This window comes from Nycticebus coucang, chromosome 3 (assembly GCF_027406575.1).
Source record: "Nycticebus coucang isolate mNycCou1 chromosome 3, mNycCou1.pri, whole genome shotgun sequence".
Classification (NCBI taxonomy): Eukaryota; Metazoa; Chordata; class Mammalia; order Primates; family Lorisidae; genus Nycticebus; species Nycticebus coucang.
In genome coordinates this window covers 111098633-111170721 of record NC_069782.1, presented here as the reverse complement: position 1 = coordinate 111170721, position 72089 = coordinate 111098633, and positions in this window count along the sequence as shown.

The following is a 72089-nucleotide window of genomic DNA, read 5'->3' as shown; positions in this document are numbered from 1 at the left end:
TGCCATGTTCGCCTCTGGACTATGCAAGTAATTGGCAACTAAATGTAGGCCACTTATCTCAGAAAAATAACAAATAAATGTTTATGCTAAAAACATGTAACTAGCAGCAAACTATTGTGTTCTTTAACCTCCCAATCTTAGGATGATGGAGGAAATAATCTAATTGAGATAGGATAAGAGAACTGAATAACAATTATACCTGAATAAATATTGAAGTATAAAAGAAAATCTATGTTTTAGGGTTTTAATCAAAATTATTTCATTAATTCTAACATTATGCAAGACTTAATATTATTTATTTTTGAGTTGCATGCTTATTTTGCCACATTTACATGTCTGAGACTGGGGTACTATAGGTTTCTATTCCAGAAACCTAAGAATAGGACTGAAAGAGGAAATGTCTAACTGGAAATTTTCAAAGTATCATCATATAAACAGTAATTTTGTATTTTTATTAAATTATAAAGGTATCATGTATACTAGCAAATAAGAGGATGAAGAATACTAATGGAGAAGTTATATAAAAATGTACAAAAATTAATAAAAGTTTATTTATTAATTTATCCTCAAATATCAGTTGAATACTTAATATATTGTATTTACAATGCCCTACACAGATTAACCATGCTAAGCAAAATAGAGAAAAACCTATGCTTATGAGAATTATAGTCTAAGAAGACTAAGAAAAGAAATCTCACAAATAAATAATGATAAAAATTAATAAGTACAAGGAAAAAAAAGCACAGTTTTTACAAGAAATTTTAAGAGGGAGACCAAATTTAGATTGGCAATAGAAGACATTTCCTGAATAATTAGTAGAAATTACTTTTAAAAAATCTCATGTGTGTTTGTGTGTGTGTGTGTTTCAGGGGACCATTATCACCAAAGAGTATTATGTTGCCAAATAATCATGAATTAAGAATTGGAGCATATAGAATAACTAAAATAATAAATATACAAATGAAACAAAACAAAATAGTGAAGCTGTAACACAGTCAGCAAGGGATAAGGGGCAAAAACAATACAAAAACAAAACAAAAGCCATATGATAGAAAATCTCATGGATTTTTAAATATGTTATCTTTGATGTGATAAGAAGCTATTGGAAGTTCTTACATAGGATGATTTAACTTATAATTTATCTTATACTAGCACATAGAATTCACTAAAAATTTGTTTGATGACTCAAACTAACTATTAACAATCTAATAAACAGTACTACTATCTTATAAACATTACTCTCTATGGTGAGGGCCACTGAGCTTAACCCAGAGTACAAGGTTTCAGGAATAGCCACAGTAAAGGCTGAATACCAAGGTGAATACCAAGCAGAATACCATGCTTTCTGGCTTTGATGTACCAATCGCACCTGTATACTACACTGCTGTTACCCATCACTACTAATCTCTTGTCCTGAAGATATTTCTGCAGAAAAAAAACAGTTAGTAAGCTTTTATAAAAATGGCCCTTTTATAACAACAACAAAAAAAAACACAAAAATTTATAATAACTCTCAGTCACAAAAGTTTTGCTTGGTTGTCATTTATTTCCCTTCCTATATCCTCTTCTGTACCTTAGGAAACTGTGAAACTATATCTTTCAGAAAATACTGGGGAAGCTCTTAATCATATCAGAAAGATTTTGAGATCTTTACAAACAATATAGTAAATGACAATTCTCTGCAATGAGTTCTTCCAGTGAATTTGTTATATTTGGCAGAGGGAAAACAGATAGCAAGGAAGTGGCTAAGGACAGACAGTGGTAATAGAAATTGTTCCTAGGAGCCAAATTGCAGCTAGGAATTGTTCCTGGTGGAGACATACAAGGTAAAGAGCTGCTAGAGACTTTTAACTAACCTGGAACTCAATTACCCTCTAATTAGAATAGCATGGATAGAGTTGTCTTGAAGGATTCTAGGAGGATTCCTGTGTAGCAAAAAAGTGTTGTATCATCTCACCTGTTATGGAACTTGTATAACCTGTTATATAATGCCAACTGTTAATCACCCCAAAAGCAAGGAATAGCGACCAATCATGCCAGGAGGAGGCAGGACAAACTTGTGAGCATACAAAAGAAAGTGTGTGCTCAGACTTGAGTTCCTTCTCCGTTAACAGAGAAAGACCCTCTCTCACTCTGAGACATACTTTTTCTTTGCAATAAATGTTGTGTGTGAGATTGCTCTGTCTGTGATCATTTTATCATTAGCTGGATGTAGTACCATTCCCATGTTCCCATTCTTGATGCTGGGAACTGGGGAACCAGGGAATCAGGAAACATCCAAATAGATGTAACATTTTCAGTGGAAAAATAAAATTCATTATTTAACCTTTGCAAAATAAATGCTCTAAAGAGATACTCCCATCTCACTCTAAGTCCACAATAAACAATTGTAAAACACATTTGCATGTGTTTTCACTGAGTAGTTTGGTTAGCATGCTTTGGCAATGGTAGCAGTTGGGAGGATACAACACACTTCTATTATTGTGTACTATCTGTCATTTTTAGTCTCATCTGGAAGTGTTTTTGCTGGGTCTGATTATTTGCATAGAGTGCAGTAAGAATAATTATTAGCCATTTAGGCTCTGTTTTAAAGTTGGCTTTGTTGGAATCTTTTATAAGGAATCTCAGTTGGACTTAAAGCCTTTCATGAGCCCAGGTTTCGTCTGTGCCATTAGATACCTGTATGCATTGGATAAATTCTTTTTCTCTTGAGGTCCCCAGGCATATTTCGATTCACCAGACCCACCAGCAAGTGACCTTTGTTACTTACCACAGATCAGGAAATGTTACGGGTATCTGGCCAGTTTTCCAAAGGGCCTTTTTGGCTTAATAAGTCAACCTTAATTCCTTAGTACAGTCTGGACACCTCTGGAAATGCTATTCCAGACAAAGCCTTGGTAAATTAACTCGTGTTTTCATTATTCTATAGAACAAAACAGATTCTTACTGAACTTATGCAAATAACTGTATTGTCAGGAATTTAAAATACTTACAAATGGCTTTCAAATTTTAGAGAAATTAAGGAGAGAGAAAAATACATGTTTCAAATTCTGTTCATAAGTTCATAAGCTCAAAAGACAGAAAATAGTTTTCTGGACTTTTGGAAAACAGAACACAGAAAGAATCAACAATATTTTAAACAAAAAGCCATTACAAACTAGCCCATTTCCACGTAACTGATTTCTGTTCTGTGTGGAGTTAGGTTAGCAATACTCATAGACATGTTATCTTTCCAATGAAAGTTAAAGGAAATTCATAGGTAACTGGATTACATGTAAACTTTAACCTGCGCAGACATTTTACAGATATTTTAGACCTTTTTTTAACCTTTGTCTCTTACTTTCTATACAACTATTTTGTTTCAGGACAAATTTATGACATAAGGTTTTATTCCACAAAATTACAAAGTCTGTGATATTAAAGGAGTTAGGTGTTTAACTTAACCTTAAGATTCCATACGAACAGTGGAGGAGGGTAGTTAAACTTTTATTTTCTAGAGGTGAGGAAGTTGTGGAATACACAGAGGGTTGTATTTTACCTTTTACTTCAGAGATAGAGTTAACAAAAGTAGAAGCTGCTCTTCCCCTGCATGTTCATTCCTCTATTGGTGGGCTGTTGTTACAGAGGACCACCATGGGACCTTTCTGTCACCCTGCTGGGCCCTCCTCTCCGTGTAATTAGTACCGGAGGGCTCTTAGGGAATGGCATTAGTCAGGGTGCTGGGAAGGGAACCAGAATGTTGCAGGAAAACATTGAATTAAAACAGACAAACATTATACTAACAATATAGAGGAATAAACCTCTACTTGCTGGCAAGAACTAGAACTCAGGTGTCTCAAGACATAGAATGCTGAGTTCTAGGAAATTCTTTCTTTTAAACTCTTTTATACTTGTTTTCTTTTTCTCTTCAGTTCACATTTAATCTCACACTCTCATATTCTCAAAACTGAACTAGGACACTTTCTCATGTAGTTTTTAACAGGCCTGTGGGTGATCTAACACCCTGGGGGCTGATTGGAAGCCCGCTTTCATTTCTAGTGATGGTGCAAACACACATTTCTTGGAGCCCCTGACTGACCAGTAGGGCTGAGGATTCTCATGCCTCCAAAAGCTTCTGACAGGCCAATAGCCCGCAACCTGAGGTCCCCGTCTCTTTGGCTTTTCCTCAGAGGCTCTATACAAATTACAACAATTGAATTCAACAAGTAGTTACATATTTTTCTAGCAATTTACAACAAATAAGCACAACACAAATATCATGAATAATTATATTAATGTCTACAGACACTAGTTAAAATTAGATGTTAAAGTGGATTCCCTCCAGAGGTGGACTCACAGGTGAACTTAGGAGACTCACGGTCTCCTGAGGGCTCCAGGTTCTCTGAGGACCCTGGGATGTTTTTCAGGGGGCGTCCCCCCTCAGAGGGACTACAGCCTGTCCCCCTCCTGGAGGCCGCATGATGATCAGCAGAATAATAGCCAAACAGAGTAATGCCAAGTGGCTGCAGTTTTAAAAGGTAAAGAGGATTGTTTGTTTGTTTGTTTTCTTTAGTTCCAAAGGAGTAATTAATCTTGGGTCTTTTGCTGAATGCCAACACCTTATCTCAAGACTATTTGTAACATAGCAACCACAGATTTTTTTTTTTTGGTAGCCAAATAACAAACTTTGTAGTAACTCTTTAATTGCTGGAAAGAGAGGGTTTCAACCGCAAATGGGTTATTTACACTATAGTGTCAACTAACTCCCACCCGGAAAGAGATGTTAAGGGCAGTGGGAGACATAGGGGATATAAGAGAGAGAGAAGGTAAACAGGCTTTTTGGCAGAGTGAGACAGAGGGACAGAGTTGGTTTTTCACCAGGGGCTGAGAAATTCTCAGCAGCCGCCCCCTGGGTGCAAATTGGATCTTGTGCCCCAGCCACAACCAGTGACCGTAGCCTGGGTTAAAACAAATTGTACATTGACACATTGACAGATAACAAGAAAACAGAGATGTTGACATTCAAACTTGAAATTGACCAATCTTTGAAAGGAATTCTGACAAACCATTGGAAACAGCAAACACAAATTTGACAAACAACTCACACACACTAGCCAAACAAATCAAAGTACCCCCCTCTGTAAGTCCTAAGAGGACCTGACAGGCTAGGGACTCACTCTCTGTGAGCCTAAAGAAGAGAAAAACTAGACAATACAAACACCCACCTTCTGTGAGTCCTAAAAGGCTGACAGACTAACAGATCCACACTCTGTGAGTCCAAAGAAGAGAAACTAACAGACTGGGCACAAAAAAGACTGACAAGTTTCACACAATCTTACTGACATGGAAGAGGGCGTTTACCAAGAGACAGAAAGACAAAAACAAAGACACAGTGAGGACTCACCTCTGTGAGTACCCCACGAGACCCAGGACTCACTTCTGTGAGCCAGACACAAGACCTAGGACTCACTTACTTGAGCCAGACACAAGACCCAGGACTCACTTACGTGAGCCAGACACAAGACCCAGGTTGGGGAGAGAGGTCTCCCCACCCCATCTGGAAACAGACAGTATAGTTGCATCCAACTGGTCTGGTTTCCCCTCCAAAACCTCTAGAGATCCAAAAAAACTTATAAAACTCATCTGGGTATTACTGATTAATCACCAATTCAAAAGTTTTGGAAACCTATTCCCTGGCTTCACATGTCTGAGGACTCCAGGGGTGGCAGAATGTCTCTCCGAGGCCTTCCCCTGGAGCCATCAGGTGGTGGCAGGCCTAGGTGAGGGTCGGGGGTGAAAATCTTGCTGGGGCCTCCAGAAATGTTATACTCATGCCACCTGAAAGAAAGACTTGGACCCCACTTCAGGTATAAATCAGATGGTAATTTATTACACCTGTGCAGGGGATCACAGTGATTTATTACACCTGCACAGGCAGGTTGCCACCCCAAAGGGAAAAACAGCTGTGAAGAGAAAAGCAGGCTGCCTTTTACACCTTTTTTTGTGCTGTGTTGGCAGGCAAGCTGGAGAACCCAGAAGCAGAACGTGGCTGGTTGGCCCAGGGGCGGGGTTACAGAGTTGGCTTGGGGGGCTGCAGTGTGGCAGTTGGCACGAGGGTGGGGTTATAGCAAGTCAGGGGGTTTGGCACTGGTTATAGCGAGTCAGGGGATTATATCACGGCAGCTGGCATGGGGACAAACTTGGCTTGAGAAATTTTGCTTGAGTAAGCTTTCCACCATTGTTTAGCCATTGCTAGGGGGTTGGGGTAAGTTCTACCATTGTTTTACCTGTGGCTAGGAATCTTTGGGAACTCAGGGAACTTCCTGTTCTATTCTGAAACCTGTTTGAGGAATTAACCCAAGGGGAGGAGGTTGAGATGTACAGGGACTCAGGCTGAGACAGTTTGGGGCCTTTAGGGGTCTTTCTGCTGGGTACTACAGGGGTACATTCATATTTGTCCCCATGATAATCCCTTCTCTATCTTTGTGTCTCTTTGAGATGGCTGAGGGCTAATGCCTTCAAGATTCCTAGAGGCCTTATGGTTTGATTGAGAGGATTCAGAAGCTTACATTTACTCTCTTGAAAGGTATCTCTTGACTGAATACTGTGACCTTTCAAACTTTATGAGGTTTTAGCAAAAGATATATAGTTACACCCTTTTTCTATATTCCTCATTTGTGGAAGAAAATTTCTTTCTTTCTTTCTTTTTTTTTTTTTTTTGCAGTTTTTGGCCAGGGCAGGGCTTGAACCCTCCACCCCTGGTATATGGGGCCCCTGACCTACTCCTTGAGCCACAGGCACTGCCCTGGAAGGCAATTTCTTAATTTTAACAGATTTTGCCATATGGAAAGACTGAAAAATTTTCAAAGCCATTAAGTCCTGGTTCCTTTTGATTTAATTGTTCTTCTCTCAATCAAACAGCAAGGAGCAATCAAAGTGGCACTTGCAGCACTTTGCATAGAAATCTCTAGCTATATAACATGTTCAGCGCTTAGAAGTCCATGTAACATTGGGAAACACATTTTCTAAGCTTTTTGACACTACCTAACATAGACCTCTCTTTCTCTAGTTTCAAAATATGCCCCTGCCTTTCTTCTGAGCCTTTACTGGTAGTATTCTTCAAATCCAAATTTCTACCAGCAGTCTGTTCAAGGCAGTTTTGGCTTTCTCTGTCATGGATCTTAAAATTATTTCAGCTTTTAGGCTACTCTCACATTTCTAAGCATTCATTACAAAAGTACCCACTCTCAGGCATCACAATATGTATTAGCTTTATCTTATTATTGTATAATAATTATCACAAATTAAAAGCTTAAAACAAAGCACATTTATTATCTCACAGTTTCTATGGGATTAGATTCAGAGTACAACTTAACCGAATTTTCTGCTTCAGGATCTCACAAATCAGCAATCAAAGAGTCAGTAGGGACTACAGTTTCATGTGAGACTATAAATTTTCTGCCAAGCTCACATGGTTGTTTATTGATGTGTCGTCTTTGCAGTTCCAGACTGAGGTCCTCATCTTCCAAAGTCAATCCATAGTTGTTTGTTGTGGTTTTCATACAAGAGCTTTCTTCAATAAGCTAATAATGAAAGAAGACACCAAAGCTAGTCTGCCAGAGGATGGAGACTTAGAATATCACGTAGTCATGAAGGTGATATTTCATCAAATTTTCATATTCTTTTGGTAGAAACAAGTTACGGGTCTCACCCATACTATCAATGAAAGGATTATACAAGGGTAGAAAAATAAGGCAGTAGACATTGCAAGAGACAACTTATATTCTATCACACAGTTACAAGAGAGATTAAGTATTCTGTCCTCCAAAGCACATTTCAGTTTCTAATGGAGTCTGAAAAAGAGTAGTCATAAGGCTCTCAGTTGGGAGCTGTTATATAAGTTGGAAAATAATGTTTTCTTAAATTCAAATTCCTTAAGGCTCAATATCTATCAGAAGCCATTTTGTAATGATTTAGTCAAATGTTCAAATTAGTCAAACTTGGTTAATTTTATTTTAAACATTCATTTAACAATATTCAATATCTACTATATGAAAAATACTGTGCTAAAGCTAAGAGGTTAAAAAGTCCTACATCACAGGTTATAATTTCAAGAAGTTGAGATCCAAATAGTAAAAAATTTAAATGCATGTAAATAACTCTAATATTAAGGTAAAACAGATGAGATCGATGCCATAAAAATACTACCATTAAAATGCTTATGGGGTTCAGAAAGAGAAGTGAGGTTATTTCATTAAAAAGATGGCATTTAAACTGTACAATAAAGAAGGAGTAAATTATAGCATGTGACGGCAAAGAAGGGAAAGGCAAGTAGAAGGGACAAATAAGCCAATTCTCAGATTTGGGGATCGGCAGGTTGAGAAGACCAGCAAGTAGTTCAGTTTAACTAGAATTACACTGTTAGATTAAGAATTGGAATATATAAGAAGGGTGAGGATATATTTCAAAAGGCATTAATTTTCAGATGACATTGCTCAGAATGTACCTATAGGAGGGAGGAATTCATCTAAGCTTGTGTCGTTTGTTTGTTTTTAGCATGTCTGATGAATTAAACACTTGCATTAAGGGTCCTAAATCTGATAATGAGGGGGAATGGATTGGAGGTTATGACTGGCAACAAAAAAACGTTTTGACAAAAAACAAAAGAACTTTCAGTAGTTTAAATGAGAGTTGGATTACCTGAAATAAGACAATAACAGCGGGAATCACAGGATGGGAAGTATTTTAAAATAGCAAAGAGGCCAGAATAAAGAGGGCAGAGAAAGAGAAGGAAATTCAAGAATTCCACCTTTTATAAAATTAATAAAGATCCACAACATGGGAACTGTGGTAGGGGATGAAGTCTTCAATGGTATGGGCATAGTTGACATATATAAGCAGGCATTATCCCCTAGCTTGCCGTATGGTCATAAGATTCATAGCTTTCTTGATTGTTCCCATAGATAACATCACAATTGTTATATCTAAGATGGTCTTTAAAATATTTTCCAGAGTCTGCATTCCAGTAGGCTGGCTGATGCCAACCACACCAATGGCCATGCTGAGGAACCAACTTAATAGTTCCTGTAACACTCTACCTGGGAACTTAACTCTGCACAAAAAGGCAATTTCTGCTTCCCAATCCTATGAGTTCATCCCCAGACAATCAGCAGACGTAATTCTTTAGCCTTTTGCCGACCAAACTATCTTTAAAACCCCTGGATCCAAATTCTCAGACAGATGGATTTAAGAAATTTCTCCTGTCTTCTTGCTCAGTTCTCTATAATATCAAACTCCTTCTCTACTGCAATCCCTGCTATCTCAGTGTATAACGTTTCTCTCAAGCGATTGGAAATAAACCTGGTTGGGTGACAATAATCTTATCTGGGAAGTTCTATTTTGAATTATTTCAGACAGATACGGGTATGTGTTCCATACTGCACAATGTAAGTTTGAGTTGCATAACACAGAGAACAGTAAGGACATGCCCGAGATAATAGCATTTGATGAAGCTGGAATTCTCAGGAGAGTTTTGTTGTGGATTGTAGTCCCAATCACAGGAAAGAAGCTCTGATGTCAGGAGTGTATGAGACTGAACGAGATTGAAAGTGATCACCCTGATAGCAGTGGTGAACAGAAAGGGAAAAAAGGCAAGGAAAAACATGGGCAACTCTCATTTTTAAGAAGTAGAATATTTCAGAAAATAATAAGAAAAGATATAAGAAAAGAAAATAATAAGAAAAGAAATCTGAGAAATATGAAACAGGAAAATAACATCAGAAGTACCCAGGAAACAGTAATTCAACAACCATCTGCACAGAGGTATTTGCATATAAAAGACAAAGAAGTTGTGGTTTTATTTTGTTCGTCTCTATTCTATTTTATAATGAATTCCATTGATGCACTGAAAGATTTCACAATATAATGAGCCATGAGTATACATACACATATGCAAATATACTCTTCTCTGCTTGTGAGTAGCTCTAGAGGTGTATGATTTTCTTAAATCGTGTGTATATATATATATATATATATATATATGGCAATGGTCCTTAAGTATATATAAAAATGTTTATATTATTTACAAATTTTTGTATATCTGATAGTCTCTTCACTTTTCTAAATACATAGTCATATCATCTACAAATAAAGATACATCTAATAATTCCTCTGACCATGTTATTTATATTTTATTGCCATTGCATTAGCTGGAACCTTCTAAGCAATTTTGGATGGCATTGAGTTTAGTGACAAACCAAGCCTTCTACTTTGAAGTAGCAAAATGGTCTAGCAAGTGATCATTAATTACGAAGTTTGTGAAGAATTTTCTCTGTGAAAATCTTTGCCATATTTATTCAGTTTTCTCTAGATTTATTCATTGAAATACATTATTTAGATTCTCTAAATACTACCTTTTATTGCATCTCTAAGTATTATTTTATAGAATAATATGGTGGATGAAAATCTGATGCATTTCAGTGTGGTTATTTTTCCCCACACTCTTGACATTCTTCATGAAATTTCCTCTACTTAAGCAGAGCTAGGTAATTCTCTGCTTACAGCTTCAAAGGGCAGAGGAGACAGCAAAATGTGGAAATCAATACAGCCAATGCCATGCTCAAGGGTTTTAAAAGTTCAAGTCTTGAAGGACCCGGGGCATAAACAATAGATTTTCAGAAATAGATGAAGAGGCAAGCTACCACATTCTATGTTAAATAAAAACACCCAGGAATAAAGGAAATCATAAACTTGGGAGGAAGTACAGAATTGTGTTTTTCCTTCACTCTGACTTATCCCTATATGTGGCCAAATTTGTATTAAGTGTGAAGAGGGAGAGAGAGAAGGCTGAAGGGCAACAGGACACTGGCCAGGAATCACCATTCGGTCAGGAAGCTAGGCTATACTGTAAAATTTTATACATATATATATATATGCCATTTTACTTTTTTTTTTTTTTTTGAGACAGTCTCACTCTGTTGCACAGGCTAGAGTACCATGGTGTCAGCCTAGCTCACAGCAACCCAAAACTCTTGGGCTCAAGCAATTGTCTTGCCTCAGCTTCTCAGTAACTGGGACTCCAGGCGCCTGCCATTACACCTGGCTGATTTTTCTATTTTTAGTAGAGACAGGACCTCACTCTTATTTAGGATGGTCTCAAACTCCTGAGCTCAAGAGATCCTCCCCCCTCAACCTCACAGACAGATAAGATTACAGGTGCAAGTTACCGCACCAGGCCTACATGCCATTTTAACCCACTAAAGTTTGTGGAGATATTTTTCTTTTTACAAAAAAATACAAAACTTAGAAATACAGATAGCATTACGTGGGGTGTTTTGCACATAGATAAGAGATTGACTCTCAGCCTAATGCTGAGATAGTAGAATGCTTTACCTATGAGTAGCCCTGAGGAAGTACAAGTTCTCAAAAAAGCTACATGAATTTCATTTAGACTCAGAGTGGTATGAGAGCAATGAAATCAACCAAATATTTTCTGGACTCTTGAGAGGAAAGTGACATTTACTGAGAGGAAGCTGAACCTTCAGAGGCTGTGCATTAGGTGAAAAAGGATAACTTAGCAGTATGTCATTTTTATTAAAAAAACAAAACAACTCCGTCTCCCCCCAAAAAAAAACGAAAAAAAAAAAAAACCCTGAGTATAAACTGGCAAAATGAGCATCTCAAAGGATTCAGGGTATTACAATAACAAAAAGAAGATGGTATCCTTTCTTCACAAACACTATGGAACACAGAATACGCAAACACTCCACTTTCCACCTCCACAAACTTAGTAAGAATTGAAGTGACTCAGACTTCTACTAGCAAGGGGAATGTAAATCTTAAAACATAATTCAAGGAGATTTCAAACAATAATGCATAAGTAAACATAAATAAGTTATGTTTCACGCATACCAGCGTTTTTTGACTGAGATTTGAACAATAGTAAAATAATTTCTCTCATAATTTGTAAACATAATATTGAGTAGCCCTGAGGCTACTATATTGATAGTTAAATGATGTTGAACTATCTTTACTTTCCTCAAATAAAGCTTATTTTGTCTTTGTCTACCTTTGAATCCCAATAACAGTATAAACACGAATAATAAAATAAGTATTCTTTTAATCAGGAAAGTATAGGACCTATGTCTCAGCCTGTTTTTTTTTTTTTTTTTTTTTTTTTTGCTTATAATAGAACACTAGAACCTGGGTAATTTATACAAAAAAGGAATTGATTTCTTTCAGTTATGAAGGCTGAGAAGTCCAAGGCTAAGAGGCCATATCTGCTGAGAACCCTTGTCCTGATGCAGTCTGCAGAGTTCCAAGGTGACACAAGGCATCACACAAGGTAAGAAAAATAAGCATCCTAGCTCAGGTCTCCCTTTATCTTCTTCTTAAGCCAGTAATGCCACTCTTGTAATAACCATTAATTTATTAACCCAATCATCCACAAATACATGAATGGATTAATCTGTTTATGACAAAAGAATGCTCATGATCCAATTGATGACCCAATCATCTCAAAGGCCCTGCTTCTCAATACTACCACATTAAGGACTGCATTTCAGCATGACTTTTGGAGGGTACTAATATTCGATCCATAGGTCTTTTACACCTGGAGAAAAATTCTTAATGAAGAAAATAATACAATAAAAATATTAGAATAAATTTTTTGGAAAAACAATTCTAAAAATCAAAGAAGAAAAAAAGATCTCTTTGATTATTTAATTACATATTTCAAAGGACTCTTAAACAAAGTAAACAGATAATGATGGGATGGAAAAATTTTTTGCATATGAGAGATAAAATAGTCACATAACTTTTCTTCAAAAAGCCTTTAGAAAAAAATTAGGAAAAAATGAACAATTTTAAATGACCAAAGAAAGTTCAATGTAAGGTGAAACACAAATAGCCAAAAATAGAAACAATTTTTTACTTTACTAGTAAATACAAGATTGACATTAAAACAAAACAACAACAACAACATAAGTAGCAATAACAACAATAATAAATTTCTATGCCTAGAAATATTGGGAACTAGAACCTCATATAGGACCTTTCCATGAAATTGCAAACATACTGCTGAAAGTTCTAAAAAATAAACAGCTTATAAGAACATGAAAGTGTGGCAGAAAAATATGTGACATTTTATTGAAAGAAAAAACAAATCAGTAGGAATAGAACTGGGAACATTTTGGAGAACTTATTTTTAAGAAAGCTTCTTTTTCAAATCAGTATTTTTCTGCTTCATTGTTAAACTCCCTTTCTGAGGCAGGGAGAACATCACACGGAAATTGTCTCCAAAGATTTAGCAACCAAATAGGACCCACTTCCTTTGCTCTTAATATCAGTTATACAAGACTCTGGGTTTTAGCAGAACTTTTCCTGCAATCACAAAATTATGGAAAATCTTCTGTTTTTTTTAGCTGCCGAATTAGATACATGTTAGACAATGATGTGTGCTATTTTCATATTCAAGGAAAATAATCCTAATTGATAGTCTCTTTCTCTTGTATGTAATGTATAGGAATATTTACAGTACAGGAGTATTTACAGTATTGCTAATATTTATAGTGAGTATTTATAGAATAATTAATAATATTTATAGAAAAATTCAGAAGTTCTAAGAGCTATTGGAAACATAAATTTGCATGTACTTATTCATTTACTTCTCAGGTATATGAAGTTGCTATTTATTATTCTGTCCATTTTACGGATTTTGAAAATGAGGACAAGAACAAATAATTACTGGCTTCAGAACATAAAGGGATTTAGGAGAACTAAGAAACTATCCTGGTATTATTTTTCTGCTATTTGGCTTGAAATTCACTTTGTACTTACCTGGTGAAAATTTAAAAGTTAACGAGATATTCAGTAGATGGTAGATATCATGTGCATGTATAAACTGTTTTGTTGGTTTTGGTACTTCAACTTACATACACTTTCAGATTGTATTTCCCAATGTTCATTCTTTTTCTATATTAATGGCTACAGAACTACTCATACCAAAGTGGTTTCTAAACATTCCTCGGGAATGAATCCCTTTAAAAAATTCATGAAATTATGGATCACCTCAGTTGTACCTCATATGCAAATAAACTAAAGTCTTAAGCATGTTGTTATAATTTCAGATTGTATGCTAGCCCCTAATTCTGTCTTCAAGTTAAAGAAATCACCACTTTTTTTTTTTCTATTTTCTAAATTGTATCAGTCAAGTATTACTAGCTCAAACCACTGAATTTGTACATTTCCACAAAACATCTGCTTGATATTTAATGGCCAATCTGTCATTGTCCTGGTGCGGATGAAGGTATCAAACTCTACATTCCTTACTAGGTTTTCTTAACCGATGTTCCTTACTGACTTGGACCATAACTGTTTCATTAAATGATAGGATTATCCCTTTTATTTCATAGGCTTTAAAATTTGTATCTTATGGCATATTGACATGAATAAGTGATGAAAATTGTAAGCCGAATAAATGTTAATATTATTACTTAAAAAGTCTCAAAAAAAACCCCGAAACTTTTAGTGCTGTCTTCAGGAAAAAAGTGAATTCTCCCATCAGAAAGGTTGATGGAAGGATTGTCATGCCCCCTGAGTGAGGAGGATACTAGTCAGGGTAAAGAAAATCCAGATGCTAGTAAAATGGAGATGGAGCAGGGACAAAGAGCTGATGCTTCACACAGATGTTCTTAAGATCAGCAGGGAGGTAATCTGCCAGTATTTTGAATAATCCACTGAAAGGAAAGAAATTATTCCTTAGAAATAAACTTTAAAAGATACTGCACAAAAACCCTTATTTTTGTGTTCTGAGGTATGACAAATTATCAAGATCTGCAAAAACCCAGCCAAATTCTGCAATGCAACAGTTACATTCTGCCTCTAATAAAAACCTAGAGAAAAGAAGCAGATGTCTAAAATGGAGATGAACATAAGAATGCACGGTGCACACTGCAAAGATGTTTAATTCGGTTCAGATCACAACTGTTTCTTTGGTCATACAGGTTAAGAGTTATCATAAACCCTTGGTAAGGAGGAACTGGATGGATACCAATACTCACTACATATTTTTGATGGGTAAGTCTCACAAAAAAATAGATCACGACTTTAATCAATAACCATGCTTTCCATAAATCATTTTTACATATTTTCAAAATTCGAAGTTAAAGATTCATTCAAATACTGTCATGGCTAGAAGACTTCATCATATACAGATAATGGGTCTAAGAACAAATGTGGCAACATTAGATAAACATCCCTCCTTGTGGAATTGTCTTTCACCAATGATTTGTTCTATTTTAAAGTCTCTCAGGGCTGTTTGTTAAATTTCTGGTAGATATTTCCCATTTTTTATACTAAATTTATGCCATACAAAATTGCTCTGTTTTAAGACACAAAAAATTGTCACTTTTTCTGAATATATGTTTGTGCAAAGACACACATGAGCATGCATGTGTAATATTAAATAATAAAGTGTCCTTGATATGGAAAATTGTGCACTAATTTCTATTACCAATTAAAAGTATATTATCGTTTGCAATGATTAAGACAAACAGTACTAAAACCTATATCACCAAACAATTTTTTTTTGGAATTAAAATCCTACATTGAATAAAGCAGAAAACAATAAAAAAAAATAACAAAAACAACTGGGGAAAACTATCCCATATGATACACGGACGTCTCTAAAGGATTTAGACATAACTTTTTACTTACATAGAGAAAGGGTCTTATATAAAGCCAAAGTGATTTTAATGGTCTCATATTTGTAATAATTTTCCTCAGCATTTATTTCTATCTTCTAAAAAATTACTCTTGTCTTGATCTCTCTCAAAAAAAGAAATCTTCCTGGTATCTAATATTTGCATGATGGCATATTATGGCTTCTTTTAATGTGTTTAATAGCTGCATGATTTCAAATCTTTGTATCACGTAGGTCCTCACAGTTGAAAAATGAGTCAAGTTTCAGTGAAGTAATCAAGTTCTATTGCTGCTGTGTTTCAACACATTCCCAGGTACACAATTATTCCACTGACTCTAATATGAAGGAATAAAACACATCCCATTTTGTACCAGTGTATCAGTGGTTAATCAAAGGCAAAGATATCATTTGGTAGATCTTTTAAAAATTCAATGCATAGTTATCTTTTGGTTAAGCTTTTTATTAATGCAAATAGCACAATATCTTCAGTTAGTTAATGTTACTTTTCTTAATATTGGACTTTTATTTCCTTTGGATTTTGTTTTTTTTTTAAGTAAAACATTAAAATGTGTCTGTCCTTTTGTATAATGCATGATCAGTCTACTCTGAATTTCATATTTAAGAACGGGAGAGTTAAATAGTCCAACTGTCACCGTTATGAGATTGTAAACTTGTTGCTTTGTAAATATGTTCATTGCAGATTGACAGTATTGTGAAAAAGAACTTAAACAGGCTAATAATAATAATAGTAATAATTATGGTAAGGATTACACATATAATACTTAATATGCATGTAATATTTATTATATACCAGGCACTATTATATACACTTCGCTAATTTAATTCATTACCAATTTAATTCTCACAATTCTATAACATATATAATTATGTTATCACTATTTCATGAGGTGAGATCCCCTTATACACATTGCAAAGGTGTATAATATGACCCCTGGGTGAGGGGCTCTTTTACAATTGGAGCTTTACCCTGGAAGTGAGAAAAATGTAATCTAAAAATTTATATCTTCATGTTAATTTGAAATAGAAAAAATGAACCAGAGTCAGGAATTAAATGTAGGCAATCTAATCCTTCTGTAACACAGGTATTTGTTCAGCTTCTTCCTTCTAGTGAAAGCTAATTCCATATTACTCTAATAGAATGTTGATGATACTTTGAACATTACATTTCTAAGAACTTTTAACAACAACAACAAAAAAGAAATAGGCTAGAAAATGTCCTTTGATATCAAGTGTAACTTGCATCTTGATTTAAGAGATATTTAAATACTGTTAAAAACTAAGAAAATATAAAAGATGCATCATATTTATGTATCATGTTCTTTAGTGGGAAAACATGAAGGAAACTGTGTTCTATTTGCTATTTCAGAAAGATTAAGTTATTCTGTATACATTGAAGGCTGCAAATTTTAAAGATGGAAGAGGAAGAGAATGAAGCGAAGTTAAGAGAAAGCTTCCCATGATCAGGGCTTTCCACTCTTGTATTGGACAACTGTGATAGACCAAAGCAGCGTGAAAATGGCATTACATTTCTTGTAGCTCTCAGATCAAAAGAAGCAATGATGATAGTAACATCACTAGGAACATGCTAGGGACAAATGGAAACTGTAATAAAAAAGAAAACCTTGGATATACCTTTATCGTGACTAAATGAAATATTAGCTTTCAATATGCTATTTTTGTTTCTTTTTAGCCATGAGATCTTTTAGGGTTTTTTGTTAAATAAAATTAAACCAATATTTTCCTGTGAATTCTTTAGGCTTTCTAAAATACCACCCAGGGAACAAAGGTTTTTGCTGAAGAATCTTAACGTCTGGTTCTAAGCTTTCTGTGAAGTCACATTCTATGTTTGGAAAATGAGTTCCTAGGGTATAGTCAGTGACCGTCTGTCGATTTATTCTACTTCACATCTATTTTTCTCCTTCTTCTACTGAGGGAAGGAGATATCATATCATCTCTTTCTCCAGCATACAGGTACGTACACACACATACACACACACACTCACATTTCTTTAGGGAAACTACTTCCTCTTATTACATTCCATATCATTTAGTAGAACTTCTATTCACAGCATCATACTCACAGGCCATACTGAATTGTCCAAGCATTGAGTTTATGACATAAGCCAGAATATCCTTTCTCAGGTTGACATATACTGAATTGGAAAAGAAAAGTTTCTTCTCTCTTTTTTCTTTATCCTATCATTCTTTTTTTTATTAGATCATAACTGTGTACATTACTGCATTTATGGGGTACAATGTGCTAATTTTATATACAATTTGGAATGTTTACATCAAACCGGTTAATATAGCCTTCACCTTACTTACTTAATTGTTGTGTTTAGACAGTTATACTCTACTTTTTTTTTGTATTAAATTATAGCTATGTACATTAATGCAAAATCATGGGGTACAATGTGCTGGTGTTATATACCATTTGAAATATTTTCATCAAACTGGTTAACATAGCCTTCACCACATTTTCTTAGTTATTGTGTTAAGACATTTATCCTCTACACTTAGTAAATTTAGATGTGTTCCCACCAATTACACTCCCTCCACCCATCCTCTCCCCTCCCCTAGGAATGCAAAAGTGGAGGTGACCATATCCATTTTCTTCCCTTCTACCACTTTATGTAGAATTAATGAGCCTACATAGAGAGTTATGGAGACAGAAAGAACACATAAATTCCCTTAATCCTGGCTGTTCTCAGTTACATGAATTAATAAACGTCTTTTTGTCTCATTTGGGTTCCTGCCATTCTGAAGTTAAAAAAAAAAAAAGAAATAGAAAGGACAAAAGAAGGATGCAGATATTTGAATTCCAATGACAAGTTTTGTAACTTTCTGAGACAACAGTGGTATTTTACTGCCTTGTCACAATATTTTCCTGACTAACATACATTGACAATAGTAATAAATTTAAGGAAATTTATGAGATACAAATTTAAAACTGTAACAAAATTAAACCCATGAATTAACTCTGAACATGATGCAATAGAAGAGTTAACCACCATTCTTCTTTATCTGCAGTTTCATGTATTTCATCTCTACAAAGCCAAAGCTCTGTGAATCCTAGGAAATAGCAGATAGTTTCTGTCACTCTGAAAACATTGAAATAAAATTGCAGAAAGTTTTTACAATAGATCCTAATCTCTGTTTGCATCATTGCTCAAGAAGTATACATTTGAGTGGAACATCTTAATATATACTCAAAGATGTGGAGTTTAAAGGACTCAAAGATGTGGAGTTTAAAGGGATCAAAGGATCTTAAAGCCACCTAGTTGGACAACCTTTGATTAAGACGTCTGCATTGAATTAGGCATGCCTGTCAAAACTCACCTGGAAGAATCTTAGAAATATCCCTGAATTGGGTCTCACTGTAAACTTTACCAGTTTTTAGGGATTGCACCTAGCAATGTGTATTTGATATACTCCTGCTGTAATTCTGATCTTCACTCATGATTAAGGACATCTTCCAAATGTAAATTGATTTTCTTTGTCCACGTTCCTCATTACATTTATGCTCTGGGACTAGGGATCTTTTGCAATCAACAATAGGTAAAATGGGTCTGGCACAAGGCAGCACTCAATGAATTTTCATGTCATAAATAAGTCAAGATTATTTATTTATTAATTTTTCCAGCAGAAAACATTTAAATTCTTAGTGTCATGACTTTTTTCTCTATATAAAAAAAAAAAAAACCTGTCCCTATGATACTATGTCTTTTATTTTCAACCACTTGTTATTTTAACAAAACATGCTACAATTGTAGTGTATACCATTCAACACACTAGTGCTATTTGCATACTATAGAGGACGCCAAGAGCCAGATGACCTCTGAGCAAGATGATTTGCAGCTGGGGGGTGGACCCACGGGCAATTCTTCCACAGGCATTCCTTGAGGAGAAAGAGCCCCAGCCCATGGCGATCCTTAGGCATGCTACTCCCTCACCTGTCATGTACCCTCTCAGTAAAAGGCTACTGCAGATGTTGCTTGGGGCTACCCTGCAATCAAGGTTAGCCCGCCTCCTGCCATTTTGTACTTCTAATACTAGTCATGCCTGGTTCTTTTCTGCAGGATGGAGACCAGGGCTTTAGGGATTGCAACCTACCATGGGTGATACACTATGTAAGACACTGGTAGATCGGGGTACAGGGTGAGACAAGGATGAGGAGAAAGCTCCACCTTTGGAAACCAGGCAGTCTTGAATTTGCTTCACTTGCTGGTGTCTTACATAAACACATCTGGCCTGTCTAGAAAAGGAGTTATTTCTTAGCCATAGCCATAGTCTTTAGAAGGCAGAGAGTGATAATGAAATCATGGAAAAAAATAAAAATTTTAGGTATAGTTTACCTAAAATTAGAGAAGCATAGTCTTAGATTAAGTGGAACCAGATGGTTATATCTAAGAATTTTTTTCTAAAATATAACTATGTTAGAAGTTAACTTGTTTCAGTGTGGAAAAAATAAAACTCTTAAATTATGCAAACTACACAAGTTCATTTTTCTTTTTTTTTTTTAATTTACTATATTAACCGATGGTCCTTTTTTTTCAACATTGTATATGTTATGTTTGAAACTTAAAGTATTCTTCATACTTGTTAAAATCTATAGTGTTTCTCACAAAGCATTTTTTTTTATTGTTGGGGATTCACTGAGGGTACAAGAAACCAGGTTACATTGATTGTATTTGTTAGGTAAAGTCCCTCTTAAAATTGTGTCTTGCCCCCAAAAGGTGTGGCACACACCAAGGTCCTACCCCCCTCCATCCTTCCCTCTCTCTGCTCTTCCTTTCCCCACCCCTCCCTCCTTCTTTCTCTCTCTGCTCTCCCCTTCCCCCACCCCCACCATGTCATTAATTGTCCTCATATCAAAATTGAGTACATAAGATTCATGCTTTTCCATTCTTACACAAGTTCATTTTTCAATTTGAGCCAAGAAGCAGAATAGTGCATAGCTGGGAGTTTGGTCCCCAGCATCCACTTCCTCTTCACCGGTCTTACGTTCCTGTAGAGAGGCCATTCCCTTGCTGTCTACCTATGTCTCTGTGTTAGAGACAATATCACTGTACGATTACAAAGATGAACACACTATGTGAAGCCTGGAAAATTGGAATGATCTCTACTCTTGAATACAAGGACTGGTTTCCAAATGAGCACGTGGCCCAAATCATTTCAGTAAGAATCAGCCTCATCTTTTGGTGGTACTATAGGTGAAGAAACATTACATTATTCATTGGTATAACATAAGTCTAGAGCTGCTTGTAACCTGTTTGTCACCGCAATGAAGATTGCTTAGAAAGGATGAAGACCAGAGAGAGAAGTGTAAGCAAAGAATAAAGAGGAGAGAGGAGAAATTGAGAGAAAGGCAGACAGAAAGAGAAACAGAGAGACAGAGAGACGGGGCTAAGGGTGACCATGTGCTCATGACCACTGTTTGAGGCTCTGTTCCAAAGTTGCCTCACAAGATTTCATTCTTTGATTTTCTCTGTGACATAATAAATTCTTTCTTTGGCTTAAGTGAAGTTACGCCAAGATTTTGTGATTTGCAATGCTAAAAATCCCACCTAAAACACATGGGCCAGGACCTTTAAGATTAAGAACAAGACAAGCATGGAGTGGGCTTGGGGGGCAGGCTAGTTGTAAAAGGGCTTAGGATATTTCAGTCTCTACTTCCTTGGGTTGGGAGATCATGGAAATAGTCACAAATTCTTAAAGAAGAAAAAGATGAGTATGTGTGCGCACATACACACCGTGATGCTTAAATAATCATTACAGAAAGACAAGAATTTCACCTAATCAGAAATTAATAAAAAAACAAATCAAACAAATGTCTTGTGAGGAATGGGGTGTGGGGACTTTGGGGCTTAAACTTGGTTTACAGAGATTCCAAGGAAGGATGACTTTATCATTCAAATTGAGACAACTTGAGAGCCAAACAGAACACGAGTGATAATGACATAAGGGCAACAGGCATAAATCAGAACGACCCCAAAGAAATCAAGATGTATTTATTATACATAAAAGGAGTGAAATTTGAGAGTAGGGGGAGAAAATGTTTTATAGGCTAAAAGTCACAAATTAAAATATTTTTCTGTCTTTGATGATATCTGAATTACCATTTAGCACTAAGAAATTGTTTTATTCATTTTAAAAAAGGGATTAAATCTTTTATCTCAATGCATTATTTGGATACATATTATAATGGACATATATATATTTGGTTACAAATTGTGAAACTTTCTTTTTGTTTTATTGAAATTTAATTTTCACAAAAGAAGGACCAGAAAGAGCTTATAGTGCTGAGGTGAGACAGAAAAGACTGTCAATACGATGAAAAGTGACCGAGCAAATCTGTGTACACCCAGCATTTAGTTATTTCTTAGCTGGGGGTAGGGGCGTCTGTGGACTTTGTTGAAGACTGAGGGCACCACCTGGAGGTAACATGAGTACATTAGCAAGTGCTGGTACAGCTGCTAAGTCTGTAGTAAGAATAATTTTGTAAGCATTCTCATAAAGTGAATTGATCATTGGGGATCTGGCAACCAGCCCAGCTTATTATCCAGAGTAAACTCTGGCCCTGCTCTGATCTATTTAAATATTATGTCACATTCTAAAAAATTTTTGCAAGTAAATCTTCAAGGATTTTTAGTTCTACTTAACTCATTAAAAACAGCCTGGTGTAGGCAAGGATTCAGAAATCTTAAACATTAGTCCCAGGTCAATGACTGCAAAGCTGTGTGATCTTGAGTAAATCCCCTTATTTCTGAAATGTTTTTCCCTAAATTGAGGGACCAGTATGTTGTGGTAAAGCTGTGAAAAGCAATTACTTAGTGGTCAAATATGAATTCAAATGTGCATCTACCATAAACCTGTGGAAAATTACTGACCCTACTGAATCTTTGTTTTCTATTCTGCAGGATGAGAACATCGGTAACTATATTATAAACTTATTGTGAGGGTTATATCAGATTCTGCATTTAATACACTTTCTATAGGGCCAGGTGTATGCTAAGACCTTTTTTATTTTTTCCTTAATTCCCACGACACCTCCAAGAGACAATATTGTAATGTTAAATCTAGTTGTAAAAATAAGTAAATTTAAAGCTACAGAAAGTGGCATTTATTACTTATAGAAAAATTGCATTTTCCACAAGAGAGATTATATTTTCAAAAGATTGCTATGTGAAAATATGTCCTATCCTAAATGTTCACAAAATACAACACTAACATGCCTCAATGGATAGCTAACGGTCTAAGTTTTCCCTGGTTTGTAACTTCATAGACAAATACAGTGTGGAAGAACTACATGACTTCCTGGGCTAGGTCTGAAAAGGCAATATACCTTCCATGTGGCTCTCTCAAAACAAGCTCTGTGGGAGCCCTCAGCCAACCTGTAAAAAGTCTGGCTCCCTGAATCTTTTGTGCTGGGAGAAACCACATAAAGAAAGAGCTGTCCAAGGAGCCCCACTTGTTTCAGTCCCATTTGCACTCAGTGAAACAGAGACAAGCTGTACTTGTCAAGTACTTCCCAAATTGCAGATTCATAACTAAATTATTGTTTAGTTAACTAATGTTTAAAGTTGTTTATTATGAAGCCATAGTAACTGGAATATCTAATGTTTCAAATACATTGTTTATAGGGTCTTTGATCTAACAGGGAAAAAGTTCAGCCTTTTAAATTTAGAATTTTAAACCATTTTTCTTCACTTGTTATAAATGTGTAGACTCTATGCCTCTCCACCCCTCCAGACAAACATCTTGTTTTAGAGTAATTCCAATCAAGCTCATGAACTCAACAAAAAATCCAAAGAATGGTGTCTTCTTCTAAATCTTCTCTGTGTCTCTATTCACTGTAGATTAGGTTCACCAATAAAAATGAATTTAGCACCATGTTAATTTTAAATTCAAAATATCCAAATGGGCATATGCCTTTAGCTCGATCTCACTAGCTGTTTCGTAACATTTTCAACAGGAGATTTGTATATATAAAAGTGTTTAGCTACATCTGTGCTCACCAAAAGTGAGCAAGGAGTTATGTGTAAACATCCTCATTCATAAACATTGATTCTCATGTAACTATTAAGATAAACATTGTCTTGGAGAGTTTTTTGACTCTTTGGATGAGGCTTTAATTTCAGTGATGTCTCCAAACTGCTACCTAGTGACTCATTCTGAAGGTAGGAAATACTGCAAGAATATTGCTAAGGCATCGAGTGATATAAAACACAAATTTGCTACTTTTTGAATTTATAAAATAATTGATACTGTGGTATTTAGATGTATTTTTCAGGTACCGCCTGATGCTTATTTTCAAAGCATAAAGTGTACCAGACAAATTTAAATTGGGGAGATGATTGTTTTCAAGGCTATTATTCTAAAATAGGAGATATAGACAAGAATTCAGTTTGAGTTCAACTTTACCGAAACAAAGTTTGGGAGAATCTTTAAAAGTTGGTGTGGGGGGATCGTAGACCATTGGTGTTTTCTAATTGGCCGTATGCAAAGGAAAAGTAAATTATCTCCTAAATTAATGACAGTGCATAGTTTTATAACTTGTACCATCGAAGTTATGTTCCTACACTCTCACAGAAACTGGGAGATAGGTGTACTATCTTCCCAGATGATTACATTTCAATGAGCTGGCTCCCAGATTCTTGAGAAAGACATTTCTGTGTTGTAAAATTAGCAAGAGGCTTTTAAGAGTATTTTCACCTTAAAGAGAAAGAAAAATAATTTACCATAAAAATTTTAAAGTAAATGCTCTAAGAAAAGTAAGGTCAAGCTGAGGGAAACATTAAAGTCACTATCAAACTTCCCAAATGCACTTTACTTTTTTCACAGGTCACAGAGTACCTGCCAATTGCAGAATCAACGTCTGCACTAAAATGGCAACAAGACGTTATGATTTTAGCTAAGTCATTCAGAAAATGAGGACCACCTAGAGCACTATTTTTTAACAGAATGTAATATGAAATTCATATTCTGCCATTTGGAATGGATTTCCTGCTTGCCCAGGAGTTTATGCTAGAATTTTCTTCAGACATTTCTGTGAAATTTTAGTTGTTATTCATTTCCTATTATTTTTCAAGTATATTTGAAATAAGTACATTAAGTAGCTTGTCATTGTAGTGTGTCTTATTTTATTACAAAAAGGGGAGGCAGTTTTTTTGAGATTTCATACAGAGCACTTATATGCTTTTATATATTTTGCCTTGATCATAATGTGTGATCTACTCACTCGTCAAAATTCTTAGAATTGTCCATTGCACACTTAGGAGACCATCATCCCCTTCAGTGCACTGTTTCTGGGGCTTCCTTATGCGGTGGAAATACAAGGTTTTGGTCTAGGTCCAGTTACTTGCCTCACAAAGATCCAATTACTGAGACAATGAGGATGCCAAGGAAGAAAGGAAATGCAACAGACTTCTTGCTGGCAGAATGGGAAAACTTGCCTCAAATCCCTCTCTGTGACTAAAGGCTATCATGGGATTTTTAAAGGAGGAGCCTTGAGTCAGGTCAGTGCTGTATCTCCTAAGGGGCTATGTACATTAAATCTGCTCAGGGGTGTTCAGAATCTCAGAAGTTTTGTCTTGCAGGAAGTCCACCATTCTGGGAACCAGTTCAAAAGCTCAAGTAACTAGTTAAGGGAGAGAATTATACAGGGGCCATTGAAATTTGTTCAGTTGGGGGGCCCTAATTATGCTTATATCTTAGTTATCTACATTGCTCCCATTGTGGCAAGAGTAATTATCAAACATGTTCTCTAGCCAATGACCTTGGTCCAGAAATAACCTCCTGGGAATGACTCTACATAAGGCAGCAGGTGGTGACTTATTCTATTTTAACAACGAAAGAGACTTTATAACAGGACACATTTTCTCCCAAATGAACAGAATAACGATACTGAAAGAGAACGGAAAGAGCAAATAAAGCATAAGAGATACAGTGTTACACACAAAGGGAATAAGGTGACAGTTCACTTCTTTTCAGCCCTGCCCTTCAGATTATATTATCATCATTCCCCAGAAAACAAGGAGGCCCTCAAATTCAAATTCTAACTTCACTAATGTGATATGTAAGCCCCACCTGGAACTGACCTGACTACAATGACAAAGCTGTATTTTCTTGAGACCCTCCACTCTTTAACTCTATTTCATAGTTTAGGTTCCCAGAAATAGACTCTGAAATACAGATTTGCAGGTGGAAGTTTGCTGGGGAAGGTATACCTATTTCCTCTTCTGCTTTTTATTGTATAACCTTCCTATTCATTCATTTCAAGTTTCCTGGGTTTTATTTTCTGTAGTTCTTCAAATGTGCTTTTTCTTCCACTTTAGCAGAATATAAAGTGTCATTGTATAATCATTTCTCCTCACTAATTTTATTTTTTTAAGTTTCTTGAGCGTAGAATTAAAATCTTTAAAAATCACATAAGCCAGTCTAGTGATGGCAATTTAATGAGAGATATGTCAATATTTATTGAATTCATTGAGAAAATAATGAACTCTTTAAATGGTGCCTTTTAACTGATGGCATAACCTTATGATAAATGTATGAAGCAAGAAAGGCAACAAACGTTGATCTCCCATAAAAATATTTCCCTAGATTTCTAAGGGCAGGCTCATACCAAATGATTCTTCTAATCAATGTTAGAATTGTATTTCAACATATATCTATAGGTTTTTCATGAATAATATAGTAGAATATTTTCTTGAGAAGAAGTAGAGTTTTAATTATAGTTTTATAAATTTTCCATCTTTTTATTCATATACAATCTAAGAACACATTGTAATTTTGTCATGTGCTAGGTCATTTTATAATTGTTTTTAATTGTATAAAATTTATAAAAATTTGAGTGACACAAGCATACTAACAAAATACAGTAAAATATATATTAAGCAATTTTTACTTCCTTACAGTGATTACACAATACAACTAACACCCTACTTACAATCAATTTCAATTCTGCTCTTATTAGTCAATTTCATCCATTCTCAAATCTTTTTAGACCTATTTTACTGGAGGTTGCAATTACTACATTTAAGTAAATATAATAATACCTATTATCTAATGTCATGATAATGTTGTATAACAAACAACTGAAAACACTAGTGACATAAAATAATAACTTCTCTTATAGTTTATAAATTTGTGGGATTTAACAGTGAGCTTGGTTGGGCTTTCTGGCTCATTCAAGCATCTGCAGTCAATTTTAAGTTGGTTAACAGTTAGCTGTCAGCTGGTTTAAAATGGCCACAGATGGCATAATTTGGGCAACTAAGATCTGACCCATGCATCTTTCATCCTGCTGGCTAGCTTGGGCACTGTTATGGTTGAGGTGCAAAATAAAAACATAGTATGCATTTTCAAATCTCTGCACAATATCTGCTAACATCCCATTGGCCAAAGCAAATTATGTAATTTATCACAAGATCAGAGTAAGAAAGCAATAATAGGTTTTATAATAAAAGGAAAGGATACAGCTATTGGTGAAAAACTGGGGCAACTTACACAATCAACCATGGTTCACTCTCCAATAGTAATTATTTTCCTACATTTAAAATATACACATTCTAACTCAGGACACCGAAAATCTTACCCAATTATAGAAACAAGTTCAGAGTAAATAATCACAGAATCTATATCAGGACTTGATATGACACCTCTTGATACAGGCAGCTAAGACCTCTATAAACAATGAAGAAATAGGAACAATTTACAGAGCAAACTCTTATTCACAAAAGGGGGATGATAGAAAGCATCTGACAGTCATTAGCTCTGAAGTCTTGCAGGGTAAATATCACCAAGTTCCCCTACTCCTAGGATTGAAACCACCTAAACTAAAAAAAAAAAAGTAAATTCATAAGGCCAGAATAGTGATAAAAGTCTGATTTCTATAAAAGTATAGATATTGCAAATCAGTGTGAAAGAGAATGAACCAGACTGGGAATGGTGGGGAATGAGAGAAAATATACAAGAGACAAGGATGGGATTGACAGGTCTGGAGCAGTCACAGCTGCAGCCAACACCAAAATATAAAATCAGCTTATTTTATAGTATCTCAGCAGGATTGTTTATGAGGAAGTAGCATAGACAAAAAAAGTATTTTTTGTCTTACAATATAATTAGAAAACGCAAATAACTTTATCAAAAACCATTCTGTTAATGGTTTCTACTGCATAACATTGTTAACATGTATTAAAGATAAGAAATAAAAAGGGAAGGGTCAAAGGGAAGGGTCGGGCGGCACCTATGGCTCAGTGAGTAGGGCGCCGGCCCCATATGCCAAGGGTGGCGGGTTCAAACCCAGCCCTGGCCAAACTGCAACCAAAAAAAAAAAAAAAAAAAAAAAGGGAAGGGTCACATAGTTTTCTGCATAATTTCTCAAGATTAACTAGGTAAAAAAAGAGACATGTGACTCCTGGCAAAACATCTAAGAAGGAAAAAAACATGTTTTAAGAGGAGGAATAACTTGATGACTCAGTAGGAGGAAAGCAGCTGGAGGTCATCCCCTAAACATTTCCCAGGCCGTGGGGACCCTGCCTCCTAAAGGCCCACTCTCCACATATAGATATAGCTAAAAGTTAAACGACCATTGTTTCCTAACTTCCCCCTTGCTGTAACAGTTTACTGCTTAAGTGTCATGTCTCCTTGATTGATACAATATTTATGACTCCCCAATTGCTTCTATAGATTGGTGTTTGAAATACCTTCCAAACTCTGCTTTTGAGAGGACCAACTGAACCAGTGGCCATACATGAGAACTGATCCAACAAGTCTCTCAAAACCCACCCATCTCCCCCACCCCTAGGAACTTTCTCACACAGGAAGAAAATTTTGCTTTCCAACCCTGTGAGTTTGTATCAGGTTGATTAGCAGACGTAATTCCCTAGCATTTTAGTTGACAAAACACCTTAAGAATCTGAGCCCCCAAATTCTTAGGGAGATGGATTTCTTTTAATTTTTTAATTTTTATTATTAAATCATAGCTGTGTACATTAATGCAATCATGGGGCACCATACACTGATTTTATATACCATTTGACATGTTTTCATCACACTGGTTAACATACCCTTCCTAGCATTTTCTTCGTTATTGTGTTAAGACATTTATATTCTACATTTAGTAAGTTTCACATGTACCCTTGTAAGATGCACCATAGGTGTGATCCCACCTATGGTGCATCTCCCCATTCCCCATATTCTTAGGTTATAACTGGGTTATAGCTTTCATATGAAAGCCATAAATTAGTTTCATAGTGGGGCTGAGTATATTGGATAATTTTTCTTCCATTCTTGAGATACTTTACTAAGAAGAATATGTTCCAGCTCCATCCATGTAAACATGAAAGAGGTAAAGTCTCCATCTTTCTTTAAGGCTGCATAATATTCCATGGTGTACATATACCACAATTTATTAATCCATTCGTGGATCGATGGGCACTTGGGCTTTTTCCATGACTTAGCAATTATGAATTGGGCTGCAATAAACATTCTGGTACAAATATCTTTGTTATAATGTGATTTTTGGTCTTCTGGGTATGTACCTAGTAGAGGAACTATAGGATTGAATGGCAGGTCTATTTTTAGATCTCTAAGTGTTCTCCAAACATCTTTCCAAAAGGAATGTATTAATTTGAGTTTCCACCAGCAGTGTAGAAGTGTTCCCTTTTCTTCACATCCACACCAACATCTCTGGTCTTGGAATTTTGTGATATTGGCTAATCTTACTAGGGTTAGGTGATATCTCAAAGTAGTTTTGATTTTCATTTCTCTGATGATTAAGGATGATGAGCATTTTTTCATATGTCTGTAGGCTGTGCACCTGTCTTCTTCAGAGAAGTTTCTCTTCAAGTCCCTTGCCCAGCCTCAGATAGGATCACTTGTTCTTTTCTTGCTAATACGTTTAAGTTCTCTGTGGATTCTGGTTAATAAACTTTGTCAGAGACAGGGAGATGGATTTAAGAACTTACTCCCATCTCCTCACCTGGTACCTTGTGATGTTAAACTCTTATTGAGCTGCAACTCCTGCTGTCTCAGTATTTTGGCATTTACTGGGCAGTGGGAAAGGGGTGTGGTTGGGTAGTAACAGGATGGAAAATGTTTTTTTTTGTTTTGTTTTGTTTAAAGTCTGATTCTTCTCCATTCCCCAGCAAATTATCTCCCGAGAGCGTCTCAATCTTTCCATTAAAGGGGGATTCCTTCATTGATTTCTGAAGAGATTATTGGAAAATGTGCCTTGTTTAGTTTTTAATTTTCTTTCTAATTTAAATTTAAATTTTCTTTATTTCAATAGATTTAGTGGATACAAATGATTTTTCATTACATTGATGAATTGTATAGCAGTGAAGTCTGGGCTTTTACTGTACCTGTAACTCAAATTTTGTACATTGCACAGTGTGATAATTTTTTATCCCTCACCTTCCCCCTCTACTTCCTCTTCTGAGACTTTACTATTTTTACTTTTTATTTTTTTTATTTTACTTTTTATTGCCATGCATACCTATAGCATAGTTCCCACTTACAAGTGAGAACATGTAGTATTTGGTTTTATGTTCCTGAGTCACTTTGCTTAGGATAATGGCCTCTAGGTACATCCAAGTTGCTACTTCATTTGTTTTATCTATTTTTATTTTATTTCAGATTAATATAAGGGTATATATAATTAGGTAACATTGTTAGGAAAATCTGAGTTGCATTTGAGTCCTTCAACCAGGAAGTGTGCCATATATCTTTACATTGTTAGGTGGGAGCTTACTGAGTCCCTTCTCCCACTTCTTGAATGTAATTATGTTTTTCTTCTCATGTGGGCCTGTAGTTGTTCATCTACTAGTTTCAAATTAGTATTGAGTACATGAGATGCTTGTTTTTCCATTCTGGAAATACTTTGCTAAGGAAAATGTTTTTCAACACCATCCAGGTAGGTACAAAATGTATAAAGTCTCTATCTTTTTTTATGGCTGAGTAGAATTCTATGGTATACATGCACCACAATTTAATAATCCATTCATGAGTTGATGGGCCCTTGAGTAGTTTCCACATCTTTGTGATTGCAAATTGAACTGCAGTAAACATTCAAGTGCAAATGTTCTTATGGTAAAATGATTTTTTTTTTTTTTTTGAAAAGATACATAGTATTGGGATTGCAGGATTAAGTGAAAGTTTAGCTCTTTGAAGATTCTCCATATTTCTTTTCAAAGGCTGTATTAGTTTTTCAATCCCACCAACAGTGTATAAGTGTTCCCTTCTCTCTGCACCCTTGCCAACATCTACAACTTTGGTATGCTGTTTATGTAACTTTCTCAGTCTACTTTCTTCCCATATAAAGATGAGGCACTAGAAGCTTTTATGTGTTTTAGTCTTTCAGTCAGATTCATGGTGCTTTTGCCAATACAATTGTCTCAAAAACTCTGGGCTTTTAAATAATGTTATCAGATTCTTTTCAATGTGCCAAAAGTTACACTAATAGTTCTTTTTGAGACTGTCTATAATTAATCACTACTAATTTTGGCTTCGTAATGTGTTATAGAAAACACCCTTAATATTTTCTAGAAGCTCTTTCATATTGCTGAAATGTTCTATCTGGCATCATTTCAATTCTTTCAAAGGTCTTCACAGAAAGTGTCATATCAAAATCATTAATTTTGTTGTTTGCCTGAGGCCATGTCTTAATTTGGCATATTTTACTATTGTACAAGTTTGGATATGAGAAACAGTCTTAATTTTCAATTTGATGAGTCCTGAAATCTATCTACATTCCCTCTAAATTCTACTTGCAAACTGACTACACATTTTTTTCCTTAGACTATTCTATTCTTATGTAAATGTATAGAGATCAAGTAAAAGTAAACCTACGCATTAAATATTCTGCTTAGAAACCTGTTTGCTCATGTCCTGACATTTAACAAGGCATTTTTCTATCTTTGAAATTACTACAGGTGACCAAGAAGGCCATAATGTTCCCCTCAACATGCTAAAACTTTAGACAGGATTCTTTCTGACTCCAGGCTCCTGATCTTCCTTTATTTAGAACAATTACTTTAGAACATTTGTAATTGAAAATTCTTTCTGTGCCTCTTTGAGATACAAATCTTTTGAAAAGCTTCTTGCTAGTTTGACAATGCAAGAATATCTTTCTCAAAGATCTGTAAGTCATCTCTTTGAAATATAATCATTAAGGAAAATAGAGTCCCTATATCCCAGTCTTTGTTGAAGTGCAGAAGCCTAACACAGTTTCCTCTGGTTGTAGCCTTAACCTGTTGTCTTTGAAGACAGAAGAACGTTTACTTCTTCTCTGGGTAAAGCCAGTTGGCAAACACAGTTGGCCTATTGTGCCCCCTCCGCTCCTGACAACTCTCTGACTGAGTTGAGTAAGCAGACTCAGACTTACTAAGATTGAGTAAGCAGACTTGGTCAGTGCTCTCTCTTATAACTGTCAAGAGTATAAAAATAAAATCAACTTCTGATTGCTCATGTTGTTTGGTGCAATGTTATCTTTAACAAACGCCAGAATTTTAACAAATATCTCACTGTTACATAATGAGGGGAATTCATTTTCTTATCTGTTGGAACAGTTTTCTTACATTTTCCCCCTGCCTTCTATAAGATTACTTTAGGGCTTTCTCTGACTTTTGTATACCACCTAGTCACAATGTTTACTCCTACACCATGTATTTTAGTTTTTGTTTGTTTTATTGAGTATCCTTTTCTAGCGTCAATTTCTTTATCAAATATCTAGGGGCACATTAATGATAGGTGACTAACAGCCATGCAATTTTATTGGCATTTAACAGTAATGGCTTATTCAGTTCATGGTTCAGTGGGGGTCAGCTGAATTAGGCTGCTTTTAGCAGAACCTGGCTGAGTCTACTCATGCTTCTGTGGTCAGCTGTGATTTGGACAGGCACTTATGATAAGGTTGCTGCCTTCCCTCAGTTGTTTATCATTTCAACTCATACTACTGAGTTAGAATGTCTACTTGCCTTCTATCTTCCATCCAGTTATTCAGTGCCCGTGTTCATAACTGTGGCAGAGATATAGCAGTGCAGGAAAAAATTTAGAACCTTTTATTAAAGTTTCTGCTTGTCACAACTGCTTATACTTCATGTGACAAAACAAGACATATGGCTGGATCCAGAGTCAGAATGGAAAGCCTCTACAGAATTATATGGTATAAGGCATGGTCGTAGGCATCAGTGGAAATTAGGACATTGACCTACTACTTCTTGTACAATGATGCAAACCAATGAAAGATGTATGGAGGAAAAAGGGTAAAGAAATATTTCTCTGAATGCTATGGAAAGATTTAGTAAAAATAAATCTCAAAAGAAAATTACCTATTAAATTAAATCAAGGCAAGGCAATTATAAAATATTGAGAAGATTTATATAATCTTAAATCAGAATGTTCTGGTAGTGACTCATAAATGACTTTCAGTTCTGTATCATTTTATAGAAATTGAAAATAGCCATCAAAGACATGACTTTTGGGCATGGTTTACCTAAGGAAAAAACAAGGGAAACCCTAATGAGCAGACCCATACTTAATGAAAAGTTTTAGTCCTTTATTCAAAGATTGGTAAATAAATAATTTAAGCCTGAAAATAATTATTAAGATTACATATATATATATATATATATTTTTAATTGTGTTGTTTAAACTGTTTTTTATTTGTATGGGTAGATGCATACAGGTCCTTATTTTGTTTGTTAAGAGAGCTTCAACCATGAAATATTTAGCATGTGTTAGCATATAATATGTACTCACTATGCTGTAATTTAAATTCTGAGAGTAAAGTGTCTTTAAGCCATCCACTATCCTTTAGTACATTTAGAATAGTACAGTAGATTTTCTGTTGCAGATTTTGATGTAAAATTATTGTACATGTTTTATATGCTATTTGTTAAATTTCTTTACATTTTATATTCCTATTTATGGTTTATATTTATGTTTTTTAAATTTCTTTTCATTTAAATGCCCATCCCTCTTTTCCGTTTGCTTAATAATTAAGTTCCAAATGTAATCTCAGATCCTAATGTTATTTCAACACCTACCTTCAGCCAGCTATAAATTCTTTCTTCTCAGCTTTCATTGAGTACTTAGAGCACTTTTATTTCTATCCGACTCTTCATTTCTCTTTATATGTTTATGTGTCTCTGAGGTTTATAACTTGTATGATCAGGAATGATCAGGAAAGCACTGACACCTTGCCTAGTATAAATAGACTAGGGTATAACAGCAGTGCAATATGGCAGAAGATTGATGTAACCAGAGGCTGGATTGCAAATCCTATGGGTGACCAGGATTGAGCCCTGGGCGATGGCATTTCCCATGGAGGTTTATAGAAAATCAACTCTTTCTTGGGAAGCCAGTATGGAGTAGAGAAAACCTGGTCTCTTCACTGATCCCAAAGGGTATCCTCTCCACAAAAAATCTCTTATTTCAGCAATCCTATATAATTTCTTAATTGTCTGGCTGAGATGTTTACTCAATATTTTTGCTGAAGGAAAGCTTGTTAAGAATAACCCTCCCTGGGTAAATATCATATTCTTCTGAAGAAAACATGGTTGGCTATTTTATACGATAAAAAAAAAAATAGGTAAACATTATCTGAACTGTAATGTGTTAGCTAGGCAAATATTCACAGCTACAATGTGGAAGAAAAAGCTTATCTGAACCTATAGAATTATTGTCAAATGTCTTCCAAATATCTCTGGAAAAGTCATCCTCCATAGCTTGCCCAGCCTTGTTTCTTTAGGTTCATTGTTGATGTTCAATTTCATTGGTAGGCGCCACTTAATTGTCAGACATTCCCATCAGGTTCTGCAAGCAAAGCAGTGTTGTTAGTAGATCCTGAAATGACTACTACTCATGTAGATGCAACTTTTTTGGCAGATAGTGACAGTTCAAGAGATAAGACTACCAAGAAGCAAATGATATATATTGGGTGATGTTTTTCCTGAAGGGATTCAATTTCAAGAGAGTATGCAACTCACTCCACTTTCCACACTTTCAGTGTAATCCCAGAATGTTTCCAGAGCAAGTTTTGTTAATCTCTGCTCTATTGACATTTTGGGCTAGAAAATTCTTTGTCAAGGCAGAAAATTTTAGGATGTTTAGCAGTATACCTGGTCCCTACTTAGATCCTGGAACAGCTCCTATTATGACCAAAATGTCCTCAGACATTGCCAAATATCCTTTGATGGGAGGAAAAATCACCACCAGTTAAGAATTAGTATTCTAGAAATATGATTACCATACCCATAGAAAGGATCCATTAGGAGGGATCTAGAAGTCTATTAATTACTACCAGAATCACTCACCTACATGGTCAAAAAGTAGTCAGAATATGCTCATTTGGCACATGCATGAGGTTTAGGAAAGTTAGCACATTATATACAAAGGACCATAGCGATGGGACATAAAAATGTAGCATCCTATAGTAGGGGGTACAGATAAAGGAATATCTGTAGTGAGCCAGAAGAAAGCAACATTTTCTTGTTAATGTTTACTCAACCCTTGCTATAGTGTGCAAGCCACATTTTAGGGCCAAATGAGGGCATCAGGATAGAAAAAAAAAAAAAATATATATATATATATATATATTAAGGGGGCATTCTATTTCTAGTCCTAAGTGCCTGAACCACAGTTGTGTAACTCCTCATATTTCCTCACACACAGCTCCTGGGGTAACACAGGCAGCTGAGACTAGATGGACTACTTCATGGGTAGGAAGACCATCTAGATTTTTTTTTCCCCCATCAACTGAAAAAGATTTGATAGATTAAAGTGGCATTATTAAAAATTACTCTGAGACAACAGTTGTAAATGGTATGCTCCTGACACATCTGCTATGGAAGACTCTTCTCAGTCTAGAAACTAGTCCAGCAACTCTCTTATAATTGTTTCCTCCCAAGCTGGGCCAGGCTGGAAAGGTCCTGTGCCATGTTTCCTTTGAGGTTGATAAGAGGAGGGCAAAGACTAGCCATCTGATACCATCCATGGAGGATGGATCAGTGCTGTGTTTCTGAAAGAGAAAAGGCATTGTCTTTACAGAGTCAATGATGTCTGAATATTTCATTAGTAAAGGAAGCTATTTCAATATGTCCCCTATGGCACCTTAGTCATTCCTGTCCTTCAGTTCTAGATTTTATTTTCTTTTAAAATTAAATTAAATGTCATTTAGTGACCCTCTCGGATACTTTATCTCTCTAAGGATATCTATAAAAAATATATGTTCTAAGTTTCTTTTCTTTTCTCCATTTTTCTTTCTTTTGTTACATCTCTGACTTCAGTAGAATGGTTGAATCAAACCCATAGGGATCCTTTTCTGTCCGACCTTTTTTGAGGGAGGTGAGTAGCAAGAGCTGATTGGATGCCCATGGTTGGGTAGGTTGACTGTGGGGTTTATTGGATTGTTTGATCATTGGAAAATTCTTATATTAGTTCACTTAATATATACATTTTTGGAATGGTTGTATTCTACTTTCATCCCCAATCATGGATAAGTCCAGCTGCCATCATTCCAGGAACTAAACAAAGGGAGAGAGAGAAGATGCAATATTCACATTGTAAATATCAATCAATATCCCTGTTTTCATTACATTACTTCTGTTTTGGCAATGCTTTCTGTTCCCCACTCTACTTTATGCTTTCTAGAAAATAAATCTCTAATATTCTGCCAGTGAGAGAAGGATAGCCATTCAAAGTCTCAAAGCAGAAAGGATATAATGGAGATTAGATGCTTAAAAAGAATTTAAAGTAATGATTCCATGTTAGCCCTAATTTTACAAACCAATTTTCCTTGGATGCTACTAATTTGTGAGCCTCTGAGGTATAGTGTGGTAATTCATTCAGCTTCATCCACTGCTAACTTAAAATTTTGTGACTGCCTAAAAGTGTCACTTCACATGTTTATTCAGAAATCTTATTCTAACTTTCTTACAGTACAAGACAAATGTCAATAAATGAAGAGTTTGGGGGGCTTAAACTCTTGATATTATAACAATACATCTCAGAAAGCCACCAGAACTGCACCCAGACATTTAACACCATGCCAAGTTACAAAATAAAATAAGGAACTGTGAACAATTCAAGATGTAAACCTTCTAGTGAAACTCCATTAATATGGTCTGTCAGTCTGAAAGATTTTCCAGAAACCTTAGTAAAAATGAATAGTCCATGGGTCTTTTCATACCCAAATAAGTAAACTGTACAGGGGAAATCTTAAGTTATAGGAGCAATGATGATATCCCATGCCATTTGTATCAGTGCCTTGAAACTTACAAGGCACCAGCTGTTGACTTCAGTTTTATTGCTCATAAATGGAAAAGTATACATTAATATCCCTGCAATAGAAAATGCTCCCAAAAGTAGAGCAGAACCACCAGTGAATAAATTTACATGGGGTGAAGTTTGAATATTTTTTGTTCACTATATTCAGATACTTTTTGTGAATTATGTTTGACACTTTAAACAAATAAATTGATGTCTTGGTTAATACCAATACTTTTGAAAGTATGTATTATAGATTCAAAAATATTGTACTGATAAGTTTTCTAGCCACAGGAAAGAACATGAAGCCGAATTTTTAAAAAATTTTTAACAAAGAGAGATTTTATTTAGGAAGAGCAAAAAGAAAGTTTAAAGCATTTCCAAAGGGAGTTGGAAGTGGGTCCCCTCTCATAAAGGAGAAAATATGAGAGAGACAGAAACAAAAGCTGTGCAGGTTTATAAATACTCCATTTGAAATTGGTTGCAAGTTTTTCTTTGGCTTCTCTGCACCTACAGGCAGTATTGCCTTTTTCTATTGGTCATTGATTATTGTCTCTTTCTGTTGGTCAATGTTTACCTAGGTTACTTCATACCCACATTCTTATGCCCCCCCCAGACTTCCTAGTTCAGCAGGCCAGGTTTTCCTCTCACCCCACTTGAAGCCCCTTTCTTGATGTCCCTTCTTATTCAGCCCTGAGAGATACAGTCCTGAAATCTTGAAGAGAAAATGGATGATGATGATTCTTAGGTACTTCATGCTGTAAAAATGGAGTGTTGGCCTACCTATCAGGGGTTTTGGAGGTTAGAATTTTCTGGCCACTTGGTCAAAAGGTTCCATCAGGATTTGTTGGAATCTCTGAACCACCATCATCTTAATGTGGAACTGTTGGAGCCTAGAAGACACAAACTTAATAAGGAGGTTAAACAACATTAAAAAAGGAATGATCATAATTGTAGGCCCAATGAAAGGATGTGGAAAGAGAGATTTGTTTAAATCGGTTATTCTCAGGACTGGTGTCTTTAAAGTAGCATGTTTTTGGATGGAGCTGGAACATATTCTTCTTAGCAAAGTATCTCAGGAATGGAAGAAAAAGTATCCAATGTACTCAGCCCTACTATGAAGCTAAATTTTAGCTTTCACATGAAGACTATAACCCAACTATAGCACAAGACTATGGGGAAAGGGCCAAGGAAGGGGAAGGGAGGGGGGCGGTTTTGGTGGAGGGAGGATAATGGGTGGGGCCACATCTATGGTGCATCTTAGAATGGGTACAGGCGATTACACTAATGTACACAGCTATGATTTAACAATAAAAAAAGGGAAAAAAATAAAAAATAAAATAGCATGTTTTAAGGTTTGGTAGGCTTTTTCTTGTTCCCTACCCCATGCTAGCTCCTCTATCTCTTTCCCCTTGAAAATCTCAGAAACTTAGCCAGCTCTCCATATTGGGGTTCCGTATTTGACAATATCCCATGATTTCCAGGAGCTGCCTGACTTGTTTTTTGTAGAGGGGCTAGTGAGGGAACAAGTTTTCTTGATTATCTCATTTGAGAGTCTCTTCTCATGAGGGGATGAACAAAGCCCAAGTAAGTAACTTCAGTTTTAAACAATTGAGCTTTTTCTTTTGACACCATAAATCTTCCTCCATAAGGAAATTTAACATTTATCTAGTGTTTTCAATGGAAGATTTGCATGGGGGCTACAGATTAAGTAGTAAGTCATCTACATACTGAATAACAGCACTCAAAGCAGCCAAGTTCTGCTACTCAGAGCATTCTCCAAAATTCTAGGACTATATTGGAATCCCTGGGGCGTACAGACCACAGGAATTGGGTGGAATGCCTAGTGTCCTAACTACAAAGTAAAGAAGAGACTATTTCCCTCTGTTGCCTCCGGTAGAGTGCATTGATGTCATCATCACTCATGGCAATTTCCAACTACTGGCCTAAGTAATCCACTGCTTCAGCCTGCAAAGCTGATTTTTAATCGTTAAGCATTTAAATAGAAACTATTTTGTTTTTCCTTTTAAATTGATTATTGTTTTTTTTTAATTAAATCATAGCTATGTACGTTAATGAAATCATGGGGCACCATACACTGATTTTATATACCATTTGACATATTTTCATCATACTGGTTAACATAGCCTTCCTGGCATTTTCTTAGTTATTGTGTTAAGACATTTATATTCTACATTTAGTAAGTTTCACATGTACCCTTGTAAGATGCACCGTAGGTGTAATCCCATCAATCACCCTTCCTCCGCCCATCTTCCCCCCTCCCTCCTCTCCCTCTTCCCTTCTCCATATTCTTAGGTTATAACTGGGTTATAGCTTTCATATGAAAGCCATAAATTAGTTTCATAGTGGGGCTGAGTATATTGGATAATTTTTCTTCCATTCTTGAGATACTTTACTAAGAAGAATATGTTCCAGCTCCATCCATGTAAACATGAAAGAGGTAAAGTCTCCATCTTTCTTTAAGGCTGCATAATATTCCATGGTGTACATATACCACAATTTATTAATCCATTCGTGGATCGATGGGCACTTGGGCTTTTTCCATGACTTAGCAATTATGAATTGGGCTGCAATAAACATTCTGGTACAAATATCTTTGTTATAATGTGATTTTTGGTCTTCTGGGTATGCACCTAGTAGAGGAATTATAGGATTGAATGGCAGGTCTATTTTTAGATCTCTAAGTGTTCTCCAAACATCTTTCCAAAAGGAATGTATTAATTTGAGTTTCCACCAGCAGTGTAGAAGTGTTCCCTTTTCTTCACATCCGCACCAACATCTCTGGTCTTGGGATTTTGTGATATTGGCTAATCTTACTAGGGTTAGGTGATATCTCAAAGTAGTTTTGATTTGCATTTGTCTGATGATTAAAGATGATGAGCATTTTTTCATATGTCTGTAGTCTGTGCACCTGTCTTCTTCAGAGAAGTTTCTCTTCAATCCTTTACCCAGCCGGCAATGGGATCACTTGTTCTTTTCTTGCTTATACGTTTGAGTTCTCTGTGGATTCTGATTATTAAACCTTTGTCAAAGACATAACCTGCAAATATCTTCTCCCATTCTCATGGCTGTCCCCTTGCTTTATTTACTGTGTTCGTGGTGGTGCAGAAGCTTTGTAGTTTGATCAGGTCCCAGTAGTGTATTTTTAAAGCTGCTTCAATTGCCCAAGGGATCCTCCTCATAAAATATTCACCCAGACTGATTTCTTCAAGAGTTTTCCCTGCACTTTCTTCTAATATTTTTATAGTTTCATGTCTTAAGTTTAAATCTTTAATCCAGTGACAGTCTATCTTAGTTAATGGTGAAAGGTGTGGGTCCAGTTTCAGTTCTCTACAGGTTGCCAGACAGTTCACCCAGCACCATTTGTTAAATAGGGAATCTTTTCCCCACTGAATGTTTTTAACTGTCTTGTCAAAGATTAAATGATGGTAAGTAGCTGGATTCATTGGTTCTCTATTCTGTTCCAGACATCTAACTCTCTATTCTGTTTTTGTGCCAGTACCATGCTGTTTTGGATCACTATTGTTTTATAGGATAGTCTGAGATCTGGTAGCATGATTCTTCCTGCTTTGTTTTTATTTCTGAGTAATGTGTTGGCTATTCGAGGTATTTTCTGATTCCATATAAAACGAAATATTATTTTTTCAAGATCTTTAAAGTATGACAGTGGAGCTTTAATAGGGATTGCATTAAAATTATGTATTGCTTTGGGTAGCATGGACATTTTAACAATGTTGATTCTTCTCAGCCATGATCATGGTATATTTTTCCATTTGTTAACATTTTCAGCTATTTCTTTTCTTAGAGTTTCATAGTTATCTTTATAAGGATATTTCCCATTCTTTGTTAGATAAACTCCCAAATATTTCATCTTTTTTGGCACTACTGTGAATGGAATAGAGTCCTTGACTCTTTTTTCAGCTTGACTATTGTTGGTATATATAAAGGCTACCAATTTATGAATGTTGATTTTGTAAACTGAGATGCTGCTGTATTCCTTGATCACTTCTAAGAGTTTTGTAGTAGAATCCCTGGTGTTTTCCAGATATGCAATCATATCATCTGCGAAGAGCAAAAGTTTGATCTCTTCTGACCCTATGTGGATGCCCTTGATGGCCTTTTCTTCCCTAATTGTGATGGCTAAAACTTCCATTACAATGTTAAAGAACAGTGGAGACAATGGGCAACCTTGCCTGGTTCCTGATCTGAATGTAAATGATTTGAATTTAACTCCATTCAGTATGATATTGGCTGTGGGTTTGCTGTAGATGGCCTCTATCAGTTTAAGAATGTCCCTTCTGGGCCACGCCTATGGCTCAGTTGGTAAGGCGCCGGCCCCATATACAGAGGGTGGCGGGTTCAAACCTGGCCTCGGCCAAACTGTAACCAAAAAATAGCCGGGCGTTGTGGCAGGCGCCTGTAGTTCCAGCTACTCGGGAGGCTGAGGCAAGAGAATCGCTTAAGCCCAGGAGCTGGAGGTTGCTGTGAGCCGTGTGAGGCCATAGCACTCTATCGAGGGCCATAAAGTGAGACTCTGTCTCTACAAAAAAACAAAATAAAAAAAAAGAATGTCCCTTCTATACCCATTTTCTTAAGTGTTCTGATCATGAAGGGAAGCTGAATATTGTCAAAAGCCTTTTCTGCATCAATTGAGAGAATCATATGGTGTTTGTTGTTTAATTTCTTTATGTGCCAAATTAAATTTATAGATTTACGTATATTGAACCAGCCTTGAGATCCTGGGATAAAACCAACTTGGTCATGATGTATAATTTGTTTGATGTGTTGCTGGATTCTGTTTGTTATTTTTGCATCTATATTTATTAGTGATATTGGTCTATAATTTTCTTTTCTTGTTGGGTCTTTTCCTGGTTTGGGGATCAGGGTGATGTTTGCTTCCTAGAATGTGTTGGGTAGTATTCCATCTTTTTTCTATATTTTGGAACAGGTTGAGTAATATAGGTACTAGTTCCTCTTTAAAGGTTTGGTAGAATTCTGATGTGAAGCCATCTGGTCCCGGGCTTTTCCTTTTGGGGAGATTTTGTATGGTTGATGCTATTTCAGAACTTGATATAGGCCTGTTCAACATTTCCACTTAATTCTGGCTAAGTCTTGGAAGGTAATATGCTTCCAAGTATTGGTCAATCACCTTCAGATTTTCATATTTCTGAGAATAACGTTTCTTGTAATATTCATTAAGGATTTTTTGACTTTCTGAGGAGTCTGTTCTTATTTCATCTTTCCCATTTCTGATTGATGAAATTAGAGTATTTACTCTTTTTCCTGGTTAGGTTAGCCAAAGGTTTATCTATTTTATTAACCTTTTCAAAAAACCACCTTTTTGATTTATTGATCTGTTGTATAATTCTTTTGTTTTCAATTTCATTTAATTGTGCTCTAATTTTGGTTATTTCTTTTCTTCTACTGGGTTTGGGGTTGGAATGTTCTTCCTTTTCCAGTTGCTTGAGATGTCCCATTAAGTTGTTAACTTCCTCTCTTTCTGTTCTCTTGAGGAAGGCTTGCAATACTATAAATGTCCCTCTTAGGACTACCTTTGTGGTATCCCAGAGGTTCTGATAATTCATGTCTTCATTGTCATTTTGTTCCAAAAATTTGGCAATTTTCTTCTTAATGTTATCCATGACCCAGCTATCATTCACCATAAGGTTATTTAACTTCCATGATTTTATATGAGTAGGCAGATTCCTGTTGATACTGAGTTCAACTTTTATGCCATGGTGGTCCAAGAAGATGCAAGGAATAATTTCTATTCCTTTAAATTTACTGAGGTTAGACTTGTGACCTAAGGTGTGATCGATTTTGGAATATGTTCTGTGGACTGATGAGAAGTATGTGTATTCAGTTTTTCTGGGATGAAATGTTCTGTAGATGTCTGTTAAATCCAAATGTTGGATGGTTAGGTTTAAATCTAAGATTTCTTTGCTCAGCTTCTTATTGGACGAGCTATCCAACACTGACAAAGGAGTGCTGAAATCTCTGACTATTATGGAGCTGGAGGAAATCAAGTTGCTCATGTCTGTTAGAGTTTCTCTTATAAATTGAGGCGCATTCTGGTTGGGTGCATAAATATTAATAATTGAAATCTCATCATATTGAGTATTACCCTTAACAAAAATGAACTGACCATTCTTATCCTTCCTTTTGTTGGTTTAAAGCCTATTGTGTCTGCAAATAGAATTACAACACTGCTTTTTTCTGATTACCATTTGCCTGAAATATGGATGATCATCATTTCACCCTGAGTCTATATTTATCTTTTAAGGTAAGATGAAATTCTTGTATGCAGCAAATATCTGGCCTGAGTTTTGTATCTAGTCAATCCACCTGTACCTCTTTAGAGGACAGTTTAAGCCATTCACATTAATGGATGCTATTGATAAGTCTGGTAAAATTTTGGGTATCGAGTGTTTCGAAAATCCAGTGGACATGTTTAATCCTTTCACCACTGTGGAAGTTGGAGTTTGATCAAAAGTTTCTGCGTGAGTTTACTTTTGTGGTAGAGGATTGGGCTGGTCATTATGGAGGATAGGTCTGAGAATATCCTGAAGAGCTGGTTTAGTTATGGAAATTTCTCTAATATGTGAATGTCATTAAGGTATTTCATTTCTCCATCATAAATGAAACTCAGTTTAGCTGGATACAGGATCCAGGGTTGAAAGTTATTTTGTTTTAGGAGATTAAAAGTTGATAACCACCCTCTTCTGGCTTGAAAACTTTCAGCAGAGAGATCTGAAGTCATTCTTAATATTCTTCCCTTTGTAGGTAATGGATTTCTTACGTCTTGCTGCTTTCAGAATTTTCTCCTTCATATTAACTTTAGTGAAGTTAATTATGATATGCATGTGGGACATCTTATTCAGATTGAGTCGTGCTGGGGTTCTGAAACTGTCTGCTATCTGAATTTCAGAATCTCTAGGCATGTCTGGAAAATTCTCTTTCATAATTTCATGGAGAAGGGCCTCTGTGCCTTGCGAAGCCACTTCATTGCTTTCAGGGAATCCAATGAGGCAGATATTAGCCTTCTTCAAATTATCCCAGAGCTCTCTGAGAGAATGATCCATTTTTGCTCTCCATTTCTTTTCCTTTTTGAGAGTTTGGGAGCATTCAACAGCTTTGTCTTCAATGTCAGAAATCCTTTCTTCTGCTTGCTCCACTCTGTTACTGAGGGATTCTACTGTATTTTTTCAGATCTTTTAGGGCTGCAAATTCTTGCTTCAACGTGTCAAAATCTTTGGTGATTTTGTCTATAAATTCGTTGAATTCTTGAGACAACTTTTGAATTTGTCCTCGAATTTCTAATTCCAACTTTTCCTCGATTCTATTAATCTTGTTTGCATTTGAAATTCTGAATTTGATTTATGACATCTTGGCCATCTGTTTATGAATGGGATCTTCAGTTACATCTGCCATATTTTTCCTTGGGGGCATTGATCTACTGTGGTTATTCATGTTACCAGAGTTTTTCCACTGATTCTGCCCCATGATTATTTCACACTGTTTGACTAGATGAGTGGATAAAGAAAAGTTGAGTTCAGGGCTCCAGTTGTAGTAATTAACCAACCCTTTGCCCAGAAGCTGGGCCAAGGACCCATACAGTGCTACGGCCTGGAGACCTGCTTGGTGTGGTGGGGCTAAATGGCTCTGTCTTGTTTTCAGCTGGTCTCTGTCTGACCGCAGTGAAACAGTTACTCTGGGTTGAAGTCTCAGCTGTGGAGAAATACCAGCAATTAGTCACCCTGCCCCCCACAGGCAACAATTGGAAAAGGAAAATCAAAACTTCCTACAACCACACTCCCAGGGTACCACTTGGATAGTCCTCAGGTGATTGTCTCAGTTCAAAAGGTCCAAATCAATTGTCTCAGTCAGCCTCTGTCTCAGGTGGGAGAGTTTAAAAGGTCTCTGGCAGGGATGCAAGGCTGGTTTAACATACGCAAGTCCATAAACGTTGTCCACCATATTAACAGAGGCAAAAATAAAGATCACGTGATCCTCTCAATAGATGCAGAAAAAGCATTTGATAAAATCCAGCATCCTTTTCTAATTAGAACACTGAAGAGTATAGGCATAGGTGGCACATTTCTAAAACTGATTGAAGCTATCTATGACAAACCCACAGCCAATATTTTACTGAATGGAGTAAAACTGAAAGCTTTTCCTCTTAGAACTGGAACCAGACAAGGTTGTCCTCTGTCACATTTACTATTCAACATAGTGCTGGAAGTTCTAGCCAATACAATTAGGCAAGACAAGGAAATAAAGGGAATCCAAATGGGAGCAGAGGAGGTCAAACTCTCCCTCTTTGCTGACGACATGATCTTATACTTAGAGAACCCCAAAGACTCAACCACAAGACTCCTAGAAGTCATCAAAAAATACAGTAATGTTTCAGGATATAAAATCAATGTCCACAAGTCAGTAGCCTTTGTATACACCAATAACAGTCAAGATGAGAAGCTAATTATGGACACAACTCCCTTCACCATAGTCTCAAAGAAAATGAAATACCTAGGAATATACCTAACGAAGGAGGTGAAGGACCTCTATAAAGAAAACTATGAACTCCTCAGAAAGGAAATAGCAGAGGATATTAACAAATGGAAGAACACACCATGCTCATGGATGGGAAGAATCAACATTGTTAAAATGTCTATACTTCCCAAAGCAATCTACCTATTCAATGCCATTCCTATCAAAGTACCTACATCGTACTTTCAAGATTTGGAAAAAATGATTCTGCGTTTTGTATGGAACCGTAAAAAACCCCGTATAGCTAAGGCAGTTCTTAGTAACAAAAATAAAGCTGGAGGCATCAGCATACCAGATTTTAGTCTGTACTACAAAGCCATAGTGCTCAAGACAGCATGGTACTGGCACAAAAACAGAGACATAGACACTTGGAATCGAATTGAACAGCAAGAAATGAAACTAACATCTTACAACCACCTAATCTTCGATAAACCAAACAAGAACTTACCTTGGGGGAAAGACTCCCTATTCAATAAATGGTGTTGGGAGAACTGGATGTCTACATGTAAAAGACTGAACCTGGACCCACACCTTTCCCCACTCACAAAAATTGACTCAAGATGGATAAAGGACTTAAATTTAAGGCATGAAACAATAAAAATCCTCCATAAAGCATAGGAAAAACACTGGAAGATATTGGCCTGGGGGAAGACTTCATGAAGAAGACTGCCATGGCAACTGCAACAACAACAAAAATAAACAAATGGGACTTCATTAAACTGAAAAGCTTCTGTACAGCTAAGGAGACAATAACCAAAGCAAAGAGACAACCCACACAATGGGAAAGGATATTTGCATATTTTCAATCAGACAAAACCTGATAACTAGAATCTATAGAGAACTCAAATTAATCCACATGAAAAAAGCCAACAATCCCTTATATCAATGGGCAAGAGACATGAATAGAACTTTCTCTAAAGACGACAGACGAATGGCTAACAAACACATGAAAAAATGTTCATCATCTCTATATATTAGAGAAATGCAAATCAAAACATCCCTGAGATATCATCTAACCCCAGTGAGAATGGCCCACATCACAAAATCTCAAAACTGCAGATGCTGGCGTGGATGTGGAGAGAAGGGAACACTTTTACACTGCTGGTGGGACTGCAAACTAGTACAACCCTTCTGGAAGGAAGTATGGAGAAACCTCAAAGCACTCAAGCTAGACCTCCCATTTGATCCTGCAATCCCATTACTGGGCATCTACCCAGAAGGAAAGAAATCCTTTTATCATAAGGACACTTGTACTAGACTGTTTATTGCAGCTCAATTTACAATCGCCAAAATGTGGAAACAGCCTAAATGCCCACCAACCCAGGAATGGATTAACAAGCTGTGGTATATGTATACCATGGAATACTATTCAGCCATTAAAAAAAATAGAGACTTTACATCCTTCATATTAACCTGGATGGAAATGGAAGACATTATTCTTAGTAAAGCATCACAAGAATGGAGAAGCATGAATCCTATGTACTCAATCTTGATATGAGGACAATTAATGACAATTAAGGTTATGGGGGGGGAAGCAGAAAGAGGGATGGAGGGAGGGGGGTGGGGCCTTAGTGTGTGTCACACTTTATGGGGGCAAGACATGATTGCAAGAGGGACTTTACCTAACAATTGTAATCAGTGTAACTGGCTTATTGTACCCTCAATGAATCCCCAACAATAAAAAAAAAAAATAAAAAAATAAAAATAAAAGGTCTCTGGCAACTAGATTGCAGGTGTCTGCTCACAACTCAAATATTACTTGCTCTGGTGCTATGAGGGGTCAGGAGTACCCACTCAGCAAATAGATTAGTCTGGGAAGGTTGATGCTTCCTTCCCCACCTTGCACCTCTGTCACACCCAGTCACTGATAACCCCACTGTTACCCAGTTGCCTCCATTGAGCAGATACTCCAGGGGTTTTCACCTGCCTAAATTACAAAGAGATCTATTTCTCTTCAGCCAGGCTGCTGTGCTGTGCCACTATCTGTCAGGGGGAGGTGAGGCCTGACAACCTTGGGCGCTTGATGGAGGCTACGCTGTTCACTCAGTTCTAGCCCCACCCCTGATTGCTGTTACTGACCGAACAGAGCGACTTTGTGGAATTTGTTTCTGTCCCAGCTAAATTCCCTTGCAGAAGAGAAGCTATTTTGAGTTCACAGAACCTGCACCTCAGGCCCTGTCTTTGCTGCTGCCAGGTAGTTTATATTCGCAGCACAGTTATCTGTCAGTTCTAGCCTCCTGTCCTCCTTTTTCTAGGCTGATGATCCCCTGAGGGCAGGGTGTGTCTTAGGCTTGGTAAAGAGGTCATCTGGATCAGTCCCTCCCTGGGAGTCTGTTGGCACTGCGCAAGCATTTTCTAAGTCCCTACGCTCCACCCAGGCCAGTACCGCCTCAAGCAAACCCTTTACTCACGGGGCCTGGGTTTCTGTCCCATATCTGTTCTGCTGGTGGTTGCCACCTGAGAAGATGCCCAGCCTCCTCTGGTTGCCCATAGAGACAGGTGGTGTGACTCCAGAATATCCAGGGATGAGCCCTATTGTTGCCAAAAATGGCTGCTGCTCTGTGCCTCGGCGCACCGCTGCTCCTGTGGTTTTCTCTCAGCTGACTATCTTCTCCTCACTCCTGTGCCACAGAATCGGCACTGACCAGCAGCAGTCCAGGCCCTGTCCACACCTCTCGAGAAAACACCCAAGATTCTGGACTCTTGGGGGACAGGCCTCCAGACCTCAGAGTGAGAGTTGAGGGGAATGCTGGGAACTCAGAATTGCAGGTAGAGAATATAAACAGTTTTACACTGGCAGGAGAGCATCATGGCACCCTAATAGGGGAAGTAGGTCCAGTTTTTAGAGGGTCTTTCCCGCTATAATGGGAGGACTTTTGAACTCTGCTCATTTGTTTATGGGGTACTCCGAGCGATTCTCATGGGGGAGTGGACTCCTGTCTGCTTGGTGATGGATTTTTGACCTTTTGTTTGTATCCTGGGGTTGCAGCTCACCTCAGAAGGGTTGGTGTGCATTCTTCAACCTTCTCTCTTGGTATAGTTCTAATCCTCCAGGTTACTAAATTTCTGTCCTTTAATTCTTCTGGATGGAAGCCTGTCTGGAAAGCTGGCTTTAGTCAGCCATCTTGTCTCCACCTGCCTATTATTCTGTTTTTATGACAGCATAGCTTACTTGTCCAATAAGTATCAGACCATAAGTATCAGATATTTCAAACTGTACTTTACTCCCTGTTATGTTAACTAATAAGTCTCCAATTGAGGATGGTGAAACATTAGGAATGTGGTGCTATTCTTACTTTTACTCAGCAAAGTTCTACATTGTCAGATATCTAATTGCAAAAATAAATAATAGAAATGAAAATAACAGTGAACCAAAGTGTTTCTACTGTTTTAAGAACTTAGAAGAAGTTGCAAAAGTAGAAAGTTGTCAAAACAGAAGATGTGAAGCTTATCAATGCAACAATAATTCTGGCATTAAATTCTATTTAAGTAAATGAAATTGTAATCCAAGAATTATAAATATGACTGTAGAAGCTAGTAATGAAATAGTTTCAATAAGATCCCACTTTATTTCCTTTGGAACACAAAGTTAATTTAAATTATCTCACTTAATAGGGGAATGAACCAAATGGTAACAATTTATATCATGTCATATATAAAATACTCTATTTAAAAGCTATGTGATGCATAACCACTGCGAAACTTAGTAAGTTTTCAAAGTTTCAGAATAGGGATTCTGCTTAACCTATTCTTAATCAACATGTAAATTATTAAGTGTTATATTTTGACTTTAAAATTTTGCTATCCTCAAGTATCACTAATGTTTCTCAACTAAGTTTATACAGTTAGAAACCTTTCTTCCCTTTGGAAATAGGAACTGTTGCATATGGCATACCCAGTCTCTAGCATTGACAAAATCTCATTTTTAGTAAAAAATGAAAGTCAAACCTTAAAAATAAGTGTTGATAGGAATTGCAGACCATAAGAAGTAATATTCAAAAAAGGGTAATATTGCTAAAAAGAGATTCACAATATTCCAGCATCTACTTCCACTTAATAACTTAGTCAGCTAATTCTTGCTAATTCTTTCCCTTCCCATGAATACCATTATGGCATATTTATTTTTACTTCTTTTTATCATGTTTATTTCTGATTTTAGCATGAGTATTCCTTTATTATCTTATGTTCCCTCCTTAACTAAGATTTGAAAGATTATTTTTCTGTATTACATCAGTGCATTTCATTATCTGTTTAAAATTTCTGCATGTCAACAAAAGAAACTTATTTCCTAATTCTCATAAAACTGATTTTATGCAATTCATTCTCCTGAAAATAAATCCTTGAATAAAGAGTTCCAATTGTAAATGTGGAGCTACAGGATTACTTCAACTACATAAATGGAAGTTTAAATTTAATAAAATGTAAATTCTGCATAACACTATCAGAAAATTTAAGTAACCCTGTCATTTTAGCAACGTAACTCAACAGACATTAAAGGCATATTTTGTTGGAAAATACATGAAGTTTGTGGCAACCCTAATATGAAAATCACAACTTAGAGCTCTTTGGTTAATAAATCAGATTTTTAAATCTCTATCAAATAGTTTTACACTGTATCAATATAGCTCTCATGTGCTACAATAAGCTCATAGAGAATACCTTTCATACACACACACACACACACACACACACATATTTTTTAACAAACTAAGCTCAATTAGTGTTTGAAAATATTTCTTTTTTTTTTTATTTATTTTTTTTTTTTTGATTTTGGATATTTCTTTTTTTTTTTTTTTATTGTTGGGGATTCATTGAGGGTACAATAAGCCAGGTTACACTGATTACAATTGTTAGGTAAAGTCCCTCTTGCAATCATGTCTTGCCCCCATAAAGTGTGACACACACTAAGGCCCCACCCCCCTCCCTCCATCCCTTTTTCTGTTTCCCCCCCCATAACCATAATTGTCATTAATTGTCCTCATATCAAAATTGAGTACATAGGATTCATGCTTCTCCATTCTTGTGATGCTTTACTAAGAATAATATCTTCCACGTCCATCCAGGTTAATACGAAGGATGTAAAGTCTCCATTTTTTTTAATGGCTGAATAGTATTCCATGGTATACATATACCACAGCTTGTTAATCCATTCCTGGGTTGGTGGGCATTTAGGCTGTTTCCACATTTTGGCGATTGTAAATTGAGCTGCAATAAACAGTCTAGTACAAGTGTCCTTATGATAAAAGGATTTCTTTCCTTCTGGGTAGATGCCCAGTAATGGGATTGCAGGATCGAATGGGAAGTCTAGGTTGAGTGCTTTGAGGTTTCTCCATACTTCCTTCCAGAAAGGTTGTACTAGTTTGCAGTCCCACCAGCAGTGTAAAAGTGTTCCCTTCTCTCCACATCCACGCCAGCATCTGCAGTTTTGAGATTTTGTGATGTGGGCCATTCTCTCTGGGGTTAGATGATATCTCAGGGATGTTTTGATTTGCATTTCTCTAATATATAGAGATGATGAACATTTTTTCATGTGTTTGTTAGCCATTCGTCTGTCGTCTTTAGAGAAAGTTCTATTCATGTCTCTTGCCCATTGATATAAGGGATTGTTGGCTTTTTTCATGTGGATTAATTTGAGTTCTCTATAGATCCTAGTTATCAAGCTTTTGTCTGATTGAAAATATGCAAATATCCTTTCCCATTGTGTGGGTTGTCTCTTTGCTTTGGTTATCGTCACCTTAGCTGTACAGAAGCTTTTCAGTTTAATGAAGTCCCATTTGTTTATTTTTGTTGTTGTTGCAATTGCCATGGCAGTCTTCTTCATGAAGTCTTCCCCCAGGCCAATATCTTCCAGTGTTTTTCCTATGCTTTCTTTGAGGATTTTTATTGTTTCGTGCCTTAAATTTAAGTCCTTTATCCATCTTGAATCAATTTTTGTGAGTGGGGAAAGGTGTGGGTCCAGTTTCAGTCTTTTACACGCAGACATCCAATTCTCCCAACACCATTTATTGAATAGGGAGTCTTTCCCCCAAGGTAAGTTCTTGTTTGGTTTATCGAAGATTAGGTGGTTGTAAGATGTTAGTTTCATTTCTTGGTGTTCAATTCGATTCCAAGTGTCTATGTCTCTGTTTTTGTGCCAGTACCATGCTGTCTTGAGCACTATGGCTTTGTAGTACAGACTAAAATCTGGTATGCTGATGCCCCCAGCTTTATTTTTGTTACTAAGAACTGCCTTAGCTATACGGGGTTTTTTCCGGTTCCATACAAAACGCAGAATCATTTTTTCCAAATCTTGAAAGTACGATGTAGGTACTTTGATAGGAATGGCATTGAATAGGTAGATTGCTTTGGGAAGTATAGACATTTTAACAATGTTGATTCTTCCCATCCATGAGCATGGTATGTTCTTCCAGTTGTTAATATCCTCTGCTATTTCCTTTCTGAGGATTTCATAGTTTTCTTTATAGAGGTCCTTCACCTCCTTCGTTAGGTATATTCCTAGGTATTTCATTTTCTTTGAAACTATGGTGAAGGGAGTTGTGTCCTTAATTAGCTTCTCCTCTTGACTGTTATTGGTGTATACAAAGGCTACTGACTTGTGGACATTGATTTTATATCCTGAAACATTACTGTATTTTTTGATGACTTCTAGGAGTCTTGTGGTTGAGTCTTTGGGGTTCTCTAAGTATAAGATCATGTCGTCAGCAAAGAGGGAGAGTTTGACCTCCTCTGCTCCCATTTGGATTCCCTTTATTTCCTTGTCTTGCCTAATTGTATTGGCTAGAACTTCCAGCACTATGTTGAATAGTAAAGGTGACAGAGGACAACCTTGTCTGGTTCCAGTTCTAAGAGGAAAAGCTTTCAGTTTTACTCCATTCAGTAAAATATTGGCTGTGGGTTTGTCATAGATAGCTTCAATCAGTTTTAGAAATGTGCCACCTATGCCTATACTCTTCAGTGTTCTAATTAGAAAAGGATGCTGGATTTTATCAAATGCTTTTTCTGCATCTATTGAGAGGATCATGTGATCTTTATTTTTGCCTCTGTTAATATGGTGGATAACGTTTATGGACTTGCGTATGTTGAACCAGCCTTGCATCCCTGGGATGAAGCCTGCTTGATCATGATGAATGACTTTTTTGATGATAAGCTGTAATCTATTGGCTAGGATTTTGTTGAGAATTTTTCCGTCTATATTCATGAGTGAGATTGGTCTGAAATTCTCCTTTTTGTTTGGGTCTTTTCCTGGTTTTGGTATCAGGGTGATGTTTGCTTCATAGAATGTGTTGGGGAAGATTCCTTCTTCCTCAATTTTTTGGAATAATTTCTGCAGTACAGGAATAAGCTCTTCCTTGAAGGTTTGATAGAATTCTGGAGTGAAGCCATCTGGACCAGGGCATTTTTTAGTTGGAAGCTTTTTTATTGTTTCTTTGATCTCAGTGCTTGAAATTGGTCTGTTCAGGAGGTCTATTTCTTCCTGGCCAAGTCTAGGGAGAGGGTGTGATTCCAAATATTGATCCATTTCCTTCACATTGTCAAATTTCTGGGCATAGAGTTTCTGGTAGTATTCAGAGATGATCTCTTGTATCTCTGTGGGATCAGTTGTTATTTCCCCTTTATCATTTCTGATTGAGGTTACTAGAGATTTTACTTTTCTATTTCTAGTTAGTCTGGCCAATGGTTTATCTATTTTATTTATTTTTTCAAAAAACCAACTCCTTGTTTCATTAATTTTCTGAATGATTCTTTTGTTTTCAATTTCATTGATCTCTGATTTGATTTTGGAGATTTCTTTTCTTCTACTGAGTTTAGGCTTAGATTGTTCTTCTTTTTCCAATTCCATAAGGTCTCTTGTGAGATTGTTGATGTGCTCTCTGTCTGTTTTTCGAATGTAGGCATCTAAAGCGATGAATTTTCCTCTCAAAACTGCTTTTGCAGTATCCCACAGGTTTTGGTAGCTTGTGTCTTCATTGTTGTTATGCTTAAGAAAGTTAGTGATTTCCTGTTTGATTTCTTCCTGCACCCATCTGTTATTCAACAGAAGATTGTTTAATTTCCATGCCTTTGGATGGGGTCGAGCATTTTTGTTAGAGTTGAGTTCAACCTTTAGTGCCTTATGGTCTGAAAAGATACAAGGTAAAATTTCAATTCTTTTGATTCTGTTGATATTTGTTTTGTGTCCCAGGATATGATCAATTTTGGAGAATGTTCCATGGGGTGATGAGAAGAATGTATATTCTTTATCTTTGGGGTGGAGTGTTCTATATGCGTCTATCAAGCATAATTGTTCTAGGGTCTCATTTAAATCTCTTATATCTTTGTTTAATTTCTGTTTAGAGGATCTGTCCAGCTCTGTAAGAGGTGTGTTAAAGTCCCCTGTTATGATGGTATTATCAGATATCATATTGCTCAGACTGAGTAAGGTCTGTTTCAAGAATCTGGGAGCATTTAAATTTGGTGCATAGATATTTAGAATTGAAATGTCTTCTTGTTGTAGTTTTCCCTTGACCAATATAAAGTGACCATCTTTGTCTTTTTTGACTTTAGTTGCTTTAAATCCACATGTATCTGAAAATAAGATTGCAACTCCTCTTTTCTTCTGAATTCCATTTGCCTGAAAAATTGTCTTCCAACCCTTGACTCGGAGCTTTAATTTGTCTTTTGAAGCCAGGTGCGTTTCTTGCAGACAGCAAATGGATGGCTTGTGTTTTTTAATCCAGTCAGCCAATCTATGTCTCTTCAGTGGGGAATTCAAGCCATTAACATTTATGGAGATAATTGATAAGTGTGGTAGTATTCTATTCGTCTTATTTGGTGAGAGTCCATTGCTTAGTTTTATCTTTTGCATCAGTGTGGAGGTTAGGTTCTGTCCTTTGATTTCTGAGTTCTTACTTTGCTGCTGATCCATTGTGGTGGTCAGTGTGCAGAACAGGTTGAAGTATTCCCTGTAGAGCTGGTCTTGTTGTGGTGAATTTCCTCAATGTTTGTATATCCGTAAATGATTTGATTTCTCCATCAATTTTGAAGCTTAGCTTAGCAGGGTACAGAATTCTGGGCTGGAAATTGTTCTGTTTAAGTAGATTAAAGGTAGATGACCATTGTCTTCTTGCTTGGAAAGTTTCATTAGAGAAGTCTGAGGTCACTCTGATGGATTTGCCCCTGTAGGTCAACTGGCGCTTACTCCTGGCAGCTTGCAGAATCTTTTCTTTTGTCTTGACTTTGGACAGGTTCATCACAATGTGTCTTGGAGAAGCTCGGTTAGAGTTGAGGCGACCTGGGGTCCGATAGCCCTCTGAAAGCAGTGTGTCAGAATCTTTGGTGATGTTAGGGAAATTTTCTTTTATAATATTCTCTAGTATGGCTTCCATTCCTCTGGGGCATTCTTCTTCCCCTTCTGGAATTCCTATAACTCGTATGTTGGAACGTTTCATAAAGTCCCATAATTCTGACAGTGAACGTTCTGCTTTCTCTCTCTTCTTTTCTGCCTCTTTTACTATCTGAGTTATCTCAAAAACTTTGTCTTCTACCTCTGAAATTCTTTCTTCTGCATGGTCTAACCTGTTGCTGATACTTTCCATTGCATCTTTAAGTTCCCTGATTGACTGTTTCATTTCCTTCAGCTCTGCTATATCCTTTTTATATTCTTCATATCGTTCATCTCTGATTTGATTCTGTTTTTGGATTTCCTTTTGGTTATTTTCCACTTTATTAGCAGTTTCCTTCATTGTTTCCATCATTTCTTTCATTGTTTTCAACATGTGTATTCTAAATTCCCTTTCTGTCATTCCTAACATTTCTGTATAGGTGGAATCCTCTGCAGTAGCTACCTCATTGTCCCTTGGCGGGGTTGTTCTGGACTGGTTCTTCATGTTGCCTGGAGTTTTCTGCTGATTCTTCCTCATGAGTGATTTCTTTTATCTGTTTCCTTGCCCTAATTTTCCTTTCACTTCCTCTTGCTCTTTAAGTTCTTGTGCCTGTGGACTAAGGGTTACAGGACCAGAAAGGTGAGAAGGTTGAAGAGCAAAAAAGGGATGAAAGAAAGGAGGACCGAGTGATAAGAAAAAAAAGAAAGATAGAGAAAGGAGGGGGGTAGGGATAAGGAATATTGACAAAAAGAAGAGAAGCACAGAAAGAGGGAGACAGGGCAATATAGGTGTACAGTAGGGTACTTTGACACAACCTTAAAAAACCCCACCTTCTGGGGGTTGGGTGCCCAATTGGGTGGTTCCCTTGAGGTCAGCAGCTCTTTGCTAACCTGGTCAGACACAGTACCCCACCTCCACCAAGTAGAGAGGAAAGACAAAAATGCTATAAATCAAACCAAAACAAGCAAACAGAAAACTTTATGGCGATAAAATTGGGTGAAAAACCAAGTGATAGTGGTAGAAACACTAGCAAAAATGAAGTTGTAGTTATTAAAAAAGGCAGCAATGGGAAATTATAATTAAACTAGAAAAATTGAGAAAGAAAAAGGGATCTGTATGGAAAAGATTGAAATTAAGAAACAAAAGAACATCAACAACGTCAAAATAAACAAACAAAAAACCCCAACCAAACAAAAAAAAAGAAAAAAAAATACACAACCAAAAACAAAGCAGTTTGTATATGTTGTTGAATATTGTCTGGGCAACACGTGGTCTTTTGGGGTATGAGATGTTAGTCACAGTTCTGATACGACTGGAGGCTGCTGATTTCTCAAACCCCAGCAGGTAGACACCCTAAATCTCTCTTCAGCCCACTTAAAAGGCACTTTGAACTTGTAAACTTGCTGAGCAGAAGCTTTCCCAGCTTTCTCGCTGGAATCACTGCTGAAGTGGCTATCCACTTACTCAGTGTGCCAAAACCGGTCTCACTCTGCCCCTGAGGGTTAGGGCTGCAAGGCGGCTCAGACCCCACCCTTAGGCTACTTGGTTGCTGGGTTACCAGCTCCCACCCGTTTCTAGCTCTGCGACCCTGAGGGCGGAGCTTGCCGGGGCAGATCACTGACAATGGATCCGTGTGACCCACCGCCAAACACTATTAGCTCCGTCTGGCTCAGCGGCTCAGACTGGGGCCCTAGACAACGGCCAAAGTTCTCCGCACTCCCACTCAGGCCTTCCCCAAGGCAGTTCAACTCAGTGCCAAGTCCAAGGACATCAAAAGAGTTCACAGGTAAGGCCTTTCTGGTTTGCAGTCTCGCTGCTACTGAACTTACAGTTGTGGGCGGGTTTAGACGGGTTGAACACACGCGACCACTTGCCGGTTTTCCACTGTTTTAGTCCTCCTCTTGGGGTCCAGAAGTCTCTCGCTGACTCCCTGTATCCTCATAGGAGTGATGATAGGCAGTTCCCACCAGCCAGAGATGCCTGGAGTCCTATCTCCCCAGACTCACGGTGCCCAGATGCAAGGAAGCTGTTACTCGGCTGCCATCTTGCTCCGCCCCCTGAGCTCTCACTCGTGTTTGAAAATATTTCAATGCTAAAATATGTCAGGGGAAGATAGCCAACTAGTAGCAACTACTAGGCTCCTGACCAGAGGGAGAAAAACTGGACAGAATGGAACTCTACGAGGCCAACAGTGGGGAGCTGAGTGAAGAAAGAAGTTCAGCAAGCTGTGACTCTAAGGAAGAGCATTCAAGAAAACAAATTAAAGGTGCAAAGCCTATTGACTACAGGATGGGAGACCTCTCCCCCAAGTGTGAGGCCCACTGCAGGCTCTCTGTGAACAAGCAGAAAACAAAAGACCTCTCATTTTACCTCACCGGAGAGAGCCAATAAACACCAGGTTCCTTTTTCCAGGGAGGTCCCCCTCATGAACTGAGACACCACCCCACCAGGCATAAAATCGAACAAATATTTTCCCCCATAATTCCAAACTCCCAGTCTACCCTTTGCCCCTCTCATGGCAGTCTGAAGTTCTTCCCCCTGCAGAGTACAGAGTGTTTGGTATTTTCCTGAGCCATCTGGGCATAGTGTGGATAGCTGAACATCAGGATGGATTCTATGACTATTGGGGAAGAAAGAGTATGTGGGAAGAAAGGGACAGTCACTGGGAGAAGGAGCAGTCCCCTGGGTATGACTTTACCCAGCCAGTGGTGGTGTGGACCCTCAGTTCTGGCTGTGTCTGGTGGGAGGGGGTGCAGAACCCCTGGCTCTGATGGTGCCCATAAGCAGGAGAGTGGTTGCCTAGTGTGGACTAAGTTCAGTGGGTAGAGCTGGTCTCCACCTCCAACTGGGCCAGTGAGCACAGGCTTGCCAGGTGTGGACCGAGACTTTTAGGATAAGGGTGTGGTCTCCTGACTCCAACAGAGCCAGGGAGCTGAGGCTTGCCTCATGTGGCCTGAGACCACCAGGTGGGGGGTGGTCCCCTGACTCCAACTGGGCCAGCAATCAGAGGAGCAGACACCAGTGTGGACTGAGTCTGGTTGGGGGGGGTGGGGGGGGCGTGGACTCTGCCTTCAATTGTGCTACCAGAGACCCTTTGATCCCTCTCTGTTGAGCAGGGTTTGCACTGCCCAAGAGAATTTGATTAGAACTTGTGTCTGGGGCTGTCCAAAAGGGGGAAAGTCTGAGGTTGGTCTTCGAAATTCTGTAATGGAAAAGAACTGAAGGGTGGGGGCAGGGCACAGCAGCTGTCTGTATCACTCTAAGCTGAGATTTAAACCTAATACCATGGCTTTAGGATAGGGTAGAGGTTGGCTGACTTCAAAAGAGATCCAACTTGCATTATCTCACCAAGTAGATCCTCAGAGTTTCTGGCCCAAACTCTGAAAGTGGCCTTTGTAAGGTTGTAAATGATAGACCACAATTACAAAGCCTGGTGCTTTGGTAAGGTATTGATTATCTCTACTACCTGGGAACCCCAATTCAATCTCACCCTACCAGTTCTAATAACCAAACAGTGGAAAATAAACATGGTGCAGAACCAGTGGGAGAACTCTGGAAACATGAATAACCAGAGTAGATCAACCTCCCAAGGAAGGACAAAGTATATAAAACTGAAGATGCCATGAATAGACCAATGGATGGAATGTCAGAAATAGAATTCAGAATATAGATGGCAAATAAGATGAATGGTAAGGAAGAAAAGTTAGAAATTGAAATCCAAAGAGTAGTTCTAAGGTTGTCTCAAGAAATAAATGAATTTGAAGACAAAGTCACCAAAGATATGGACATAATGAGAAAAGAGATAGCAGAGCTCAAGGAAATGAAAAAGTTATTCGAGGAGGTCAGAAATTCAGTAGAATCCCTCAGTAATAGAGTTGACCAGGCAGAAGAAAGGTTCTTTGAAATTGAAGACAAAGCTTTTGAATGTTCCTGAATGCTCAAAGAGGCAGACAGATGGAAAGCAAAAACTGATCATTCCATGAGACAGTGGTGGGATCACTCCAAAAGATCAAACATTCATCTTATAGGAATTCCTGATGTAGAAGAGGATGGTCCTAAAGGTACAGATGCTCTACTCCAAGAGTTATGGAGGAGAATTTCCCAAGCATTGAAAAATATATAGAAATTTAGATAGTAGACAGTTTCAGGACCCCAGCAAGACTCAGTCCAAATAAAGCATCTCCTAGACACATTGTGATTAACTTTGCTGAAGTTAAGACTAAGAAGAAAATTCTGTAAGCTGCCAGATGTAAGGAAAGCATTGCCTACGAAGGGAGAACATCAGAATGACTGCAGATCTTTCAGCAGAAACCTTTCAAGCCAGAAGAGGATGGTCATTGACCTTCAATCTCCTACAAAACAACTTTCAGCCCAGGATCCTGTATCCAGCTAAACTGAGTTACATTTTGATGGGGAAATCAAATGCTTTAATGACATACACATGTTGAAGAATTTGCTATAACTAAACCAGCTCTCCAGGATATATATATACATAATGCTCTACCACCAAAGCAAACTCACTCAGAAATTTTTGAACAAAACTCAACTTCCACAGTGGTGAATGGATTAAAAATGTCCACTGGACATAATTAATATGAAGGTTTAAATTGTCCTGTAAAGAGGCACAGTTAGCTGACTGGATACATAAATTCAGACCAGATGTCTACTGCATACAAGAATCTCACCTTACCTTAAAGGATAAAAACAGACTCAGGGTGAAGGGATGGACATCTGTAACACAGGCAAATGGAAATCAAAAGGAACCAGGGGTTGCAATTTTATTTGCAGATACAATTGGCTTTAAACCTACAAACATAAAGAAAGGTAAGGATAGTTACTACATATTTGTCAAGGGAAACACCCAACATGAAGAGATTTTGATAGTTAACATTTATGCCCCCTACCAGAATTCATCTCAATTTATAAAGCAAACCCTAATGGATATGAGCAACTTGATATCTTTGTGCACTATAATAGTTGGCAATTTTAACACCCCTATGACAATTTTGGATAGATCTTCCAAGAAGAAACTAAACAAATATTAGATTAAAGCTGACCCTAGAACAAATGGACTTAACAGACCTCTATAGAGGATTACATTTCATCCTAATAAAACTGAATATACATTCTTCTCATTAGCCCATGGCTTATCCCCCAAAATTGATCATATCATAGGACACAAGTCTAACCTCAGAAAATTTAAAAGAATAGAAACTATTCCTTGTATCTTCTTGGACCATCACAGAATAAAAGTTGAACTCAACAGCCACAGGAGTCTTCATAGTCAAACGAAGTCATGGAAACTAAATAATCATAGGCTGAATGATAGCTGGGTCAAAGACAAAATTAAGAAAGAAATCACCAAATTTTTGGAACAAAATGATAATGAAGATACAAATTATTAAAACCTGTGGGATACGGCAAAGGCAGTCCTAAGAGGGAAATTTATAGCATTGGAAACCTTCATTAAGAAAACAGAAAGAGAGGAAGCCAACAACTTAATTCATCATCTCAAGCTACTTGAAAAGGAATAAAATTGCAGAAATAACCACATTTCTACGTGGGCAAGAGATTTGAACAGAAACTTCTCTGATAAAGACAGGCACATAGCCTACAAATGCATGAAAAAATGCTCACCATCTTTACTCATCTGAGAAATATAAATCAAAACCACTTTGAGATATCATCTAACTCCAGTAGGATTAGCTCCATAACAAAATTCCAAAACTACAGATGTTGGCATGGATGCAGCGAGAAGGGGACACTTCTACACTATTGGTGGGAATGCAAGCTAATGCGATCTTTTTGGAAAGAAATTTGGAGAATACCCAAGGAACTGAAAGTAGACCTACTATTCAATCCTGTAATTCCTCTTCTAGGTATATACCCAGATTATCAAAAAACATTTTACAACAAAGATATATGCACCAGAATGTTTATTGCAGTCCAATTCGTAATTGCCAAAACATGGAAACAGCTCAAGTGTCCATCTACCCATGAATGAACTAACAAATTGTGGTATATGGACACCATGGAATACTATGCAGCCATAAAATGGAGACTTCACGTCTTTTACCTGGATGGAGCTGGAACATATTCTTCTTAGTAAAGTGTCTCAGAATGAAAAAAAAAAAGTATCCAATGTACTCAATACTACTATGAAATCAATATATAATCACCTACACATTCATACAAATGGTAAACATACCTATAGTCCAGAAAGTAGAATGGAAGTGGAGAGAGAGGGGAGCAGAGGGGGAAGATGGCAGGGGAGAGGGTGTTCAGGGGACCTCACCTAATGTGCATGATAAAACAGTACATTTCAAAACTATTAAGAGTATAATTGTGATGGATGTGTTAATCAGTTCAATGTAAGTATTTCGCATTGTATATCAAATCAGTACACTGAATCCCATAAATGCATCAATGTACACAGTTATGATTAAATATGAATAAAACAAAAAAGAAAATATTTAAATGCCAACTAAAATAAAATAGAACAATATAATCTACTATAGATTTAATTTCATACATTTATAGAAGATGTGACATATGCATATTATGAATAATTATAAATCTTGTGATATCACTAATACAAATTTACTTATATCTATTTTATTTTTGTGTTCAAATAACTTAAAATAACATGTTGCCCTGATGTGGATTTAATTAATCCAATTCTTATTCCTTATACCAAAATACCAAGTTATATGAATTAGAAATAATAACAGTTATTTCATTTGTCATGGAAATGAAATCACAGACAATAAGCTCCACAATAATGATCAAAATCAGTTTTATAGATTATACATTATGTTATTTTGATTATGACAATAGAAACATTTGCAAGCAACTGGTAATATTAAATAGCAGAAAAAGTCAAGGATAATAAATCATCTTGAAATAGTTTTGGCAAAGCTTTACTGTTTTATCTTAAATATTGTTTGTATTGTGAAAGCTGTTACCTGTTTGCAAAGAAAGTATACCTCACTTGTACAAGTACCTTTGTAATGAGGACCTTTTAAGACATAAGTGAACAGCCATCTCAGAAACCACATAGGTTTTCTTGAAAAATAAAATATGTCATTGAGGATATAGCAGTATTTAAGATCTTTCATCTGGAAACAGTTTTTTTGACTACTCAACAGTTCTAGCATTAGGTCTTAAAGAAGAAAATATCCATTGTTCATTACTCTTGTGACTTAACCACTGTAATGATTTGGTTACTTTTTGTTTGTGATGTATATACAAGTTTCATGGATAAAGTTTGGTAGAAAGAGTGGAGATTAATCATCTTACTATTCTCATGGAATGCTTCATGTTGTGCTAGAGCCTGTATGCCATCCCAAACCCTCTTAGGTAATTATTCCTTCAGCTTGTGAGCATATTGGCAGGAACAATGCTCAGCCAAGTCCCTTTCCAGGAACTGTTATTAGTAAGGAAGAACTGCTTTACCCTAGGTGACACCCTCCTCATGTCACTCCCATGATTAATCTATGCAGTTGTATAAAAGTCTGGCTCTCTTTCTCAAGACAGAATACTTCTGAAGAGCCATCCCAAGTACATAGCTCCCTGTCAGATTCATTGAGCCCTTTGCCCCCCTGCATCTATGTTCTACTCCTTCCTGTGCCAAATTAATTTTCCCTCCCACAGGTGTTGGTCTAGCATAAAAATCTTCATCATGGAGTTTATTACCTAGAGAATCAGTATAAGACCATTAGTACTAGAAGTGCTCTAAGGAACAATACACTAAAGTGAAATTTTGAACATGGACCATCATCTACCAGCAGGCTGGCAATGAGTACATAACATCATCATTGCTGATAGTTAAAATAATGACAGCTCTTGTAATGTTGTAGCTGCAAAATTTTTAAAACTTACTTAGGTTAAGTTGGAATAAAAGACTTGAGACAGAAAACGTACTGGAAGGTGCAATGCCTTGATTTTTTTGAGACATGTAGAAGAAATGTTAATGATATGAACCAAGAAATTAGTGGTGTTGCTAGAATAATCAGAGATAGACAGTAAAAGCCTAAAGGTAATTACTTAGAAATTTAAGGTGAGATGTGAAAGTCACAGGGATTATATTTATGAAAGAGCTCTGGACTGTAGTTAATAGTTAATATGGTAGAAGCTAGGGTAATATATGTTGAAACAGGTACAGAAAGTTCCAAAACAAGTGAGGAAAGTGGAATAAATACATGAAGTTGGAATAAATAATAACCTTAATTACATAGTAACTTTCCATAGAATCTGGGAAACAAGTTATTTTCTATCGTTATGAGGGAGAACCAGAGGTATTTCACAGTTTCATGGGACAGAAAACAGAGCATATGTGTGATTTGGGGCTAGGTTAACTCTCCTGCCCATTTTCATAAGGTAGTCTTAATGGACTTGAACAATCTGTATAATCCATCAAGTTTCCCATTATTTATTCTATAACAAATGTTATATTGTTAAGTGAAGCAGATAACCAGGAATGACAATTAAATTGGAGATCTTGATACAACATTTAGCTTCCAGAGATGTAAATTTTAAAACATTCAAGTCTTCACCATATAAGCAATTTCTTTTAGTGATCCAGGTGTCTGGAAGATGTGGGTATTTTATTGAAATAAAATATCAATCATTGCATCTTACACAGCCCTAAGAAAGAAGTTCAACATCTACTAGTCTTCCTCTGGTTCTTGAGGCAGCAGCGTATTTGACACTTGTAAATAATTTGGTGCCACTTTTACCAAGAAGTATAAAAGACTATTGGGCTTGAGTAGAATCCAGAATAGGAAAGGTCTGTAAGGTCCAGATAACAATTCAAGAATCCCTGTCATTTGACCAGCACATCTCAATAGACATTACAGGTGTATGTCGTTGGAAAATATGTGAAGTTTGTGGTAACCCTCGTATGAAAATCACAACTTAGAACTCCTTGGATAATAAACTAGAGTTTGAAATCTGTAGCAAATAATTGTACACTGTACAAAAATAGCTCTGATGTGATAGAGAAGCAGACAAAGAGTACAACTGAAGAACATCAAATAACCATGGGATTAGGACTGCTTCATCATAAGCCAGATTCAATCAGAGCCAAAACACGAATGGTAGGGCTGGCCCAACAGGGATCCACCATAAGGTGGGAGTGGTACATTGAAGATCAGGTGCACGCAGAAGCCGAGGACACAAAGAAGCTATGTGGGTTGCAGCTTCCATGTCATCCACTTCTGTCACACTGTAGCTTCTTCCACAGCTCAAACCTTTGTCCCCACTAGGTCAACTTATGACCAATGGAGGAGGGAAATGTCAAAGCTTGCCTAAAAGATGGGATGATCCACATGGGGTATGAATTGATAAAGGACAGCTACTGCATTAAAGGCAACATCAGGAGTGCTCCTGAAGAACAATGGCTAGGGAAGAAATACTCCAATGGGTACAATTTCATCTACTTTGTGTAAAAACAAGAACAACCCAAGGTCCAAGATAGAATTATAGTATGATTCATGGGAATGTAAAGAGCTTGTCTGGCTGGTCCATGGGTCAAGAAAAAATAGAATAAGAGCTGGAGAAGAGTCAAGTTGATAAATTTATAGAAGCAATCAAAATTTGAAAATCTTTGAGCCTTACGTTAATGTTCACTAAATAGCGATAACTATGGAAGAGACACTAAATAACCAAGTAAGCAGAATTGCTAAGCCAGTTGATGTCTGCTAACCTCTGTTATCAGCCAGCTTAGTTCTCACACAATAGACACTTGAATTGAGTACCCATGGTAGCAGGGATGGAGGCTAAACATAGGCCCAATACCATGAGCCTTCATTTACCAAGGCTGATCTGTTTAGAGCTATGGCTGGCTGCAAGTTCATTCTGCCAGCCTTAGATAACCAATGCTGAACTTCTGGTCTGTAATTATTTCTTGAAGGATCAATCTGTTTCTTGGGGGTAGGTTGATAATGTGTCCATACCACTTTGAAAGGGGAAGCAACTCATATTGATTACAATTTAATTCGTATTCCAGATGTGGATTTACCTTTATTGCCTGAAAGGGCTCAGTTGGAACTACTCTATCCAAGGCTTTCAGAGTGTTTGATCTACTGACTCAAGATTCTAAATGTTACACTGAACCAAGAAACGCACTACATAAAAAATTCGATAAATCTCTGGACACACAGTGGAATCCACTGAAATATCTTTTAGTATCTAGAAAAGGATGGCAATATATCCCCAAATGACAGAGGTCAGAGTTTAGCACCAGAGGATTCAGTGCAGTATGTGGTCAGACTGAGAGCTTTTTGTTGTGCCTAAGTATCTGCAATAATCATGGATGATGTTAGGACTCCATGCCTACAATACCGTGGGTCATATTTCATTTGAATCTCTGGCTAACACCGTGACTATAGTGGTCTTTCTGAAGCAACTACTCAACAATGACAAACCCAAATGCCTTTTCCCCTAATGTGTAGTAATGTACAAATAGAAACTGGGAATGCATCCAGGGACACTTGCAAAGAATACTGTGCCATGTAGTGTGGTTTTGGTAGCAAAGCGTCAATTGCACAGAGTCAAGTTGATGGCTTGGCATCATCACTGTGACTATACCTTTCATGGTATTATGTGGTTCTGGATCTCCTTCAGCATTACGATGCCTTACATTACACCAGAAATAAAATTTGTGGTAGGTAATATGCTAAAATCCATTGAACCCAATTATGCAGTTGCCCATAACATCACTGGGAAACTATAGGTTTGGGACTAAAAAGGCCAAGGTAATTTTCTGGTTTGGGAGATTTTGAGCAATATAATTTAATTTTATCTCAGTTTCATAATTAGTAAAATGTGAATTCTAACAACTGCTATGAAAAACTCTTATGAGACCTGAAACTATAAAACTCCTAGGAGAAAAAAAAAAACATAGGTTAAAAAGCTACATGATAATGATATTGGTAGTAATTTTTTTGGAAATGACACAAAAACACAGGTAGTAAAAGCAAAAGAAACAATCAACAGAATGAGGAAGTGATGCATGGAATGAAAGAAAATATATTAAAACCATGTATCTGAGAAAGAGTTGGTATCTAAAAGATATAAGCATTTCCTATAAATCAATACTAAAATAAATGATAAAACCCACCTGATTAAAAGACGGACAAAAAACTTTAATAGATGTTTTTCCAGAGAAAACATACAAATGGCATACAGGTATATGAAAGAATTCTAAATATTGCTAGTCATCAGTTAAAATGTAAATCAAAACCATAATGAGATAATACTTCATACATGTTAGAAGGACAATTTTTTTTTAAGATGTTAGTGAACATGTAGAGAAAAACAAAATCCTACTACCCTGTTCATACGAATGTAAATTGGTACAGGCTTCGTGAAACACACACACACACACACACACACGGTTCTGATGGGGGCAGTTCTGTGGAAATCTACCCTCAATGTCGAAGGAAACTGAGAAGATAAAGAGGCTGACATATCCAGAAAGAAATATTTAATAGGGACTTAAAAACAGAATCCAGGTGTATCCAGGCAGCCACAAGAAAGGACGGTGGCTTGCCATGCCATTACCCCTGGGAGCCAGGACTTACATAGCATGGGAAGGAATGTGTGAGACCAATGGAGTCAAGCCCTCAGAAGAAGACAAGAATGCTGTGAAGACTCAAGGACAAGGGTGTTTACAACTAAGGGCAGGATTTACAGTAATAATAGATAAAACAGAAATCTAGAGGTGTGTCCAGACCTGTAGTTAATCAGCAGTGAGCATGGCAGATTCACATCCAGGATGGCATTGCTTTGGCCTCCACAAACATGCATACATTAATAAAGAGAATTAGAGGAAACTTTGGGAAGTGATGGCTATGTCTATGGCCTTTATAGTGGTGATGGTTTCAGACATGCATGCTTATCTTCAAACTCATCACGTTATATACAGTAAAGATATATTACTTTTTGCATGCCAAGCATACTTCAATGAAGTAGTTTAAAAAATAAAGAAAAATATTTATGATGTTCAAATGAGATATTCATAACATACATTAGTTCTCTTATTCTGGGGGAAGTATTAACAAACTTTCTCTGCTTCATTAACAGATTTAGTCTTGTAAAAGCTTTCTAACTCGGTTCTCTGGAAACTAACAAAATATAAAAGGCATTTTTAATACTAGGCAATATTGGTCATTTTAAATGACCAATAAAATAAATACTATAAAATAAATAATATACCTAGACGAAAGCTATGCATTAGAAATTTTTTAGTGACCTTTGCAATGGAAAATATTCTTTACAATGTTCCCTTAGAAGATGTGTCTAGGTAGTATTATATAAATTTTGGCTCTTATTTGGAATTCTCTGTTGAACTACAGCATAATGTGCTATAATATAATCCCAGGGCTGCTGTATTGTCTGTTCTGAGTACTTCCACAGAAGACCAAATTCCTGCTGTTGCCCTACTGTTATATTCTATTTTTTTGGTCATATGTTTTTCTAAATGAAGCTGATGCTAAATATGGCCCATTCAAATCTCACGAATCTGCATGTTTAAATAAGACTAAAACGAACCCCCTCCTATTGGGTATTGCATTCCTTTTCCAAATCATGCTGTGACTAAAACTAAGGATGAAATTTGTTGGGCTGATATCAACAAAATAACTACAAAATAACTAAGTGGTGCTTAACAATGTTTCAGTCACCAAAAGACTGTACATATGACTGTGGGCCATAAGATTACATGTGGTAATGGCAACGAAAATTCCTATCACCTAGCAATGTTGTAGCTGCCTTAAGGTTGTAGCACAAGTACTTTATTTTAAAAATAAATTTAGTGTAGCCTAAGTGCATGGTGTTTATCATCTAAATAGTGTATGGTAAAATCCTGCGACTTCACATTCACTCACTATTCACTCACTGGCTTACTCAGAGCAAGGTCTAGTCCTATAAGCTCCCTTCATGGTAAGTGCCCTACAAAGATGTGTCACTTTTATCTTTTATTCAGCATTTTTACTATATCTTTTTTTATGTTTTCATACACAAATTTTTACCTTGTGTTGCAATTTCCTGCAATATTCAGTGCAGTATTATGCTGTACAATTTTGTAGCCTAGGAACAATAGGCTACGTCATATGACCTAGGCGTATAGTAGGCTACGTTCTGTAGATTTGTGTAAATATATTCTTTGATGTTTTAATACCAAGGAAAGCACCTAAAGATATAATTCTTGGAATACACACCTGTATTTAAGCAATGCATGATTATATATCTTAGGCTTATTATTAAATTTAAGAGTAAATCCTTAATAATTGCTAGTGAATTTATTGAGCAAGGTTAACATGTGATGGGGTTTCCATACTCTTTAGTGAAGATCTCTTTCTTTGGTTATGATTCTTATATAAGATTGTTGCACAGTTGTTAATGTGGGCCTCTACAACCAGGAAAACCGAAAACACTGAATCAATGGGTGGTAAACCTTATGGCACCTTATTTGACTTGAAGTCCAACATAAAATTAGAAGAGAAAGTGTTTCAACTACTACCAGTACCACTGTAACAAAAGCCAAATGACTACAGAGAAGAAACCCATAGAGATGGATTTTTTGACAGGTTTTCTCAAATTCAGGCTTTCTGAAATTTGAGCTGCTGCTAAGGAAAATTAGTCACATATTCAATGACCTCTGAGGAAATCTGTGACTTTTGTAATTTTACAAGGGAAAGGGGATTGAACCAATTAAGCCAGCATGTGGGGAAAAACCAAACTCAAAGCATTTCTTGTAGAAATTCCAGTTTGAAGTAAGCTTTTCTGTCATCCTGTGAATGTCCAGTCTCATGCAGATCTGAGATAAGAAGACAAAGGTGTTCCAGAGACTGGCCATTTGACTGTATTGTGAAACTATAGTGGAAGAAGATGCATATAAAAGATGAAAAAAAGCCTAACAAAAGTATCACTACTTTGTGCTCTGAAACATGTTCTTAATTATAATGAACAGAGTACTAGAAAGTTCCAACTGATTATATTTTTTAAAATTCAGGGACTTAATTAAACTGAAATGCTTCTGTATAGCTAAGGAGACAACAGCCAAAGCAAAGAGACAAACTTCAGATGGGAAAACATATTTGCTTGTTATGAATTGGACACCGACAAGGATCTACAGAGAACTCAAATTAATCAACAAAAGAAGAGTAAACAATCCCTTCTATCACTGGGCAAGAGGCATGAGTAGAACCTTCTCCAAAAGAAAGACGGATGGCTAACAAACATACAAAAAAATGCTCATCATTGGTGGGACTAAAAACTAATATAGCATGACTAATATCACAGCCTCTTTGGAAAGAGGTATGGATAATCCTCAAAGATCTCAAATTAGATCTCCCATTTGACCCTGCAATTCCACTATTAGGTATCTACCCAGAAGGAAAGAAATTACTTTACCATAAAGACGTTTGTAATAGATTGCTTATTGCAACTCAATTTACAATTTCCAAGACATGGAAACAACCTAAATGCCCATCAACTCAGGAATGGATTAACAAATTGTGGTACATGCACACCATAGAATACTATTTAGCTATAACAAAGATGGTGACTTCATATCATTTGTAATATCCTGGATGGAGTTGAAACACATTCTTCTTAGTAAAGTATCGCAAGAATGAAAAAGCAATTATACAGTGTACTCAATACTAATATGAAGCCAGTAGATGATCTAATGTATGCCCAAATAGGAGAACAACTCATTTCAACTCATGTTGGGAGGAGAGGGAAGGAGGGAAGGGGAGGAGAAGATGTTAGGATGCTCTCACTGAATGGGCATTGGGTGGGGGTGTTGGCACACCTTTGGCATGTGGGGCATAACCACAAGAGATACTTTACCTAACAAAAATCAAGTGTTTGTACCCTCACATTAACCTGAAATAAATTTACTTTAAAAATAAATAAACAAAAATTCAGTTTCTAAAGGAAATGTTCATAAATAATATAAATAAGGGCAAGAACACTGGATACTGAGGTTAAAAATGTTGAAGAAGTACAGAAGAGTATCAACACCATGTCCCATCAAGTTTATATGTCCAGTTGCAGTGCTATTGTCTGGATGGTCCCTGGTCCCCCAGTTCCCAGTGTCAAGAGTGAGTACTGGTACCCAGTTGAGATAATGTTGGAGTGATCATAGACACAGAGAAATCCCACACACATTATTGCAAAGCAAAAGTGTATCTCAGAGGGAGAGATGGGTCACTCTGAGTGGAGAAAGACCCCAAAGTCTGGGCATACAAGTGCCTTTTATATGTTCACTAGTTTGTCCCACCTTTCTCCCTGCAGGATTGGCTGCTGTTTCCCACTTTTGGGTGACTGACAGGTTGGATTTATATAACATATTACATAGCAGGTTACATAACAGATTAATTTATAAAATAGTTTCCTTACTACCCATGTGTGTTTTCCTAGAATCCTTCATGATAACTCCACCCATGCTATGCTAATTAGAGGGTAATGAGTCCAGGTTAGTTAAAGGTCACCTGGAGCTCTTTACTGTGTATGTTCCTACTAGGGAATAGTTCCTAACTGCGATTTGGTTCCTAGCTACAATTCAGTTTCCACTTTCTGCCCTTAGCCACCTCCTCACCACCTGTTAACCCTGCTGAAGACCTAACACAACCTGCTTCTGTTGCAGCACTGATTCTCCCTTCGTCCCCACCACACATTTAGCTGGCCTGTTTCCTCGTAATGGTCCTGACAACATGAAATTTTGTGATATTTTAAATCTTAATAATGTAAAATGTATGCAAAATTTTATATGATAAACACTCTCCCTCTTTTTAGATATAAACAGTGTCTATGTCATCTGGGTTGGAGCGCCATGGCTATTCACATGTGCAATCATAGTTCACTATAGCTTCAAACTCCTGGCCTCAGCCTCCTAATTAGTTGAGACTACAGTCACGTGCCACCACATACAGCTTCCCATTATTTCATCTATAAATTTCCCACAACTTTTAAAAAAGTCCTTTTTCTTAATTTCCTCATTCCTTAATGTCAATATTCAGTAAAACCCACATGGCTAGTTTTTCCATTAAATACCACGATGTTATGTGAAGTCTTTTTTTTCTATATCGTTTCTACCAAATGTGTTCACTTTTATATATCTAACACCTAGTAGATTGTATAGTATATATTTTTTTACTTAAATAAATGAAATAAAGTAGTAAAGACAAAGAATTAGTAAGGAAAGAGGAATGAAAAAATGAAGGAAAGCAGTTTTCATAGCAGTAATCTGCATTGTGTTTTCCAGTCTTTGACCCCCTATTCATAGGATTATGGGACTCTTGCATTATTTCAGAAGCCCCCAGCATCTTCTCTGACCTGAGAGTGTGTGTTCAGATTTCTTTTCTGTTGTGACCAGTGAATTGTGTATAATTCCAATGCTACCCTGCACTTGTACACTGGATCGCACTCTCTGGGCTCTTTCCTTCTCCATCACATTTTCCCTCCCTATTAATTATTCCTGTCAGTATTACAATTTCTTGGGTTTTTCTCATCTTCAAAAAACAACAATGAAAAGAACACATTTCTTTACCTAAAATCCTGGTCATCTACTACCAAAGTTCTATGTTCTCCTTAGAGTACAATTCCTTGAATGGCTCCCACTAACTTAGGACCACTGTGAGCCCAATAGCATTCTCTCTACCTCAGAAACTGTTCATAGGCACCTCAGTTTCCTGTGCTTACCTGTCATTCCTAATCTATGATGCTTCTTATGTAGAAGCCTGCTTCTCACATAGCTGTGGCTTTTCCTGCTTTGTATGTATACCCAGATAACATGACAGCTGAACTTCTGGGGGATAGACTGGTCTCTAGCTCTTAAAACTGTTCTTTTCTTCAACGTCTCTTTGTCTTTTTTAGTCAGTGAACTCCAGAATTCCAAAAATGGAAAAAAATGTTTTTTTCACATTTTCTGAATATCTTAGAGTTTTGAGTGATATGAACTGTCCCTGAGTTATTACCCCCTCACCTGTGGGCTCTCTGTACAAGTTCCTTAGTAGTAAGGCAATCAATGTCATTCACATTATTGGATTTTAAATTGTTGCTTCTCTATTTCATGGATGCATTATTATCTGATTAAGCTAATGTGTCATGTCTACTCAGAAGACAAATTGTATCATATGAGCCTTCAAGTAAATAGATCCCTCAGTCCTCCTCTA